Source organism: Peromyscus californicus, unplaced genomic scaffold, assembly GCF_007827085.1.
Source record: "Peromyscus californicus insignis strain IS unplaced genomic scaffold, ASM782708v3 Scaffold_8__1_contigs__length_139910024, whole genome shotgun sequence".
Taxonomy (NCBI): domain Eukaryota; kingdom Metazoa; phylum Chordata; class Mammalia; order Rodentia; family Cricetidae; genus Peromyscus; species Peromyscus californicus.
This window is the reverse complement of record NW_026294606.1, coordinates 56,471,972-56,544,060: the sequence shown is the minus strand read 5'-3', so window position 1 is coordinate 56,544,060 and position 72,089 is coordinate 56,471,972. Positions and strand designations below refer to the sequence as shown.

At 39.2% G+C, this 72,089-nt stretch overlaps 2 protein-coding genes across 3 annotated transcripts in view; one reads left to right on the top strand and one right to left on the bottom strand.

Annotated features, from left to right (window-relative positions):
* The first annotated feature begins 13,982 nt into the window (after nt 1–13,982).
* Nucleotides 13,983–38,582, top strand: LOC128103434 (aldo-keto reductase family 1 member C21-like). Of its 2 annotated transcripts, XM_052727832.1 has the most exons (9): nt 13,983–14,066; nt 18,030–18,197; nt 19,071–19,187; nt 20,344–20,421; nt 20,641–20,763; nt 24,016–24,125; nt 24,560–24,725; nt 35,556–35,638; nt 38,540–38,582. In XM_052727832.1, the coding sequence occupies exons 1-9, from the start codon at nt 13,983–13,985 to the stop codon at nt 38,580–38,582; spliced, it is 972 nt and encodes a 323-aa protein (XP_052583792.1). The 2 variants fall into 2 exon arrangements, with proteins under 2 accessions (XP_052583792.1, XP_052583793.1); XM_052727833.1 differs by lacking the exon at nt 20,344–20,421.
* Nucleotides 38,583–65,462: 26,880 nt separating this feature from the next.
* The window catches only part of Akr1e2 (aldo-keto reductase family 1 member E2), a 14,611-nt gene continuing 7,984 nt past the window's right edge, over nt 65,463–72,089 (bottom strand). Inside the window, exons 5-10 of the mRNA XM_052727831.1 lie at nt 71,837–71,959; nt 70,518–70,615; nt 68,460–68,532; nt 67,823–67,906; nt 66,196–66,278; nt 65,463–65,932 (exon numbers count right to left, since the gene is read on the bottom strand). Coding sequence (XP_052583791.1) covers nt 65,890–65,932; nt 66,196–66,278; nt 67,823–67,906; nt 68,460–68,532; nt 70,518–70,615; nt 71,837–71,959 — 504 coding nt within the window. The 3' untranslated portion in view covers nt 65,463–65,889. The remainder of the gene's footprint in view (nt 65,933–66,195; nt 66,279–67,822; nt 67,907–68,459; nt 68,533–70,517; nt 70,616–71,836; nt 71,960–72,089) is intronic.

Below are 72,089 nucleotides of genomic sequence, written 5' to 3'. Positions count from 1 at the left end.
TGGGAATGGGGGGGGGGGGGTTGGGGGGAAGGTGAGGGGGATGGGACGGGGGAGAACAAGGGAATCCGTGGCTGATATGTAGAATTGAATTGTATTGCAAAATAAATTAAAATAAATTAAAAAAAAATCCAAAAAAAAAAAAAGATCATTGAAACTTTAAACTAACATTATCCTCATCAACTAGACAGTATGGCTTAGGAAGAAATCATCTTCATCATAATCCACAGGTAATAATGCCTAGTAGAATGTGATGTATCCATGATATAAACATGCTGCAATATAGGCAGTGGGGATCTCCCTACTCCCATTCACACCATGGCAAATACTAGAGAAAGATGGCAGTAGCAAATATGTAAAGGTTCAGCAGAAGGAAAAGACATTCTAGAGTCTGTGGTCTTGCCTACCCTTGAGTCACCCATCAGGGATTCTCCTCCGGGTGGACCTAAACCCTGAAGTTAACTGCCATGTGCTGCTCCTCTGAAATGGCCACAGATAAGAAAGGTTGCTTACTAGCCTACTCCCCATTGTTTGCTTGGTCTGCTTTCTTATAGAAATCCGGACTAACTGCCCATGGGTGGTTCTACCCAAAGTGGACTGGACTTCCCTGTATCAATCACTAGTCAAGAAAATGTACACAAACTTGCCTATGGGCCAATCCAATGGAAGCATTTTCTCAATTAAGATTCCCTCTTCCCAGATGACCCAAAGTTGCATCAAACTGAGGAAACACTAACCAACACAGAGTATCTGTATGCACTTAAAGTGGAAATCAGTAGACAACTTGGGAGAGTCCCTTTTCTCCTTCCATCACATGTGTTCTGTGTGTGTGGGGCGGCCCTGCAGATTGACTTTATCAACCTGGATCAGACTTCAGGGAGTCTAATACCAGATGGTTCATTGTCAGTATATTTGAAACACAGTACATTTTGGGAAAAGGTTTCTAGGCAGCAATCAACCCAATCCATCCAATTCCAGATGTACAATAAAGCTTAAGATGTGACTACATAGAGACTCTTTTACAAAGTATGCATGACCATAAGGGTGGGTTCTATAGCTAAAAGGCCTAGAAACTAGTGTGGTCTATGACTGATGGCATAGAGGTCAGCAGGCCATGAAGTACTTGTGACATATACCCTAAAGGTGAGTATTGGTCTAGGGAGAGAAGAGTCTGAGATAATCATTCTGGGGAATTAGGGTGAGGTCTGTCCCTTCGGATAGCAAAAAGATCACCAGCTTGTTAAGAACCTCCATTCTCAGCTTTCTGGATGCAATGAAGGTATTTGATTTTTATCTGCTCATTGTGGAGACACCTCTGCATGATTAACATTCCTGATTCTTTTAGTGTTTCTCTGTGAGTACAAGGACCTCTATGCTCCCAACATGTCCAAGGATGAAACTCAGGTGATCAGGCTGGAAGCAAGCACATTATTAATCTCTCCAGCTCAAGGACTACAAAATTTAAACACCCAAACACCAAAGTATTCAATAAACAAATGACTGGAATAGGTAAAACTGTCAGAAGAATAAAATATTAATATACATGTGTTGGATTAACAGAAAAGTCAATGACAGAGTTAAGAAGTTAAGGGCCGATTCCATAGTTTACCATTTCAAATGTTAACATGGGAGCTGGGAGAGATCTTATTTGGTAGAGTACCTGGTCTAGAACATGAAGACATGAATTCTATCCCCAAACATGTATTCTAAAATGCTGGATGTGGTGGCTCACACTTGCAATCTTAGTGCTGGCAGCAAAAGAAGCTCCTTAGAGTCCATTGGTTATCTTTCCTGGCCTACATGGAACAGTCCAAGCCAATGAGAGACTCTGTCTCATGCAAAGAGAAAGATGGATGACAACTAAGTAGGAACACAAAAGATTGTACTCTAGCTTCCAACTGGGTACTCTTGCAGTTGCATGTGTATACATGCACACACACACACACACACACACACACACACACACACACACATACACACACACATACACACACCTATACATGTGTACATTTTCACACAAGTGAGCATCCAGGCACATGCAAACTAGCAAACAGGCTTCTGTTGTCCATTCTGGCTAAATGTCAACATTGTGATGTTTTGTCTAGTGTAGGACAATCTGCAGTTTGGGGTTAGTCATGTTGTTAAGGGAGTCATTTAAGATAAGTGGGTGAGTTTAAAGTCATAAAATGGAACTCTTTCATGGTGAAAAGACCATTTTTCTGATTCTAGTTTTAATATGTGACTTTGTGAAAACAAAAGCTCAGTCAATATGCACAATCAATCTACCCCTGTGTCTTGCAACATAAATAAGCTCATTCCAAATCATGATCATTGGTAGGCCATTTTGTTTTATACAATTTATAGAAAACCCTTTGCATTAATGTTAGTCTGGTCAACTCATTGTACAAAAGCCAAAGAGTCAATGTGCTGTATTACACATTTATCATTTTTTCCCTCATGGTACTACCTATTTAGCATCAGTGTCTTTCTACCTCCTACACTTCACATAAAGTTTTTAATGTAATTAAGTTTTCTGAATAAATTTCTAACACACGCAAAAGCTCATGATGTATAAAGGACCTCTGAATCACAGAATGTTTTCTCTTGTCACAGCAACATTAATCTTGCCTGAGGGCCTACTCTGTCTATTGTCAACTACCACTTTTATAGTATATTTTGTATGAGAGAAGCCAGCATAGGTAGCTAATTTGTTGGCTTGTTGAGCTTTATTCTTTACAATCCAGAAGTTACATAAGATTCCACTTTTGGGGAATGTATTGAGGACTTTCAGTAATCTGGGGTTTTAGATGAACATGGAAAGTATCGTGCTCACTCTGATGTAAATGTTTGTTAAAATCCACCAGAAAATATATTGGCCAAGTAATTCTCTGTATTGGAGAGGTTTCTGTTACAAGCTTTACCACTTTTCTTGGTATTCCTATTCAGATGGCTAGAGTTTTTATGGAGCAACTTCAAAAGCTTGGAGTGAGATAAAATAAATAGCATTGTCCTAGTTTATATTACTGTTGCTGTGAGAAAATACTGACAAAAAGCAAATGGGGGGCAAAGGGCCTTACTTGGCTTATGAGATATAGTCTCTCCTAGAGGCTACTGAAGCAGGGTGGATTGCTGTTTACTGACTGCTTCCATGGATTGCTCAGCTACCTTCCTTAAACAACCTATGACCATTTGCCTAGGGATGGTACTGCCTACCATGGGCTGAGATCTTTAATATCATTCAGTAATCATGTAAATAATCTTCAGGTATGCCCACAGGCAAATCTGATAGAGGCAATCCCTTAATTGAGTTTCCCTCTTTCTAGGTGATTCTGGTTTGTGCCAAACTGAAAAAAAAAACAAACAAAAACAGAAAACAAAATACATAAACCCAACCAGAACAAACACTAACTTTTAATGCACTTGATACTATCCTTCACAACTTTGTAGGCAATAAAATTTAAAAAAAAAGACATGAAATTCAAGAGGGAGAATGTTGGGGGATATATAGGGGAAATTGGTGGCATATATAAACATATTTTATTGTATACATGTATAAAATTTCAGGAATAAAGAAGACATTTTAATAAATATATTTTGTCAATAGAAAAATGTAAAATGCCAAGTTTTCTTTAATTAATAAATTTAAAACACTACGTTTTCTTTAATTAAAGAAGTTTGACTCTTTATTGAAAGTCAAAATTTGAAAATGCTATATAGGTTTTTTATTTTTTTCCACTTAACATTCTAATATGATAATTTATGAATTCCAATAATATACACTGATTTACTTCACCATAAAATAGTGAAATATATCTTTAATTATTATAAAATGATCAACTATTAATCAATATCTTCTAGTAATTCAAAATAATATGTGAATAACTCTAAAGGATTTTTTAGAAAAAACTTTAGCTTCTGAATTTTCTTAAGAATTATCTTTATAATTTCCCATGTTCTTGGATATTAGAATTAATATAGTAAAAATGGCCACCCTACAAAAAGAAATCTACAGATTCAATGTAATCCACATCAAAATTTTTACACAATTATTCACAGACCTTTAAAGAACATTTTGGCTTCATATGGAAACACAAAAAAAGGATAGCTAAAACAATGCTGAATAATAAAATAACTTCTAGAGGTATCTCCATTCCTGATTTCAAGTTATAACACAGAGCTATAGTAATAAAAACAGCATGATATTGGCACAAAACAGGCACGTAGATCAAGGGTACCAAATTGATGATCCAGATATAAATCCATACACCTATGGACACCTGAGTTTTTGATCAAGAAGCCAGAAATGGAATAAAGACAGCATCCTCAACAAATGGTGCTGGTCAAACTGGAGCGTGAGTGTAGAAGAGCCTGAATAGATTCATACTTCTCACCCTGCCCCAAGTCAAACTGCAAATGGATCAAATACGACAAACAAAACCAAATACACTGAACATGATAGAGAAGAAAGTGGAGAATAGCCTTGAACCCATTGACACAGGAGAAGAATTTCTAAACAGAACACCATTAGCACAGGCGCTAAAACTGACAATTAATAAATGAGACTTCATGAAACTGAGGGTGTGGATTAAGGGGAAAACTCATCCATTACTGGTGGGAGTGCAAACTTGATCAGCCACTATAGAAATCAGTGTGGCAGTTCCTCAGGAAGATGGGAACTGATCTACTTCAAGATCCAGCAACACCATCTGTGATGGTTATTCTTCGTTTTCAGCTTGAATACATCTGGAATTAATTAATGTATACTGAGTGTCTGGGTATACATTTGAGAGATTTTTTTCCTAATTAAGTCTTTTGAAGTGGGAACACTCACTTTCAATATGGATCTTTTGAGGTAGGAAGATATACCTCTAAAACAGATCTTTTGAAGTGGGAAGATCCATTTTAATCTGAGCCACACCTTCTACTGCCAGTCTATATAAATAACACGGAAGAAGGAATTTTACTCTCTTTGCTTGCTTGCTCTCATTGGCAAGTTCATTCTTTCACTGGTATCAATACCCACTTCTTTGGGATTCCGACTGAGATATCCAGCCTCATGGATAACTACTTGATTCTTGGATCTCTCACATTGGTAGATAGCCATAGTTGGATTAGCTGAACCATAGTCACACACACACACACACACACACACACACACACACACACACACACACACACACATATTCTGGAATGTCTGTTTCTCTAGAGAACACTGACTAATTCACCAGTCTTAGAATGTACCAAAAGGATACTTCATTCTACCACAGAGACACTTGCTCAAATGTGTTCTTTGGTGCTTTATTAATATTAGCTAGAAATTGGAAACAACCTAATATCCCCCAGCAGATGAATGTATAAAGAAAATGTGGTACAGGTACACAGTGAAATATTACTCAGCTGTTGAAAATTGAATCATGAAATTAGCAGATAAAGGATGGAACTAGAAAAAATCATCATGATTCAGGTAACCAAGTCCTAAAAGACAAATAAGTTATGTATTTTCTTATTGAGGTGATATTGTGTCCCCCAATATATTGTGTACCCTAATAAACTTATCTGGGGTCAGAGAACAGAACAGCCACTAGATATACATAGAGGCCAGAAAATGGTGACACACACCTCTATTCCTATCACTCTGGAGGTAGAGATGCATCTGGATCTCTGTGACTTCAAGACCACACTGGAAACAGAGCCAGGCATTCTGGCAAACACCTTTAATCCCAACACTTGAGATCTCATGCCTTGCTTGAGAAAGACACATGCCTTTAATACTAAAAAGTGATAGCATGAAGCAGAAAAGTATGTAAGTTGTGAGGGCCAGGAACTAGAGGCTTTTAAGCTTTGAAGCTTTTAGCAGCAGTTCAGCTGAGATCCATTCCAGTGAGGACTCAGAGGCATTCAGTCTGAGGAAACAAGATCAGCTGAGGAGCTGGTGAGGTGAGGTTGGCTGTGGATGGTTCTGCTTCTCTGATCTTTCAGAATTCACCCCAATACCTGACTTCTGGATTTTTTTTTATTAATAAGACCATTTAGGAATTCAATACAGCTTATATGTGAATATTATATGGTAAGTCAATGATAACCAAGCTACAATCCACAGAACCACAGAGGTTAGGTATAGAGTAAGAGACTGGGAGGAAGACAGATAGATCTCCTTAGGAAAAGGAAATAGAATAGATAGTTATGGATGGATATGGGAGACTGAGTTGGGAGAGTCAAATGGGGAGGGGGGAGAGGGAGGGAAGAGGAGAATGAGGGAGGGAATATGGGAAGAGACAACTAAAATTATGGGCCATCTTAGGGTTAGTATGGAAACCTAATACACTAGAAGCTTCCTAAAATAAATACATATATGAAGGTGATCTAAATTAAATTACCAAATAACAGGGGGAGACAGAGCCCCAATTAGCATCTTCTGTCATCAAATGAAATTGGTTACATCTAATTGAGTTGTTGGCCAAAGGTGTCCCATAGGAACCTCCAAACTACCCAGATTGTTATCAAGACTATAGGCTGCTCTCTATTGAGAGGCCTCATTGCTGAAGAAATCTCCTATAGAACTCATTGAACATGCATCCCTCTTAGGGTCCTCCTTGTTTCCTAGCTTCTCTGGAGCTGTGGGTTGTGATCTGATTATCCTTTGTTTTACATCTAGTATCTACTCATGAGTGAGTACATACCATGTTTATCTTTCTGAGTCTGGGTTACCTCACTCAGTATGATATTTTCTAGTTTCATCCATTTGCCTGCAAATTTCAAGATGTCATTGTTTTTTGCAGCTGAGTAATACTCCATTGTGTATATTACCACATTTTGTTTATCCATTCTTCAGTTGAGGGTCATTTAGGTTGTTTCCAGGTTCTGACTATTATGAATAATTCTGCTATGAACATAGGTGAACAAATGTCCTTGTGGTATGATTGAGCACCTCTTGGGTATATACCCAAGAGTGGTATAGCTGGGTCTTAAGAAAGATTGAATCCCAATTTTCAGAGAAGTCAACATACTGATTTCCAAAGTGGCTGTACAAGTTTGCACTCCCACCATCAGTGGAGGAATGTTCCCTTTATTCCACATCCTCTCCAACATAAAGCTGTTATCAGTGTTTTTAACCTTAGTCATTCTGACAAGTGAAGGTGGTATCTAAAGTCATTTTGATTTGCATTTCCCTTATGACTAAGGATGTTGAGAAGTTCCTTAAATGTCTTTCTGCCATTTGAGATTCTTCTGTTGAGAATTCTCTGTTAAGCTCTGTAGCCCATTTTTTAATTGAATTGTTTGGTATTTTGATGTCTGGTTTCTTGAGTTCTTTATATATTTTGGAGATCAGACCTCTGTCAGATATGGGGTTGGTGAAGATCTTTTCCCATCCTGCAGGCTGTCTTTTTGTCTTATTTACTGGGTCCTTTGCCTTACAGATGCTTCTCAGTTTCAGGAGATCCCATTCATTAATTGTTGCTCTTAGTGTCTGTGTTACTGGTGTTTTATTTAGGAAGTTGTCTCCTCTGCCAATGCATTCTAGGATACTTCCTACTTTCTCCTCTATCAGGTTTAGTGTAGCTGGATTTATGTTGAGGTGTTTGATCCACTTAGATTCGAGTTTTGTGAATGGTGATAGATATGGATCAATTTGCAATATTCTACATGTTGACATCCAGTTATGCCAGCACCATTAGTTGAAGATGCTTTATTTCCCCATTGTACAGTTTTGGCTCTTTTGTCAAAAATCAGGTGTTCAAATGTATGTGGATTAATGGCAGGGTCTTCTGTTTGATTGCATTGCTCCACATGTTGGTTTTGATGTCAATACTAAGCTGTTTTTATTACTATAGCTCTATAGTAGGGCTTGAAGTCAGGGATGGTGATGCCTCCATAAGTTGCTTTATTGTAAGGAAGGGGAAACAGAGGAGATTGCCCTGTGTAAACTGGGGATGGGGGGCAATAGAGAGGAGGAGATGGGGGATGAGAACATGAGGGAACAGGATGGTCAAGTAGGGGGAGGGATGGAGTGGGAGAACAATGAAAGACATATCTTCATAGAGGGAGACATTATGGGGTAAGGGAGAAACCTGGTGCTATGGAAATTCCCAGGAATCCACAATGACATGTAGCCAGAAGTTTCTCTGATCCTGTCTGGCCCAACAGTCAGGACAAATCTCTCCCACACAGCTGCTTGGTCCCAAGAAAATACACAGAGGCTTGTATTATTACAAATTGTATGGCCTGTGGGTCAGGCTTCTTGTTAGCTAGCTCTTATAACTTAACTCAACCCATTTCTATTAATCTATATGTTGCTACATGGCTGTGGTTTTACCAGTCTGCTGGCATCTTGTTGCTCCTTGGGTGGTGGGCTGGCATCTCTGTCCTGACCCCACCTTTCTTCCTATCTTCAGTTTGAATGCCTAATCTTATTCTGTCTCACCATTGGCCAAACAGCTTTATTTATCAACCAGTCAGAGCAACATGTATTCACAGTGTACAGAAAGACATCCCACAGCAAGGATGACCCCAGATTAGACTACTAGCAATAGTGAAGAGGGTTCCTGAACAGGCCTACCCTGGTAATCAGTATGGTGAATACCCTAAGTGTCATCATAGAGACTTCATCTAGGAACTGACGGAAGCAGGTGCAGAGATCCACAGCCAAGCACCAGGCAGAACTCTGGGAGTCCAGTCAAAGAGAGGGAAGAGGGATTATATGAGCAAGGGAGGTCAAGATCATGATGCAGAAATCTACAGAGACAGCTGAACCAAGTTCATAGGAACTCACGAACTTTAGACTGACACCTGTGGAACCTGCATGGGACCAAACTAGACCCTCAGCAAAGGGGAGACAGATGGGTATCTGGGTTTGTTTGAAAAGCCCATGGCAGTGTGGTCAGGATTTATCCCTGGTGCATGAGCTGACTATCTGGATCCCATTACTTATGATTGGGCACGTTGCTCACCCTTGATGCAGGGAGGAGGGACTTGATCCTGCCTCAACTGAATGTACCAGGCTTTGCTGTTCCCCCATGAGAGAACTTTCTCTTTTGGAGTAGGGGATGGGGGTGGGTGGGTCAGGGGCAGAGATGTGGGAGAAGCAGGAGAAGGGATGAGAGGGGGATCTGTGTTTGGTATGTAAAATGAATTTAAAGAAATTCTTAAAAAACAACAACAACTCATTGAACTTGGAGAAGTCAGTCTTGTGCCTACACAGAGCCTTCACTCCTTTGTTTTAGCATCTTTGTGTAGGAAGGTGTAGCTGGAGTTTTCTCCAGTCCTGCCTGGCCCATGGTTAGGACAAATCTCTCTCATCTGCCAGTTCCACAGCCACTCAGACCCAACCAAATAAACATACAGAGACTTATATTGCTTACAAACTGTATGGCCATGGCAGACTTCTTGTTATCTAGTTTTTCTATCTTAAATTAACCCATTTCTATTCATCTAAAAGTTGCCATGTGGCTTGTGTCTTACCGGTATCTTAACATCTTCTCACGGCAGCAGCTGGCAGTGTCTCTCTGCCTCAGCCTTTCACTTCCCAGAATTCTCTTCTCTGCTTGTCCTGCCTATACTTCCTGCCTGGCTACTGGCCAATCAGCATTTTATTTATACAGAGCGATATCCACAGCACTTCCCCTTTTCTTTTTTTTTTTCAAAAAGGAAGGTTTTAACTTTCACATAGTACAATTACATATAGCAAAACAATTATCAAGCAAGAATTACAGTTGCAATATCTAGTCGATTTATAATATCTAGTCTATTTTTATTTGGCAAAATTAAAGAAGATATTCTATCTATCTTATATTTGTGAGTCTAAGGTTTCATATCTAACTTATCTCGTATCATAACTAAGGAAATTGTAACTATCTAGTCTTCAACTACATTAAAGATCTTAGAAGGATATATTACCTGAGAAATGGGAGAAGGACACAAGCAACTTTTGGGAGTCTTGCAAGAGTAGACAGAGACAGCTGTCAGCCTGAACAGTCACCTAATGTTCCTTTGTAAAGTTGGGGCATCTGTCTTCAGCCCACAGGCCTAGAGTCTCTCAGTCACTTCTCTCTGTGTCCTGTAGAATGTCTGGCAGTTTCCTCTGTGAAGTAGGAACCTGAAGGACCATTTTGCTAAGCAAAGTTCAGTGGTTACCTTCTTATGTGTCCTGCATGTCCAGTTGATCAAGCAGTCCAGGCAAGAACAGTTTCTTGTCCAAATGACTATTTTTGCAAGGTGAAGATAAACTCCATATGGAGTGTCTTCAGTGCCCATCTTCCTCTCTGAAGTAAATTGGTGCTGCCAGGAACAGACATGTCTCACTGTCCAGAAAGTCTAAATTTTTAAAAAATTTTAGATGCCATATTCTGTAGGTCTTTGAAGTATTTGAAGATTACCTATCTATCTGAAATATATCTAATTGTTCCATTACAATTTAAATGAATTGTATAAACATAATACCTTAAACAAGAATAAAAATACACATACAGTATAACTTTAAATTTTATTCAATAAACTAAAATCTACAGCAATGTAAAACATTTCTAAACAAGTTGTAGTTCTTTAAAAGTAGGTTCACTAATCTACCCTTTTATCCTATCATATCTACATCATATCCTCTTTTCTTCTTTAGAAAGAGATTGCATTTGTAATCAACCTGTTTTAAATAAAATATTAGTTTTTCTCTGTCCTACATCAGAGGGCTCTTCTGATATGGGACACAAGAATCTCTTAACCTTTTCTTTTTGTAATATGTTTGGGTTTAGGGAAGAAGTGAGCCAATTCCATCTCCAAAGCAAGCTTGGTATATTTGGGAATTTGGGCGTAGCTTCTCTCACTACTTTCTGCTGGAGGGGGGCACTGTATCTTGCGGGGACACAAAGAAAATTTTAGGATTATGGAGTAGTCTGTGAGGGTGTATTGTCTGAGCCAGTTGCCTTGAAACCATTCTGGATATTGGATCATCTGGGCCATGGTATCATCGGAGACCTTTCAGGGGGTCTTGACTGGTCAAACCTGATGTATCTTAATCTGGAACAAATCCATAGCCTCTTGGATTTCTTTGGAAACAAAAGCAGAGTCTCCTTTCCAAAGCAACATATCCTTATATCCAAATTTTGAAGTCAAGGTACCTTTAAAATATACATATTGGCTTAACTCAATAGCTTTTACAATCAAGTGTTTTTCTGCAGTTAAAAATCCCAAAGACAACACAATCCAGATTCTCTGTGTAATATCCATCTTTATGTGGCTTATTTTTTATATTACCTTTACTGTCTCTTTAAAAACTTTATTTTTAAAAACAATCTTTTTTATATCACTGTATATATTCCTTTTTTCTCTCTCTTCCAAGCCTACATACATTTTTACACACATTGTAAACTATTGTATCTGAATCTGCCTTATTGTGAACCTATTACTTTAAACTGCAGCATTTCTAAGACTGAAATGGCACTGTGGCTGCTGGCTCCGCCCACTTCAGCTTTTCAACATGGTGGTGGTACATTTACCACCAGCTCTGAGAGCCATCAACTCTCAGAAACAGTGGGTCTATGCTTCTATTAAAGCACTCTTTTTTTTTTTCAGAGTTAAAAGCCCAAGAGGTCAGAGCAGTAGCTAAGATCAGAGACTAAAATCCTTTCTTACCCCTCACTGCTACTGGTGTTCTTCCCCTCCGAAAGAGACCTACTTCCTGTGTATCTGTCTTTTTATTGACTTTCTGTTCTGCCTTCTCATTGGTTGTAAACCCAACCACATGACATCCTCGTCACTGCCTGTCTATACAGACCTCTAGGTCTCTGTTGGTGTTATTGAGATTAAAGGCGTGTGTCTCCATGCTGGTGGTGTCCTTGAACACACAGAGATTCTGCCTGTCATGTGAATGGGATTAAGGGCGTGTGCTACCACTGCCAGACTTCTGCTATGGCTTGCTATTAGTTCTGACCCCCAAATAACTTTATTTATTAACATACAAATGAAATGACATTTCAGCACAAATAAAATATCACCATAGGAAGGTACTCTACAGCTACCAAAGAAGAAATCTAAACATCAAGCTAGCCACAAACCCTTTGATCAACAATGGTGTCCAGCCTGCAAGATATGCTAGGGCAAAGGCGGCACAAAGCTTGTGAGAGTAACAAAGCAATGTCTGTGTTGACTTAATCCCCACTCAACAAGGTGGAATCCATACCTGACATTGCTTGAGTACATTGAACCTGAGACTAGATAGTCTAGAGACCTAGGGTAAAACCAAACAATACTACTCTAAAAAAGAAAACATATCAATAAAATGACTCCTAACGACATTCTGATATACTCATAGATCAGTGACTTGTTCAGCCGTCATCAGAGAAGCTTCCTCCTGTAGCAGAGAGGAACTAATAGAGATACTATAACCAGACATTACACAGAGTGTGAGATACATTGGATATGCTAGTACAATGGTGGCCCAAAGCTTGTGGGAGTCTCCATTCAACCCTAAATGGGACGTCCCCATCAAATCTCTTCCCTCAGGGCTCAAAAATGCCCTCTTCAAGGTAGAAGCTGAAAGAATGTTAAGAGCCAGAAGATGGAGGACACCAAGAAAGCAAGGCCCTCTAAATCAACAAGATAAACCCACTTATGAACTCACAGGGACTGACAGCATATGTAAGGTCTACATGGGTCTGCACTGGATAAGGTTCTAGAGCTGCAAAGAAAAGTGGACACATGCCCTCACCCCCAACTCAGAATTAATTTCCAACTGATAACCACTTGCAAGTAAAAGTTCAGTTTTTCCCCTGCAAGCGAGTCTCACTAGGGAAACAAACTACTCTTAAGGGTTGTTGGGTCCGGGGTCATGCAATAATGGACAGACTACCAAAGGCTATTAAACCAGAAGCAAACTTTATTCCAGAAAAAAAAAAAAAAAAAACAAAGGGGAAGAAAAACCCAAAAAACAAATCACTATAGGGCACAAAAGCTAGCCGAGACTACAGCCAATGTTCAGGGTTCTGAGGCTGTGGCAATGCATGTGGATTCTGGCCCCTTTTCATAGTAAGGGGGAAAACATCAGGCACGGAGTTCATGCTAGGAGTCATATTGAAACAACTGTTAAAAATTAACTTTGTTCCAGGCAGTTGTTGACTATAAGGAGTCAGGGCATTAAAAGTTAAACCCTGGCTGTTTGCAGAGGAGCTGACTGTAAGCAGAGAATCATTGTTAGAAGTTAACGTTTAGAACTGATGACTGTCAGTTTCCATCTCTTAAGCTTGTAATTTTATATTTCTGTATTCCTGGACCCTCCATGGTAGACTGTTTGCCTAGCTAACAGGCCATCTTCTTTTGGCATCTTTGGAGGTTCCTTGTTTCATAATGTCATGTCAGGGCTTTTCTTTTTTTAAATTTTAGATGACTTTTTTTTATTTTTAACACACACACACACACACACACACACACACACACACACACACACACATATCCTTTTACCCTACAGCTCTTTGCATATATATTATGGCTTCCAGTTTAAAGTTTTTATGGGGTTCCCAAATGTACAAGTGAATGGGATTCTGAATCCATATCTTTTTTGTGCATTTTGGGGCTCTTTTCCTTATGTTTCTTTGTTTTATCCTATTCCAATGTATTAGTTTTGGGTTTATGTTATGTGATATTACTTATCATATCATATCAACCATATTCCTTTAAGAGCCTGTTTGTTTTCTAATGAGAGACCGAAGGGGTGGATCTGGATGGGAAGGAAGTTAGGAAGGGGCAGAGGGAGAGGAAGGGAGTATCAGGATTAATTGTATAAAAATATTTTTTCAACAAAAGGGAAGAAAGAATTCTCTCTTTTATAAATAAGTTAACTGGCTCTCATTTTATCCTCACTTGTGGAAAGCAGCTTAACTCCTCCCACACGTCATAAACTATTATTTAGCCTAGAAGGCAGAGGAAGAGCTACCATTATTTAAATGACCTGTGAAGGAGAACATCAAGCAGAGACAACTTATCCCGAAGAGTGACAAACAATGAACTCCAAGTGTCAACTTGTGGAACTGAATGATGGGCACTTCATTCCTGTGCTGGGCTTTGGTACTGCTGTACCTGCAGAGGTAAAAACAGTGATGCCTGGTTTGAAAATTCAGAAGAAATAGAACCAGAATAAATGTAAATCTATATGACTCGCAAAGTCACTCACTTCCTGGTGACACTGGGCTTCCTGGATTCTCTCTTTCCTCGGGCTAGGGCCTGTAACAGAGATTTTCAGAGACAGAGTGTGGTCATTAGCTTCCTGCTAATTACCTTGGAGCCATGTTTTCTTTTGTTTAAATCCGTTTCCTTTTGCTTCACTTCCTGAAAATGAATATTATAGAGGCTTTAAATGTTTGCTTACAGTGTATTTTTCTTTTTGGGAAAAGTGTGTTCAGATAGGCTACCCATTCAAAAAATGGATTATGTGGTTTTTGTCAGTTTTGAATTCTAGACTAGTGTTTTGTAAGAAGAATGGTTCTTCATGTTCTATAGATTTTTAACTCTTCTTGAGTGACTGTTGCTTTTTAATTACAGGATAGGGGTTTGTGGTGTAGAAATCTCAAAATTTAATATGATTGTATTTTTATATTTTTTCTGTTGCTTCATATGCTTTGAAGACATATTTTAAAAGTTATTGCCCACATAGAAGCTGTTATCTAATTATCTTTGTCTGTTGTAACATTTTTTATTATAAGTGATACATGGAAGCAGTTTATGTGCTCATCATTCAGTAAATAGATAAAGAAAATGTACTATGTCACTCCTGGCTGAATATCCAAGGACATCAAGTGAACATATTATGGAAACACTTGCTCATTAGTCTTTATTGTAGCACTATTCACAGTATTTAAGTTATGAATCCAACCTAGGTCTCCAACAACAGAACAAATACAAAATATATGTATACATACATACACACACACACACACACACACACACACACACACACATATATATATATATATATATATATATTCAAGCACAAAGATGACAAAGATTCTGTTGTTTTTAAGAAAATGAATAAAAGTGAAAGTAATTATATAAAGCAAAGAAATCCAGTCTCAAAAGGACAAATATGTTTCCTCTAATTTACAGTTCCTTAGTTTTATATAGACATACAAGATCATGTATGTAGATATGTCTGTCATAAAGTGAAATTGTTAAGTTAATGAAGGGGATTAATGTGGAGGAAATGAAAAGAGGGAAGGGAAGGAGCACAGTGTTGGGTGGGGCATATGCTCAACATTATATGTTGTATAAAAATGTTCTTATGTAACATGATACCATATGCAGTAGATATACACAATAAAATATTTTAAAGCACAGATAAAACATTTCATCTATTCATTGTGAATTATTCATTTATAAAAGAAAATGGTATTCTTTCCTTTGTAGTGACATAGATCCAACTGTTGTATACATTCCTATGATTGCCTGCCAAAGGGAAACAAAGAGTTACTTACTCTGTCTCAGAATAGGACACTATAACAAGTTAACTTGAATAATAAACATCACTAGAGGCTAAGGCTGGAAATGATATGGGATAAACAATGACCAAGAGAATTTATATACCAGGAATGAAAAAGCAGTTGGATAGAAAGAGTAAGTTTTTGTGTCTCCCAGTTTGGAGTAAGACTGTGGTTTGCAATAACTTAACATGTATTTCTCAGTATCTAGATCAGAAGAAAATAAGGAAGGAAAATGTAAGGAAATTATAAGGCATGTCAAATGTGGACTGTCCCTATTTATTCAGGGTACATGGTCACTGAACACGATTAGTATATGAAATTAATACATATTAACTGAAACAGAATTTTGAGAAGATTCTAGTTTTACAGATCAGAAGCATGTTGATGTTCAATGTTTCATACATTCTCATACTCTTTTGCTAGTAAGTTGCAAATCTATCTGCATAAATTATATACAAAAGAAGCAAAAAAGAATACTAGCTGTCAGCTTCCTCAATTGCAAGTTGATTGTAACCAGAGAGGTTTTTATACTTATTTTTTTTGTTGAAGATATTTTACACTTTTATAAAGCCAAAGATATTAGTACAATAATGTTTCTAAGATAAGATATGTGAGTCATTTAACTTTGGTGCTCTGCTTTGAGTTTGACTTATTATCTCATTTTCTTTATATGATTTGGGCTAAGTAGATGTCCCCATGTCTTATTTTTGTGGCTGTTGATGTTTCCCAGAAGTATCACTCTGCAAACAGGCTGGTTTTGAAGCTTTAATCCCCCGGGGTCTTTCCAGTGCTGTTATTACAGACTTTGGTTGCAGAGCTAACTCCATTAACTATTCTTGGTGCAAAAGAAACAACTAGAAATAAAAATGGGACAATAACCTAGCAGAAATGAGGAACTTAGTAATGGAATTTAGACATAATTGATCTGTGTTCAATGTGTTGGACTTAATGCACAATAGTACAAACAATTCTTTGCAATGGAAGTGTAGAACTGGAGAGTTTACTTGCCTGGAATGAAAGCTGCTTTCCAGTAATGTGATTATCCTGACCACGGATGTGTGTCTATGGAAGAGTTCTAGAACTTTGAATTCACTTTTTTGTTCTATAAATTTATTCCTTTTAATTTTGTTTGTTCTCTTTCTTATCTCCTCTTCTCTTCTTTTCTCTCATTGTTCCCCTCCCCCTCTCTGTATGTATGTATGTATGTGTGTACTTGCTATGGTACCATTGTGGAGGACAGAGAACAACAGTCTTAGGTCATTTCTCTTCCACCATTTGGGTCTAGGGTTTGAAAAAGGATCATCAGGACTGTTGATAAATTCTTAATCTGTTGAGTCATCTCAATGGACTAAGATGTTTTTAAGGTGTCCAAAGGACAATGATGAAAAATGACAAGAATTGCTTAAATTTGTGGAGGAAAGTAGAATAAAGGGTAGGAGAAGATTGGGAGCACTTAAGGAATCAAAAGAAGCAAAAGGTGGTGTCTAGAGAAGAAAGCAGGTGTGTCATTGTGTGTTGTAATTTTATTGCTAAAACTAAGAACACTGATTTCATAATATGTGAGTCGCAATTGTACTGCCTTGACAAGCACTGGGGCTTTCATAAACATACTTTGATTTGGAGACAGGACTTGGGGACATGTTAAGTCAAGTGTTTATGTAACAAACTGAAAATGAAGGTCTTTGAATGGAGGCTCTAAACAGTATTCATTTAAACATGAGAACACCCTTTGTGAATTCAGTGATTGGGGAATTTGATGAATTCTGTCTTCTTTTCCTGGAAGAAAGCTCATGGAAGATCTACAGTATAAGAATATGTAAGAATTAAGTTTGTAGGAAGAAACCAAATGAACATTTAAATTACCTCAAACAGCTAGAGAAAGATTTACTTTATGCCAGAGAAGGGATTCTCAGGTTCTGGCTACACTGTGATCATGGCACAGGACCTAGTCACTCAGTGACCAGAGTTCAAGGGAACACAGACATTGTCTTTTAAGTTGCATTTTTGTAGCTAAGGATAGGAAGAGGAAAGGGAGGATCATTAGCGACAGATTAGAGAAGTTAGCCTTTTGTTTTTTTCTTAAATTAGCTGTTTTTCTTGAAACTGCAGGGTCTGTTATCTTTTTGCAATCATCAGTTATATAAGTTATATCAGCTGTTTTTCTTCTGAAATCATCAAATAGCTGACTTCCTGGAACTTTGACACAGTTTTATGGCCTTGGCTTGGGGGTGGGTGGAATTCCCCTACACAGCATTTAATTTTTATGTCAATTGGAGCATATTTTCCAGTGTAAATTTTGTTTACTATTCTTACGATTCCCTGTAGTAAATCCTGGATCCTAGGTGCTAGTTGAGCCCTCCTGTGGCAATGTTCAACCTGTGCTTGGCAAGAACAGATGAGGTTCCCAGATTGCCTCACTCTTGATACCACATCGACAAATGTCACAGTAAACTTACATGTAGTCTTTACCTCAAAAGATGTGGGGGAAAATTAATACCAGAACAGGTCACATTTTGCACCTGCATACATTCTGAGTCATGAATATCTGTCTATAAACCTTTTGTTGCTCTTCAGGTTCCCAAGAGTAAGATTAAGGAGCCCACCAAAATAGCTATAGATGCTGGCTTCCGTCATTTTGATTGTGCTTCTGTTTATAAAACTGAAGATTATGTGGGAGAGGTCATACGAAGCAAGATTGCTGATGGCACTGTGAAGAGAAAAGATATATTTTACACAACAAAGGTACTATTTACATAATGTACCTGTGAATGAACCATGGTATCTGAAGAGACGTTCATAGGATTAGATCAGTAATTGATAGTGAAGAGTACTTACTGGTTTATATTTTACTTGCATGCATTTGCTTGTCCTATACAGTGTTGATTGACAGAGAATGGTTTTCTCATTATTGCTATATTTAGATTCATGAATTTAATTTGATTTGATGCCTCTCATTCTGACATCTAAGTTCATAGGAATATGATGTAACCTGGACTATGGAAGAGAGTCGGTAGCCTTGCTTATCTCCTGGATATCTTTCTAACAGTTCTCATTACTCTGAAAATTTTAGATACTTTTATCAATGAGAGAAAATAAGATTAGATTTGGGATGTTAAGCAAGATGTAATTAATATAGCATTAAATAAAATGTAAATATTTTCCCTACAATTACATATATTAAAAATTACATAGGCAGAGAGTGATAGAGATAGGCACCCAAGATTGACATCTGTCCATATGTGTATACTAAATAAGCACAACAGCACATACATATGCAGATACCACCACCACTAACTATTTCATATTAAGTTGCTTGGGTAAGAGTATTAGACTCTTACTGTGCATTTTAAATTCAGTGAAACATAATATTGATGATGAACATTATTATTGCTTGATTAAAATGTTGAGTATTGAGTAATTTCCAAGATTAATTCATGATAAATGTAAGAGATGTGCATGGCTAAATCAGATTAAAGGACATTTGGGAAGAAGTGGAATATTCCCCATGTGCACATCAATTTCAAATCAGTAGAAAAATGTTTCTGTATGAGGTAAAGTAAATGAACAAATTATCACAATTTATTAATTCAACCTGAATTCCACCCTCTACTATAGGTCTGGTGTGATTGTCTTCGTCCAGAACTAGTGAGGTCTTCCTTGGAGCAGTCACTTAAGAAAATTCAGCTGGATTATGTGGACCTGTATCTCATACATTACCCAGTGGCCCTGAAAGTATGTTGTTTGAATCTCCAGAAATATTTCATTTAGAGTAGTTTATATTTATGATGGTTTAGTACTGCAGCAACTGTAGGTTCTATGCATCTAAAACACAACTCCTGCTAAGGCACAACATTCACAGTAGAGAAGAAGACAGAATGCTTGTAAGATTCAACGGAGTAGAAAATTTTCTGTGAGATGGCATCTTCTAGAGATATCAGAGAAGCTATACTCATGAAGACTCACAAACATGCTGACTAAAGAAGACCTGAGGAAGGACCAGTAGTCATGTTAATAAGGAAGAGGGGAATCACATGAGGCCTAAACACCAGACAACGGACTAGAGGCAATAAGGAATTAGAGCAAGAGAAATAATCTTCTCCAGGGAAGAGATGACAAATTGGTTATCCACCTACTGGAAAGCTCTAAAGAATGATAAAAGTCAGCTATGATACTCCATAATGACCCAGAGATGCAATATTTATGAATACATATAATAGGTATAAAAAAAATAGAATCCTACAACCCAAAAGAATTTCACATAACTCAACATTCAAACTACATGACTATGGTGATATTTTATTTGTATTAAAATGTTATTTGTATGTTAATAAATAAAGTTGCCCGGGGGTCAGAGCTATTAGCAAGCCATAGGAAAGCAGGGCAGTGGTAGCGTACGCTTGTAATTCCAGCACTTGGTAGGCAGAGCTGGGTAAGTCTCTGTGTGTTCAGGGATACAGCCATTATTGGATACACATGCTTTTAATCTTAATACCAATCATGGAAAACCTGGAGGCTTATACAGACAGGCTGTGAGGAGGCGGTCATGTGGTTGGGTTTACAACCAATGAGAAGGCAGGACAGGAACTCTATATAAAGACTTTAACACAGGGGTAGCTCTGGTTCGGAGAGGTAGGACCACCGCAGGAGGAAGGGTAAGGTTTTAGCTCTTAGCTCTGACCTCTTGGCTTTCTTCTTTGCATTGGTTCTGTGTTTATTATTTAATAAGAAGTTTGGATACATCTACACATGACAAATATAATTATATTAAATATGACCCATCTATCTTGTGGAGGTTTAGTTCTCAGCAATCCCTTTCCCTAGAATCATTGCTACTGGTTGGAAAAATGTGTTTGTTGAGAGGTTACTTTAACATTTGTTTCTATTCCAGCCAGGAGAACATGCATACCCAGTAGATGAATATGGAAAACTAATGTTTGACACAGTGGATCTCTGTGCAACCTGGGAAGTGAGTACTGGGATTAAGGAGCACAAGGGAGTGTGCAGGGAGAGAAAAAGTCAGACCACAATTTCATACATGAAAATGGAGTGTGTCTTCTGTGTTGGAGGCTATTTCCAAGGGCTGTTTTGTTTAAGAGCTGGGGTAGCATGTACGACTTTAATGTAATAGAAACAAAAGAGTTATGCAACCACATAAAATACTTTGTGACCATTTTTTCTTGTCTAGGCCATGGAGAGGTGTAAGGAGGCAGGACTGACCAAGTCCATTGGAGTGTCCAACTTTAACCGCAGGCAGCTGGAGACAATCTTGAACAAGCCAGGGCTCAAGTACAAGCCTGTGTGCAATCAGGTGGGCATCCTCAGCCTCTTTTCCTTGTTGTTTGTTCCTTTGTTTCCCTTCTTGCCACTGGTCGATAGGTACTCTTTTAACATTCATCTTAGATGGGGAACAAACAAGCTAACAGCAGAGTATTTATGCATAGCATATTTACAATAGTAGATTGTGTTTCACTCTGTGAAGTCTTAGTGGAAAATACTGGCAGATCCTTTTCTTGTATTTTAGATAGATATGGAAGATCAAGGTAGACTATAGTCATTCATCACACTCCGAAGGAAAGGTGAACTTATACCTGATAGTTAAGAATGAACGATGATTAATGGGGAAAAGCTGTAAGGAACTGTACTTAGATAAGACTGAGAAAGCTTGAGAAAACTTTGTCCAGAAAACAAGGATGCTGTGAAATTAACAGATGATGCTGGTCTGGGTTTCTGTAGGATTCATATACTTTGTTGATTATGAACCAAGACTTAGCTACATTAAGAGTTACAGCAGACTACAATTCTCATCTAGGTTAGAGGGAAGAAGTTTATTATTTGGCGGTATTACTTGGGTTTGTAAAATTAATACTCAGAAACTTTGAACAATACTTCAGCTGACTTTGTTTCTGAGCGTATTTCAATTTCTTCTCCTGGTTTATGGCATCAAATAAAGTGTGAAAGAACTTCCCTGTATCTGTGGCTCCATTCTCTCAGGTATATATAACAACTTGCAGTAGACAAGATAAGGTCACATATAGGAAATGAGAGTGTATGCTATTTATGTTCTTGGCATATAAGAATCAAATCACTGGATATTCAAATATTAAAATAAGAAAAATAATGTGACATTAATAATTTTTATGTAATTTTATGATAACTTTAAAGCACTTAAGAAATTTGAATGGATGGTACAAATCTTCTATATTTCTTCGTCTATGTCCAAAATTGTTGACATTTTGCAAGTCTGCAAATTACAGTAACATATATTTGATTACACATTAATATATGTGTGTAATATGTTGCCAAATCTTTCAAAGTTAGATGCACATATCACTATCAACCTCTAATGATCTCATAAAACTTCTCCTAGGAATGAAGACATATTATTTTATGATTAGATTTATATTATGAGAACTGAGTTTATAATGTTCCTTTCTATATGTTTTCTTTTCTTGTATATGTGCTTAGGTGTACATACAGTGTGTGCAAATATATAAGTGGAGGCCTACGGCTGATGTTAGAAGTCTTTCTCTACAGCTCATTCTTTGAAACATGCTTTCTCATTCAAACCCATTTTGAATAAGGCTAGTCTTGCAGTCTTGCTAACTGAGTTTCTTCTTGGATCATTTGTCTCTGGCCGCAAAATATAGAAATATGGGCAGAGCAGTCTGCCCATCTCAAACAAATGCAGGTTCTTGGAGTCTGAATTCCAGGCCCCTTCCTTGTGTATCAATGGCTTTAACTACGGAGTCATCTCTCCAGCTCTCATGCTGTTGTGAATTATCAGTTCACAGTAAAATTTCCCTGTTCCCCAAATCACCTTAGGTAGTTCTTCTCTCATCAAGGTAAAATTGGTATTCATACATCTTTCCCAAATATTTCCCATGTTTTTATACTTTCATATAGACCACTGTTTTTCCAAATGACATCTAGGAAGAATACTTAAAATACTGGATTGATTCAGATATTTATATTTTAATTAAAGATAGTTTTTCTACCACTGCATGTTTGTATAATGAGGAATTGAGTGTGAATGGCCTATTACACATAATGTTAATTTTTTTCCCAAAGAAACATCCTCCCATGTTCCGATGTTCAATAAAGTATCATGTACTGATACAATGTCCTGCTGTTCATGATGTTCTATTGACAGTGTGGTAATGCTAATAGTCTCAGGCATATCTTTTCTTTTTCAACATTTTTTCCTCCATTGTAAATACTGTGACTTAGGTGCACGATGATTTAGAAGAAGGAATTTATACTTTATGATGAACTGTCACATAGTATTTGTGAATCCATCAAAGATATTTGCCTGAGTCAATTATTTTGCTTCAGTTTGACAATACTAATTCTCCCTTTCAGCTTTATTGTTACTTCTTGCTTTATTGTATATGAAAGAAAATTCATATAGCAAGTTCAGTTCCACTATAGCTATTGGTAAAATGTATACCTTTAGTTATCAATGTTCTGAAAAAGGATTTGCTATATTAACCACAATTGATAATGACATGGAGTTTTTCTTTTTCTATGTCTAATTACCTCCTTTTTGTGTGCACATTCTTATGAAAGTATTGATTTTGAATTACTTCACTTATTTGGATTAACTTTTAGTTTTCAGTTCTTGCTAAAATCTGCCAAATTTGAGGTTTCTACCCAACTGGCTTTTTCAACCTATAGACTTTATAGTTCATGCTTTGTCGTACTATTTAATAGTCAAAACTTAGTAATTCTATTCCCTGCTCTGCATCTAGGCTCTGTCATGATTCTGCCTAGAGAAAATGAGTATTTGCACCTAGGATTTTGTGCAAAGTTTGATTGAATTCAAAATGGTTGTTTTTTAACTGTTCCTAGGAACATAAGACATTATAATTTAAAATATGGAGAATTGAATGGAAATTATGGGTAGTAATGGGAGGTGAGAGTGAATAGGATCAAAGTACAAAATGAAATTATATAAACATGTCTTTATGAAGCCCATCAGTACAATAAATGTATTGATAAAACATATATACCATGGGGCCAGTGAGACAGAAGAGTGAGTAAATCCATTTACTGCCAAGACAGAAAACCTGAGTTTGATCCCTCCAAAAGCATACTGTGGTACATGTACACACATATGTACACACACACACACACACACACACACACACACACACACACACACACAGAGTCTCCTAAATTCTGGAGTTAGAGCTATGAACAAACACAGTATTTTTTGTCAAACATTTAAAAAATTGTATGTGTTCTTTTGAAAATTTATATATGTTCCTTAGTTAAACTGCCCAATTATCCTTTATTGTTCCCTTCTCTACCCACACACAACCCCTTCTACTTCCAAGGAACCTCTATTTTCATACCTTTTTAAAAATGACCCACTGCAATTAATCAAAGTTTCTTGAATAAGAATGAATTGGGGGTTATTTGCTTAAGTCTTGGTGTTGTTATAGTCAATTCACACTTTGTTACACAAGTTGTCCTAATTCAGCTTATTGTATTTTAACACTTTTCTTTAAATCAATGTGAATAATCATGTAATGCAATATATTTATTCATTCCTCTGCAGGTAGAATGTCATCCTTATCTCAACCAAATGAAACTTCTAGATTTCTGCAAGTCAAATGACATTATACTGGTTGCCTATGGTGTCCTGGGAACACAACGATATGTAGGATGGTAATGAGGTTATTAAAAAATAAACATAAAAGCCAGGCAGAGGTGGAGAACACCTTTAATCCCAGCACTGGGGAGGCAGAGCCAGGCAGATCTCTGTGAGTTGAGAGGCCAGCCTGGTCTACAGAGCCAGATCCAGGAAAGGCACCAAAACTACACAGAGAAACCCTGTCTCAAAAAACCAAAAAAAAAAAAAAATTAAACATAAGTTAACAACTGCTATTGACATACCTATAGTCCTGCAGTTCTAAGTTCATACTCTGTGATCTGGAAGCAGAGATAGTTTGCATTTTGGAGAGAATGAAAGATGATATTGGTGTTACCAGTCCAGGAACACACTTGGGAAAACCCATTGTCTATGGCCATCTTCATTTATATTTCAAACACTTTTACATGCTATAGATTGAGGGATTTAGCCCCCTTATATCTCATTCCAGGGTGGACCAGAACTCCCCTGTTCTCTTGGATGAACCAGTTCTTTGTTCCATGGCCAAAAAATACAATCAAACTCCAGCCTTGATTGCCCTGCGCTACCAGTTGCAGCGTGGGATTGTGGCCCTCAACAGCACTTTCAATGAAAAGCGGGTCAAAGAGAACATAAAGGTGATGAATGAGGCTGTGGGCTTCAAAATTGTTCATACTGATTCATTATTTGTACTTCTTTAGAAACTCAGGAGCCTTTATCAGCCTTGTCCTTCTACCTTGCTTTCCCAGGCTTTTGTCTTTTATATACATTTGAAGGGTTTTATCCTGTTCTGTAATAGCATCATCGCTTTTGTTGTAATATAGAACTAGAATTAGGTTGAAGATAGATTTCTTGTCTCAGCATTACATTGGTAATGCACCTAGTAACCTTAAGTGAATGAAATGACCCTTTGTCAGCTGAAATGAGGCACCCAAACTAGATAATCTTAGGTCTGCAAATTATTTGTGTTCTGTTTCATATTTTCCTGCATATACATTTATTTTGACACCCAGGTATTTAACTTCTTTAAATTTAATTTTATGTCAAGTATCTTCAAATCTGGTGGAGAGTAACTTTCTTTTCAAAGAGGAGGTCATTTATTTTCATCATGAACAGTTGTTTGAGTTAAAAGAACAACCCAATTCCATGTATGGGCTCCATATAAAAACATTTATGCAATTAATTGTTCTTTGTAGGGATTCCATATATAAAACATTTGTGCAACTATTTGTTCTATGGTTAGAATTTTTCCTGTCTCATCTGACCTCAGAGAAGTTTTCTCCTCTTGGATGGGTTCTGTCATGTCTGCTCCAAGACATAGTAGAAGACTGTTCACAGTAGAGCCTGCTTCATCTCCATGTAGTTCCTTGGCCTCTCCAGCTCTTGTCTTCATAGTTCTTAATGCTTCTTCCAAGCAACTTTGGCTTTACTTCACTACTTTTCACAATTGCAAATTAGTTTCTGAGTTCTTGGAAAGGGCTTTCATGTATGATTATATTCTAATCTAGATCAGGAATACCATTACTTCTGGCATATTCTACTGGCACAGTGCACTACAACCAGGGAAGTATTGAAAGACCCCCGAAGGTAGTCTTCCCTCTGGAGAGACCCTCGCCCAGAGATCACACCGAGACCACTAGTCAGATGCAAACAGCAAGAGGCTTTATTCAGGAACACGGGTACCCGGGGCGACACAGTCACTCCAGAGGCTCAAGAGACTGGCGCGCCGACGGGCTGGAGTGGAGGGTTTTTATAGGGTCGGGCAGCAGAAGGGCGGGTACAGAAGCAAGAAGCATGGTTTACAGGGTTCTGATTGGACGATTCATATGAGGCCAGGTTCAAACTCAGGACAGTTCGTGGTTTTTCCCCGAGCTCGACACGCCTGCTGACTTGGCTCTTATCTAGGGTACAAGTTGTTTTTCTGACCTTTTAGTTCCCTGTTCTGGGGCCAGGTGGCCGACCGCAGATACCCTGTTTGTTCCTGTGCCCATGTCCTCTAACTGAACTTTCCCCGTACTTTTCAGGCCTTGCTCAAAATGGCGTTAGGCTAAGCAAGTATGCTGGGGCCTTTCATTCCCCCATTTTCTTATCTCAGGGAATGGAATCCTCCATTCATGGGGAAGAATAGGGATGTGGCTCCATTTCCACCTGGTTGAGTCGTTGGTATTGTTGGGTCAATACCAAGGTCTGAACAGTAGAAACGCGTTCCCTGATAAATTGGACAAGTCTGTTTAGGATACAGGGCCCGAGCGTCAGAAGGAGCAATAAAATCAGAAGGGGTCCCATAAGGGTGGAGATGAGGGTGGTGAGCCAGGGGGACCTTCTGAACCATCCTTCAAACCATCCCTGCTGTTTTTCAAAGAGTTTTTGTCATTTGACTTTGAGGGTGCAGTCTTAAACAAAAGAAGGCATCCTTCAGGTCTAGCACAGTGTACCAGACGTGGGTCGGTGGGAGGGTGCTCAGAAGGTTATAGGGGTTGGGCACCGTGGGGTGTATGTCCTCCACCCGCTTATTGACCTCTCTCAAGTCCTGGACCGGCCTGTAGTCCCCTGTCCCCGGTTTCTTAACAGGCAAGAGAGGGGTGTTCCAAGGGGACTGGCAGGGCTTTAGCACCCCTTGGTCCAGGAGCCTTCGAATATGGGGCTTGATCCCCTCATGAGCTTCCCGTGACATTGGGTATTGTCTGATTGAAACGGGAGTCGCGGAGGCCTTTAGTGAGATCACCAGCGGTGGCTGATCGTGTGCCAGCCCCAAGCCCCCAGTCTCTGCCCAGGCCTGAGGAAACTCTCTCAGCCAGTTCTGTAGCTCCTCAGGTGATTTCTCCGGGGGTTCTGGCTCAAACAAATGGTATTCTTCCTCTAAACTGAGGGCAAGGATTTGTAGAGGGTCTCCTTTAGGACCCGTGACCCTCGGTCCCTTCTCATCAAAATAGATTTGTGCCTTCAATTTGGTTAATAGGTCCCATCCTAACAGCGGATGGGGGCATTCAGGTATATGCAGAAAGGAGTGAGTTACTTGCCCTGATGCCAGTTGGACTTTTCTCTCGGCAGTCCAATAATACCTCTTGTTTCCAGTTGCCCCCTGCACCAGTGCAGAATGCCGGCTAAGAGGCACTCCGGCATGGGTTAGGACTGAATGTTCGGCACCAGTATCAACCAGGAAGGTCACGGGCTGCCCCCCGATCTTGAGGGTTATCCTAGGCTCAGGGGGGGGCTCCTGGCCTCGACTCCCCTAGTCTTCCAGACTAAGGAGGTCTACGGTCTTGGGCTTGGGCCGGCGGGGTCCTTGTGGCTTCTTGGGGCACTCTCGGGCCCAGTGTCCCTTCTCCTTGCAGTAAGCACATTGATCTTTATCAAGGGGTGGCCTCCTTCGCTCTCCCGACCTATCTCCCTCTCTCCGCTGTCCCTGAGACACAACGGCGGCCAAAACCTTTTTCATCTCCCTATGCTGTTTCTTGTCCCTTTCCTCTTGTTTCTGCCATCTCCTTTCCTCACGCTCCTCAGGAGTTTCTCTCTTATTGAACACTTTCTCTGCTTCCTTCAATAAGTCTGGCAAACCTAGCGCCTGTAAACCTTCCAGCCACTGCAATTTGGTTCTGATATCTGAGCTAGACTGATAGATAAATGATAGGATGACACCTTATGCTTGCCCTGGGTCTTCTGGATCATACGGAGTGTACATCCTATAAGCCTCCTTCAGCCTCTCTAAAAATGCAGCGGGTGTTTCTTCCTTTCCCTGTATCACATTCCTTACCTGAGCCAAATTGGTAGGCCTTCTGGCGGCTGCTCGGAGACCCGCTAAGAGCAACTGGCGATAGAGACGTAGATGCTCCCTACCTTCAGGTGTATTGAAGTCCCAGTCTGGGCGGGTCAAGGGAAAAGCTGCATCGATGATATTTGGGAGTTGGGTTGGCCTCCCGTCATCGCCCGGAACCTGCTTCCGGGCCTCCAGGAAAACTCTCTGCTTCTCCTCTACTGTTAAGAGGATCTGCAGGAGCTGCTGACAGTCGTCCCAAGTCGGCCTGTGAGTCACTAGGATGGACTCAATTAGGCCGGTCAAGGCAACAGGATCCCTGGAGAAAGGGGGATTATGTTGTTTCCAATTATAGAGGTCTGAGGCTGAAAAGGGCCAGTACTGCAACTGACATTCGGCCCCTCTCTGAGCGGGAAGGCCCTGGACTCATTAGGGGGGTCATCCCGGCGGCCACGGAGGCGGCCGGCAATTGGGGACGGGGCTGCGTCCTCTTCTTCAGCCCCGTGGGTCCTGCGAGTCGAGGTGACTTCCGGATCTGCCACGGGCATGGCCGGGGGCGCCGCCACCGGGGCGGCGGCTGGGGCCGCTTCGGCCGGCTCTCCAGGTGGTCCGGCTTGATATGGTGGTGGGTCCTCCGTCAGGAGATCTATAAGGGGGGTCTGGGGGTCTGGGGGAAGGACTGGAGGCTTAGGAGTCTCCTTGTGAGGGAGCACGGGGTAAAGGGAGGAGTCCGGGTTGGGGGGCGCAGAAGGCCCAGAGACTGGAGGTGGCTGTGGAAGGAAAGGCTTAACCCATGGAAATGGGTTCTCGACCAGTGATCTCCAGATGGCGATATATGGGACCTGGTCGGGATGCCCATAAGGGCTAGGGGCAAAAACCTTGCCCTCCACCTGTGAAATAAGAGAGAGGTTAAAAGATCCCTCTCGCGGCCAGCCGACATTCATCATGACCCATTCGGCCTCGCAGAGGGTGGTCCATTTGTTCTTCCTGATAATGACACCTTCATTGTTTCCTCGGGCCTTAACATCGGACCAGTGGTCCGTGGTTAGGCTCAGTGGGGTGGCGACAGCCTGTCCCATGGTGGTCTCTAAATAAAGAAGGGTTAGACACACAACGAGAAACAAACAGACAAGACAGACCACAGAATTTCGCGCTGCGCGGCTCCGGCGTAAAACCGAAAACAAAAACTCAGATGGGGACGCGGAGTGTTTGAATTCTCCGTCCCCTGCCAGTACCACGTATCCTTCTGATGCGTGGGTGGCCCCAAAAAACCGTGCCCCAGAGGGGACTTCAGATACCCGTGGAACGTCTTCCAGGGTTTCAGTGGGCGAAGTCCGAGCTCGTCAGCTCCTTCAGCCCCCACCGACTCAGACCTGACTTAGGACGCCCGACGAAAACGAAAGACAAGTAAACAGACTGAGACAATACAGACAGACAGTGGCCGGCCAACTTACCTCCTGACAGTGGGTCGGTGGTCCCGAGGCGGGGGTCTCCGATCCCGGACGAGCCCCCAAATGAAAGACCTCCGAAGGTAGTCTTCCCTCTGGAGAGACCCTCGCCCAGAGATCACACCGAGACCACTAGTCAGATGCAAACAGCAAGAGGCTTTATTCAGGAACACGGGTACCTGGGGCGACACAGTCACTCCAGAGGCTCAAGAGACTGGCGCGCCGACGGGCTGGAGTGGAGGGTTTTTATAGGGTCGGGCAGCAGAAGGGCGGGTACAGAAGCAAGAAGCATGGTTTACAGGGTTCTGATTGGACGATTCATATGAGGCCAGGTTCAAACTCAGGACAGTTCGTGGTTTTTCCCCGAGCTCGACACGCCTGCTGACTTGGCTCTTATCTAGGGTACAAGTTGTTTTTCTGACCTTTTAGTTCCCTGTTCTGGGGCCAGGTGGCCGACCGCAGATACCCTGTTTGTTCTTGTGCCCATGTCCTCTAACTGAACTTTCCCCGCACTTTTCAGGCCTTGCTCAAAATGGCGTTAGGCTAAGCAAGTATGCTGGGGCCTTTCAGTATCAAGTATTCTAATTCAAATTGCTATCTATTCACAAAATAGAGTGGACCCTGCAAGACATGTAGTAGATATTCTTATAATCTTCTATAATTTTTATATATTTTATTAAAATATAATTACACTACATTCCTCCTCCGTTTTCCTTTCTCCATCCCCTTTCCAGTTCCCTACCTCTAACTTCTCCCATACCCTTCCATTGTCAAATTGATAGGCCCTATTTCCCAATTATTATTTTTACAAATATCTGTATGTATGTGTTAGTATTCAACATTGTATAAATTAAACATGCTGAGTCCATTTTCGTTAATGATGCTTATATGGCTCCAAGGCTGACCCCTTTGTATTGTGCAACCAATTAAGAGAATGATCCTTGGGAGAGGCTAACTCTTCCTCTGGAATTACTATATGCTTATTGTCAGTCCATTAACTATGCTGTTGTATTCTGGAAATTCATTGGTCTCAGCTTCTTAAGTGAATTTTGAAGCTTTTTCTAAAAAAAGCTCTACTTTTCTAATTTTTGTTATGTATTAACATGAACAGGAATTCCTTCTCTATAGACTTATATTCTTCATGACTTTCTTTTGTGGTTGACTGGCGTTAAGCATTCCTGTGTGGAACACATCCATATTCTTCTCTATTATTTTGAAAATGTCATCCTCTGTTCTTTCCACCTCGTTTTTTTTTTTTGTTCTACCAGAATTACTCGTTTATGATTTCAAGTGTCAGCCAAAGCATACTTTCAATTTGAAAATGGCTAACAAAATTCACCATCCCATGACTGTGCATCTCTCCTCACTCTTGTGGTCAGTTAACATATTTTACCTAATGCGTTAATTATCTAGAAATGAGGTTGGCTTTCCCAAATGACAATGCTTCTCACTTTTGCTCTTACTTAAACACAGCTTGATGATATTTGGTGTCTGTTATTTTACATTTTCATATTTTCTGTGGAGATTTTTTTTAAATTTGCAATAAATGTCTGCATACACCATGCACAGCAGAGTGCAGCTATGCAACCGCTTTTTCATGAGCTAGTGTGGTTCCATTACTGAGGACAGCAGTTCCATTACTGAGGACAGCAGTTCCATTACTGAGGTGTTACCGAGAAGTGAGAGAAAAAAAACGGGAACTTGCCGGGCGGTGGTGGCGCACGCCTTTAATCCCAGCACTTGGGAGGCAGAGGCCGGCGGATCTCTGTGAGTTCGAGGCCAGCCTGGGCTACCAAGTGAGTTCCAGGAAAGGCGCAAAGCTACACAGAGAAACCCTGTCTCGAAAAACCAAAAAACAAACAAACAAAAAAAAAAAACAAAAAAAAAAAAACGGGAACTTGAAACATCTTAAGCAGTTAAGTTTCTTGTGCTTTTTAGGTCCAGGGAGTTTTCTGGAGTTTAGGGTTGAATTTGTTTTTGTGGATGGTTTTATATTTTCTGATGGTGGTTTACTTTGAGGTTGTCAGTTTTAAAGTGGGCTGCCCTTCAGCTGGCAGTGTGGGTGAAGATGACCAGGAACTTCTGAACTTAGTTCTGCCTTTTACAACCTAAGTGGTGGGATTATAGACGTGTGTCATCACACCTGGCTTGCTTTGGTTATTTATGGATTTTTCCTGAAATAAAAGGTTTGGGATCCACTTGCTAACTTCCAACCAGAGTATTTAAGTCTGCCTTTGATATCACATCTGTTCATTATTTTGGAGACTATGGGTTTTTGAAAGTACTGTGATGTCCAACCCATGATCATTTTATTGGAATTTTCTGTTATGTAGATAATATTTTACATACTACACAAACTTTCATAATTTTTATAATAAATAATCTGATTCTGTTCTGTCTCATTTATACATAGAAACCACTTAATTTTGTGATTTTTCTTGATATCCTTTTTTTGTTTTAATAACTTTCAAATATTCAGGTGATTTTTGCATCCATGTCTGTCAGTTAAATGAGTAAGTGGTTGCATAATCTATATTCTTATATTATTATTTTGTCATTCTTTCTTGGTATTTATTTTCAGATCAAGACCAGTGATTTGTTTTAATGTTAATAATTATAGATGATCCTGTTAAATAAACTGCCCAAACTGTATTAAAGATGACCTCCTGGAAGCCAGCTTTTTTTTTATTAAGAAATTTTCTACTCACCCTACATGCCACCCATAGATCCTCCCTCCTCCTTCCTCCCACCCTCCAGTCTTCCTTCCCAAGCCACCCCTGATCCCCATATCCTCCAAATCAAGGTCACCCCTGATTCCCACATCCTCCAAATCAAGGTCTCCCATGGGGAGTCGGCAGAGCCTGGCACACCAAGCTGAGGCAGGTCCAAGCCCCTCCTCGCCGCACCAAGGTTGCACAAGGCACCACAGGCACCATGCTTCCAAAAGCCTGCCCATGTACCAGGAATGGATCCCAATCTCCCTGCCCGGGTATCCCCCAAACAGTTTGAGCTAAACAGCTGTTTCTGATATCCAGAGGGCTTAGTCTAGTCCCATGGGGGCTCCACAGCCATTAGTCCACAGTTCATGGGTCTCCACCAGTGTGGCCGGTCATCTCTGCACGTCTTCCCATCATGGTCTTGACATCCACCATCCGGGGAATCCCTCTTCTCTCCAATCAATTGGATTCCTGGAGCTCAGCCCGGCGCCCGGCTGTGGATCCCTGTATCCACCTCCATCAGTCACTGGATAAAGGCTCTATGATGACAGTTAGGGTATTCACTAGACTGGTCACCAGAGTAGACCAGTCCTGGAATCCTTTGGATCATTGCCAGTAGTCCAAGGTGGGGTCATCCTTGTGGATCCCTGAGAGCTTCCCCAGAACCCTGCCTTTTCCTATTCCCATGATGTCTTCATTTCTCATGGTATCTTTTTCCTTGCTCTTTCACTTTGTCCTTGTTCTAGGTCGACCCTCCCATTTCTTTATGTTCTCATTCCCCATTCGTTGCCCTCCATTACCCCACCACTCCCAGTTTGCTCATGTAGATCTCATCTATTTCTCCTTCCCTGGGCTATCTATGTGTCTCTCTTAGGGTCCCTCCTTGTTAGCTAGCTTCTCTGGAGCTGTGGGTTGTAGTCTGGTTATACTTTGCCTTACATCTAGTATCCACTTACAAGTGAGTACATACTATCTTTGTCCTTTTGAATCTGGGTTACCTCACTCAGGATGATATTTTCTTGTCCCATCCATTTGCCTGCAAATTTCATGATATCATGTTTTTTCCTGCTGTTGTACTCCATTGTGTATATGTGCCACATTTTCTTTATCCATTCTTCAGTTGAGGAGCATCTAGGTTGTTTCCAGGTTCTTGGCACAGCAGAGCACTTCCTGAATATAACACCAGTAGCCCAGACCCCAGGGTGGGGTAATCCTTGTGGATTCCTCAGAACTTCCCAGCAACCTGCCTCTTCCCACTCCCATGATATCTTCATCTATCATGGTATGTCTTCATCTGTAATGGTATCTCCTTCCCTGCTCTCCCACTCCATCCCTGTTCCAGTTCACCCCTCTCATTTACCCATATTCTCACCCCCCATTCCTTGTCTTTCACCAACCCCCACTCCCAGCCTGCTCATGCAGATTCCATCCACTTCTACTTTACTGGACTATCCGTGTGTCCCCCCAGGGTCCTTCCCTGTCAGCTAGCCTCTACAAAGCCGTGGGCTGCAGTCTGGCCATCCCTTCCCCTACATCTAGTATCCACTTACAAGTGAGTACATATCATGCTTGTCCCTCTGAATCTGGGTTACCTCACTCAGGATGATATTTTCTAGTTCCATCCATTTGCCTGCAAATTTCATGATATCATTGTTTTTTACTGCTGTATAGTACTCCATTGTGTATATGTGCCACATTTTCTTAATCCATTCTTCAGTTGAAGGGCATCTAGGTTGTTTCCAGGTTCTTGCTATTACAAATAATGCTGATATGAACATAGTTGAGGAAGTGTCCTTGTGGTAAGATTGAGCATTCCTTGAGTATATATACCAGGAGTGGTATAGTTGGATCTTGAGGAAGACTTATTCCCAATTTTCTGAGAAACCGCCATACTGATTTCCAGAGTGGCTGTACAAGTTTGCATTCCCACCAACAGTGTAGGAGTGTTCCCCTTGATCCACATCCTCTCCAACATAAGCTGTCTTCTGTGTTTTTGATCTTAGCCATTCTAACAGATGTAAGATGGTATCTCAGAGTTGTTTTGATTTGCATTTGCCTGATGACTAAGGATGTTGAGAAGTTCCTTAAATGTCCATCAGCCATTTGAGATTCTGCTGTTGAGAATTCTCTGTTAAGTTCTGTAGCCCATTTTTCAAACGGATTGTTCAGTATTTTGAAGTCTGGCTTTTTGAGTTCTTTATATATTTTGGAGATCAGCCCTCTGTCAGATGTGGGGTTGGTGAAGATCTTTTCCCATTCTGTAGGCTGTTGTTTTGTCTTATTGACAATGTCCTTTGCTCTACAAAAGCTTCTCAGTTTCAGGAGGTCTCATTTATTATTTGTTGTTCTCAGTGTCTGTGCTACTGGTGCTATATTTAGGAAGTGTTCTCCTGAGCCAATGCATTCAAGACTACTCCCTACTTTCTCTCCTATCAAGTTCAATGTAACTGGATTTATGTTCAGGTCTTTGATCCACTTGGACTTGAGTTTTGTGCATGGGGACAGATATGGATCTATTTGCAATCTTCTGCAATTTAACATCCAGTTATGCCAGCACCATTTGTTGAAGATGCTTTCTTTTTTCCATTGTACAATTTTGGCTTCTTTATCGAAAATCATATGTTCATAGTTGTGCAGATTAATGTCAGGGTCTTCAATTCCATTGGTCCACATTTGGGTTTTTATGTCAATACTAATCTGTTTTTATTACTGTAGCTCTACAGTAGAGCTTGAAGTCAGGGATGGTGATGCCTCCAGAGGTTGTTTTATTGTACAGGATTCTTTTAGCTATCCTGGGTCTATCCTGGGTTTTGTGTTTTCCATATGAAGTTGAGTATTGTTCTTTCCAGGTCTGGGAAGAATTGTGTTGGGATTTTTATGAGGATTGCATTGAATCTGTAGATTGCTTTTGGTAAGGTTGCTATTTTTACTATGTTAATTCTACCTATCCATGAGCATGGAAGATCTTTCCATTTTCTGATATCTTCTTCAATTTCTTTCTTCAGAGACTTAAAGTTTTTATCATACAGGTCTTTTACTTGCTTAGAGTTGCCCCAATATATTTTATATTATTTGTGGGAAGCCAGTTCTTAATCATTTATAAAACAACATTATTATTAGTAGAATGTCCATTTAAGTTATGTTTAAAACAACATGTTTATATTTGATTGCTTTCCTTTCAGATGTGGAAATAAAACTATATAAATGTTTTCTAAATTGTGTTTCACATTCAGAAAATTGCACTCCAAATTTAGATTTAAGCAATGATGTTCTCTTCTTTGAATCACATTAGATTTCTTTCCTTCTCACATTCCATTCAAATTTCTCTTGCCTGTGTTATGGATGGATTCAGTATGCAGATGGATTTGAATGATATTGTCCCTGATATTCATTTTTCACTTGAGTGTTTTGCTGAATATCTTTGTATTTTGTAAGATCTGAGATTGTTCAACATTTTTGTCATCACATTTCAGTCTGTTGTATTTACAATGTGCCAGTTGGCAAACATGCAGTCTAAATTTCTAAAAATGGTTCTTATCTGTCTAGTAGGTTTTTGAATTCCAGTTGAGTTCAGAGGATATGAAAGTCCTTGATGGACTGAATAGAAATTTGCGATACATGAATGCATCAATGTAAGTAACTTTGGTGACATACTTTATTCCATTTATTTTCAGGGGGAATGCTTTTAAAGTTATTTCAATAAATATAAAGAAGGCAGAGGCAATTGGAGCCCAGAATTCAGAAAAAGAACTTCTGGAATTCTTTCTAGTCTATTCAGAGTTCTGACGTTATTCAAAGCAGCAGTGTAAGCAGACCCAGAGTCACCTTAATGTGTTGTACCTGAAAGTCGGTACTGTTTCAAGGAGTATGCAGGTCAGCCTGAATCACTGCTGAATCTCCATCTTCCCTGTGGTGATAAAAATCCGTATGCCCTGTAGATATGCACTGTAGACATTTCAAGGAGCCCATTGAATCATTTCCAATATCAATATCATGCCATCATGTCATTTTCTCCAGCACTTGCTTAAGTCCAGATCCTACTAAATGTATTGTATATCATGACCTTTATGTGGAATTGTTCACTGTATTCAGGAAATTAAATGATTTTTTAATAGTGGAAAACCTTTACTTTTTTTCTGATGTGCTTTTGTTTAGGAACTCAGTGTTCTAGTTTGAGAACTGCTGTCTTGATGTGTGTAATAGTACAGTGGGTTTGATTTTCTGAAATGTAAAGAGGTCAATGTAGAGAACTTAAAGAGAAATGTAGAAATTATAGAGAAAACATTTAAGGCCCAAGGAAATGCTCAAAGATGGCTTAGTCAGTAAAGCACTTCCTTGAAAGTGTGAAGACCTGAGTTTGACATCAGAAACCATGATTAAAATCTGAGAGCAGTAATGTGCTCTTTTAATTCAAGTGATCTGGAGAAAAAAACCAAAAAATCCCTGGGGTTTGCAAGCCAGCCATCCTATGCTAACTAGTGAGTATAAGGTCAATGAGAGATTCTGCCTCAAAAGAGGTGAATGCATTCTTGAGGATTACATCTAAGGGTTTCCTATGTCCCCTACATTCATGTGCATACTTGTATACACACATGTGCATCTATAATCACAAATGAAGCTGCACACACATATACATGGACACACACATATACATTAAAAAACATGAAAAAGTATATAGAAACATTTCCATTGCTGTAGAGAATTTATAGCTCCAAGATGCCATATTTTTCTTTTTATATATAAGGCTAGAGAATTAGAGTTTGAGACAAGATACATTACAAATGAAGGAAAGTAAGGAAAATGTATTCTCACTCCTTATGGGAAAATTACTTCAAAATGAAAAATATGATATTGTGTGAAAATTACAAACATAATGCAAAATTGCATGTAATAAAAATTTCTAGATACAATTTAATATTAATAATATCCTGAAAATGAATAAAGTAGTACATATTACATAGAGAGAGAACTATTATTCATATTATTATCTTCAATGAGTACTCTTTTAACTCTTTATGACTTGTGTGCCTATTTTGTTATGGTAATCTATGGTTAACTTCTTGGATATGAGATTTTTGTCTTGGACAAAATATATATATATATATATATATATATATATATATATATATATATATAGCTATTATTGCATCTAATTTTCCTATATCATAATTATTTTGAAAAATTTTAATTAGGAATGTTTGATCATATGGTATTACAATGACAATGGACTTTATATTTTTATTTAATTAAAAAAAGTTATTCTCATTTGTTTTCCTGTTATTGAAAATAGAGTCTTGCTGTGGGATGTTCTGTATGGCAAATGTGTTGCTCTGATTGGTTAGTAAATAAAACACTAATTGGCCAGTAGTCAGACAGGAAGAAGCATAGGCAGGACAAGGAGGAGAAAAATTCTGGGAAGTGGAAGGCTGAGTCAGAGACACTGCCAGTCGCCACCATGACTAGCAGCATGTGAAGATGCCGGTAAGCCATGAGCCACGTGGCAATGTATAGATTTATAGAAATGGATTAATTTAAGATACAAGAACAGTTAGCAAGAAGCCTGCCATGGCCATACAGTTTGTAAGCAATATAAGTCTCTGTGTGTTTACTTGGTTGGGTCTGAGCGGCTGTGGGACTGGCAGGTGATAGAGATTTGTCCTGACTGTGGGCCAGGCAGGAAAACTCAAGCTACAGAGTCTTTTCTCATACACTATATCCTGGTTATAGTTTCCCCTCCCTCTGCTAACTGTTCTTATATCTTAAATTAACCCATTTCTATTAATCTATAAGTTGCCACATGGCTCATGGCTTACTGGTACCTTACATCTTGTTTGCCGTGGTGGCGGCTGGCAGGTCTCTCCCTCTGCCTTCCTGTTCCCTCAATTCTCCTCTCTGTTAGTCCTGCCTATACTTCCTGTCTGGCTACTGGCCAATCAGTGTTTTATTTATACAGAGCGATATCCACAGCAATGATGCCTACAGGATCTCCTTGAGAGTTTTTAGCATAAATGGCTAGGTACCTTCTTACTTAAAAATACCCTCTTTCTTATTTGTTATCTAAATTTTTTAAACATATGCATTTTGACTACATGTATAACTGTGCACCACATGCATTCCTAGAGCCATATAAACAAGAGGAAGGCAAGAATTCCTGGAACTGGAGTTACAGGTGGTTGTGAGCTACCATGTAGGTGTTGTGAATAGAACCTAGGTCCTTTGGAAGAGCAGCCAGTGGTTTCAATGACTGAATCATCTCTCCAGCCCTTCTTTACTTTTGTTGATAGATACATGTTTGAACATTTGATTCTTCATTTTTTATATGTTGAGTACTAGGGAAAGCAGGATAAATCTGAATCATTCATCTGTTATTTTCTTTACAAGTAAAAAGTAATGGTTTTGAAAGTAAGAAAAGAAGATTATGTGCCTTAAGAAAAGAAAATTTTATACTTCCACTCTAAAATCAGCTTCATAGAAATAATTCCTTGTAGAAACAGAATGATCAAATGCATTACATATTTTCTTTGTCTCTGCAGGTTTGCTGGCCACCCTAATTATCCATTTTCTGATGAGTACTAACATGTGCGGATGTCTGTCAGAAGGTTTACTGGCAGGAGACTGCTCAGGGGTTAATGTCTTATCTTATAACTTCTACTCTATAGCAATTCAGAATCTCCTGGAGCTACATTTCAGCTAAGACAGAAAAAATTAAAAATAAAAAATTGTCTCATTCTGAAACCAAATAAAAGACATTCTCTAACAATTTTCAGGGTCATTGTATTACTTTAAAGCTTTATTTTCCTATGATTCATGATGTCCCTAAATTAAGTTGCCTACAGGTCTGTGTACAGTGTGTGGTAGATGAAAACGGTCATTTTATAGACAGCTCTTCTATGAGAATAGGTAGTGTTTTCATCCTTTGAGGAGTAACAGTTAACAGGTATTTATTAATCTATGCTTCTCTAGCTCCCAGATAGAAAATGTATGTCATGTGGCTAGAAAGGGGAGACATAATTGAGAAGGGTGAACAATAAATCCAGAGCTACATGAAGCATTATGGGTATAGAAATTCCAAGGCTTACAGAATGGGATTTATTACATGAGGGTTGTCAGAGTGGGGTGAGAAATGGATCAGCCTACAATGTTCATGAGATTCCAATTACAAACAAAACATTCCTGGAGATAATTTTTTTCACTATAAAATTAAAATTTGTTATAGATTTAATTATCTTATTTATTTATTTTCATTTTGCATGCATCTGTGTTTTGCCTGCATGTATGCCTGAGTGGGGGTGTTGCATTCTCTGGAACTGAGTTGCAGACGCCTGTGACCTGTCATATGGGTGCTGAGAATTGAAGCTGGTTCCTCTGGAGGAGCAGCCAGTGCTCTTAACCACTGAGTCATCTCTCCAGCCCCTGTAGATTTAATTACTATTATAATAATAATAAGTGTTTAGAAACCCATTTAGAAAACTATTTACTTCTTTTTTTTGGTGGGTAGGTGGCAATTTTACTTCTAGATGAGCATGAAAATGACAATAATTTTCAGAGCCCAATATCCAGGATACTCTTTTCAGAATGCTGTGGGTACCTAACACACATTCATGCACATCCTTAAACACGGATGCACATATGTACACATAATTTGAAAAAAGATAGAACCAGGAATTAACATGTCAAACCAGTACTCATCAAGAAAGACAAACATGATCCCTGCTTGACCAGAGGCCATGCCATCTGCCAAAACTCCAGGGAGACTGAATGCTCAGGGATCCCACTCACTCTCTCAACTCCCCCACTCCAATTCTCCCACCCCTCCTCACCACTGTGTCTCAAGTCCCGAGTGTAGAGACCTTGGCTTAACCAGAAGCCACCACAGCCATTAGAAGTCTAGTCCTCAACTTGAGTAGAGACTCTCTGTAAACTACAGGCCACTCTGGCCAGAAGAGCAGAGAGGGAACAGGAAACTGTTGTGAGATATTTGATTGCACTGTGAAATCTGTGTTAATAAAGATCAGCCTTGAATCAGGGGGCAGATTCAGCAACTGGTTGACAGGAATCAGCTATGAAAGGTATGGAGGAGCCAGGAAAACAGATAGAGAGACTCACAGCAAAGAGTAGGGAGGAACTTGGAGTTTCGTGGTCTTTTTGGTTAGGGATGGCTGGACAAACACTCTCTTGCTGGGTCTCTGACCAAAAAGAAAGGTCAGCTGGTTGTTCTTCTGCCTCTCTGAGCTAACAGGTTTTCATCCCAACATCTGACTCCCAGGTTTTTATTGGTAAATACAATGATAGAGACTTAGTTAAAAGCTATATTTGGCAGCAGCAGCAGAGCCAGGGAGAAGGGTTGCCTGAAAATCCCACCAGGTTGTGGTCTGAGTAGTGGGGTGCTCAGTGCAGGGACATTGGGGCCCCAAATAGTAGTTAACATATCAGTAGATTCAGGTTCAGTCATTAAGCCCACTGAAAAACAACAGAAACCAGGGAACAAAACACTCATCAAACAAAGACAAACTCAGAATTCGGCACCTAGGCCTATAATCACTCCAAACCCAGATGCCAGTGTAAGAATACAGTCAACAACAGCCAGAGCAATAAGTCATCACCAGAGCCCAGCTCTCCTATTACAGCAAGCCCTGAATATTCCAAGACAGCTGAAGCACAAGTAAATGACCTTAATACCAACTTTATGGAGATAATAGAGGTCCTTAAAAAGGAAATAAGTAAGTCCCTTAAGAATCCAAGGGAAAGACATACAAAAAAAGAGGAAATAAATAAATCCCGGGGGCAGGGGGAAACAAGCAAACAGTTGAAGGAAATAAATAAAACTGTTCAAGACCTATAAATGGAAATAGAAACAAAAAAGAAAACATACACTGAAGGAATAGTGGAAATGAAAAATCTAAGTAAGTGACCAGGAACTATAGAATCAAGCATCACCAACAGAATACAAGAGGAGAAGGAGAGAATCTCAGGTGTTGAAGATGTGATAGAAGAAATAGGTACATCAATCAAAGAAAATATTGAAATTCAAAAATTTCTAAAATCTAAAATCCACAAAACATTCTGGAAATCTGGAGCATTACAAAAAGACCAAAACTAACAATAATAAGAATAGATGAAGGAGAAGAATCCCAGCTCAAAAACCCAGAAAATATTTTCAACAAAATCACAGAAGAAAATTTTCCTAACCTTAAGAAGGACATGCCTATAAAAGTACAAGAACCTTATAGAATACCAAATTGATTGGAACAGAAAAGAAAGTTCCCTTGCCACATAATAATCAAAACATTAAACATACAGAACAAATAAATAATATGTAAAACCTTCAAGGGGAAAAGGCCAAGGAACATATAAAGGCAAACCTAATATAATTGCACATGATTTCTCAATGGAGATTCTAAAAACTAGAAGGGAGCCGGGCAGTGGTGGTGCACGCCTTTAATCCCAGCACTTGGGAGGCAGAGCCAGGTGGATCTCTGTGAGTTCGAGGCCGGCCTGGGCTACCAAGTGAGTCCCAGGAAAGGCGCAAAGCTACACAGAGAAACCCTGTCTTGAAAGAAAAAAAAAATAAAAAATAAAAAATAAAAACTAGAAGGGCCTGAACAGATGTCTTGCAGACTGTTAGAGACCACAGATGCCAGCCCAGACTACTATATCCAGAAAAACTCTCAATCACCACAGAAGAAGAAAACAAGGTATTCCATAATAAAATAAACCTGAACACTGTCTGTCTACAAGTCTAGCTCTATAGACAGAATTAGAAGGAAAACTCCAACCCAAGGAGATTAACTATGCCCAAGAAAACACTGGAAATTAATAATCTTACACTAGCAAAATAAAAAAGGGAAGCAAACACACAAATGCACACACATGCACACTACCACCAATAGGAATTAACCAACATTGGTCATTGATATCTCTCAACATCAATAGATTCAATTTCCTAATAAAAAGACATAGGCAGGCCGGGCGGTGGTGGCGCACGCCTTTAATCCCAGCACTCGGGAGGCAGAGCCAGGCGGATCTCTGTGAGTTCGAGGCCAGCCTGGGCTACCAAGTGAGTCCCAGGAAAGGCGCAAAGCTACACAGAGAAACCCTGTCTCGAAAAACCAAAAAAAAAAAAAAAAAAAAAAACCAAAAAGACATAGGCTTACAAAATGGATGTGAAAACAAGACCCAACCTTCTGCTGTCTACAAGAAACACACACAATCATCAAAGATATGCAATACCTCAGAGTAAAATGTTAGAAAAAAATTTTCAAACAAAATGGACCTAAGAAGCAAGCTGGTGTAGATATTCTAACATCAAACAAAATAGACTTCAAACCAAAATTGATCAAAAGAGATGAGGAAGAAAACTGCACTCTCATCAAATGAAAATTCCACCAAGATGACATTTCAATTCTTAAGAGCTATGCCTTGAACACAAGGACACCCATGTTTGTAAAAGAAATATTACTAAAGCTTAAATTACACATCAACCCTCACACATTGATAGTGACAGACTCAAATACACCACTCTCATCAACAGACAGGTCATTCAGAAAAAAGCTAAACAGAAATACTGAGCTAACAGGCATTATAAACAAAGTGCACTAACAGCTATCTACAGATCATTTTACCCAAACACAAAGGAATATACCTCAGCACCTCATGCAGCATTCTCCATAATTGACTACATAATCATAAACCAAGTCTCAAAAGATACAAAAAGATTGAAATGACCCCTTGCATCTTATCAGACCAACATAGATTGTAGCTGATTTCAACAACAACAAAACTAACAGAAAGCCTACAAACTTAATGGAAATTGAACAGCTCTCCACTGAATGACTACTGGGTCAAGAGAGAAATAAAGAAAAAATTAAACACTTCTTAGAATTCAATGAAAATGAATACACAACATACTCAAACTTATGGGACACAATGAAAGTTGTGCTAAGAGAAAAATTCATAGCACCAAGTACCTAAATAAAAAAGCTGGAGCAATTTCATACTAGCAATTTAATAGCACATCTGAAGGCCCTAGATCAAAATGAAGCAAGCACACACAAGAAGAAGAGATGACATCAAATAAACTGAGGGCTGAAATTAATAAAATAGAAGCTGAGAATTAATGAAACAGAGTTGTATATTTGAGAAAAATCAACAAGATAGACTAAACTTTATCCAAACTAACTAAAACAGAGAATATCCAAACTATCAAAGTCAGAAATGAAAAGGGGAATATAAAAGCACACCAAGGAAATTCAAAGAATCATTAGGTCAGATTTTAAAAACTCATATTCCACAAAATTGAAAAATCTAAAGGAAATGAAGAATTTTCTCCATTAGATACCATTTACCATTGTTAAATCAAGATCAGATAAGCAGCTTAAATAGACCTATAACCCCTAAGGAAATAGAAGCAGTCAATAAAAGCCTCTCAACCAAAAAAAAAAATCCCAGGGCCAGATGGCTTTAGTTCAGAATTCTAACAGAATTTCAAAGAAGAGTGAACACTAATACTCCTCAAATTATTCCATAAAACAGAAACAGGAAGAACATTGACCTATTCATTTTTATGAGGCCACAGTCACTCTGATAATCCAAACCACACAAAGATGCAACAAAGAAGAGAAGGAAGTAGGTCTCTTTCAGAGAGGTCTCTTGGCTGAAGAGGCTAGCTGCAGCAGGCGGGTAAGGTTCTTAGCTCTGATCTCTTGGCTTTCTTCTTTGCATTAGTTCTGTGTTTCTTATTTAATAAGGAGGTTGGTTACATCTACATTTGGCACCCAACGTGACAAGAATCCATTAAATACTGCTTGGCTTGGCTTGGCAGCAGGTCTGGTTTCTGGCCTGATCAGCCCGGCTCCCTAGCCTGGGCCCAGGTGGGCTTGGCCTCAGGCTAGACTGACTGTAGCCCCAAGCAGTTGCATGCAGCTGGAGCTACTTGCTTAAAGTTGGTGCTACAAACAACTCAGGCCTGCCCTGCCGAACAGGGCCCCTGCCTGTAAAGCCAACGCACGTAGTCAGAGCTTAAGGAAGCCAGAGCCAAGGCTTGACTTACTCAAGTGGGAACACGTGGCTGGATTTAAGCTCTTAGCCAGAACTTGTGGCTATGCTTTCTTGCTCTCTCTCTCTCTCTCTCTCTCTCTCTCTCTCTCTCTCTCTCTCTCTCTCTCTGGATTCCCACCTCGGACACTAGGTGGCTGTTTTGAAATTCCCTTGGATTTCTACTGTTCTATGCAGACTTGGTAAGTCAAATAAGACACCAAATATTTTAAAGGAAACTATTTAAAAGATAATTTTTTCCACATTAAAAAAATGGGTTTTATGTGTAGATTGGAAGAAAATTGGGCTTTGTTTGAAATTTTAGGCAGTCTGACAATGGAACAACTATATGAGAAGATTAATATTGATCGAATTATGCAGTTTATTACTTTTTTTATCCTCATTTTACTATTTAAAAAGATAGCCAATTTAAGTGCCAGGATAACAGTCTTAGAAAAACCTGTTAAACCTGTAAAAATGAATTATAGAGAAATTCAAATTCAGACAGAAGAAATTAACAGTGAAGTTGTTTCAAAATTGGATTATAAGGTTACAGAAAAAAAGCCTGTTTTCACATAATCACCCTTAATTTATCCGGTAGCCATAGAGCAGCTACCTGGTGAAGAAAATAGACAAAATACTTGGATTCCAATTGAAATGTTAGACTTACGAAGATTTAAAGAGGCAATAGCATCTTATGGCATGCATTCCCCATATGTAAAGCAAATGTTAAACACCTGGTCAACTTATAATAGGATTCTACCACAGGACTGGCAGGAGCTGGCACAGGCTGTTCTAGAACCCAGACAAAACCTCCAGTGGAAAATGGGGTTCAAGAATGAGGCTAAAAATATAGAAAAACAATGAAGGGATAAAGGAACACAAGTCTGCCAGGATCAGCTTATTGGAGAAGGCCAATATGCTTCAGTACAAACACAATGTTTATATGATGTCCAAACCCTAATTCTATGTCGAACGGCAGCCTTGAATGCATGGGACAGAGTTGAGGAACCAGGAAAAAAACTGAGTCATTTACAAAGGTTATACAGGGCCCAAAAGAATTTTTCACAGATTTCTTACAAAGATTGACTTCAGCAGTAAAGAGAATGGTCCCAAATTCAGAAGCCAGTCAGATGATAATCAAATCTCTGGCTTTTGAGAACGCAAATGCAGCATGCAAGAGAATAATCAGGCTTATTAAAGGCAAGATCTGCACCCTTGGAAGATTGGATTAGAGACACGGTTAATGTTGAGGCTCATGACCATGATGATATGTGGGTAGGAGAAGTAATTTCAAAAGGTTTGAGGAATGTTAGAAGTTTTGGATGTGGAAAGCAAGGACATTTGAAAAGGGACTGTAGACAGGTCATTCCTAGAAACAATGTTTCTTCAAAGAACACTGGTAACAGAATGCCCCTTCCTTCTGGAATGGTAAGGGAAAACACTGGACCAACGAATGTAGATCAACAAGGGACAGACAAGGTAATCCTTTGCCTTGGGCTTTGGGAAACTTCCAGAGGGGCCTCAGGCAGGCCCCCACAGTAAATCCAGTTCAAACCTTTCTTGCAGTTGTAGAGGAAACCCCTACTCAGAGCAATTAAATAAACAAATGCCTCTTGGAATAAATCATGCTAGTCAGGATGATAAAACAGAGAGAATAGAAAATTCAGGAAAAAACATAAAGAAAATTTTTTGGCAAACTTCTATTAATGAACAAAGACCAAAATTAATAATAAAAATAAATGGTGTTTTGTTCTCTGGTCTGGTAGACACAGGTGCAGATGTTACCATAATTGCACCAGAATTTTGGCATCCAACTTGGCCTCTTCAGGAGGTAAACGTTCAACTGTTAGGAATTGGGACATTATCTCCAGTGAAACAGAGTGCAAGATGGCTCGAATGTATAGGTCCAAAAGGACAGAGAGGAAAATTAAAACCATATATGGTTAACATAGCTATGAACCTGTTGGGTCAAGACTTGTTGCAACAATGGAATACTCAGATTAACATCCCTCCAATCTCAGAAACAAATCATAAACTAACACATGTTTCTGAGAGAAATATTAGAAGGCATTATTCTGAGTGGTCACCAGCTATCCATATTATACAAGAACAGGGCACAACAACTGGTGATCTCCCAAAGACACCAACAGCTCTACCTTGAAAATGGTTAAGAGACAAGACTGTATGGGTTCAGCAATGGCCTTTAACAACAGAGAAACTCCAGGCTTTAGAAGAGCTGGTAGAAAAACAGTTAAATGCTCAGCATATTGAAGAATCAACCAGCCCTTGGAATTCTCCTGTATTTGTTATTAAGAAGAAATCTGGTAAATGGAGAATGGTAACAGACCTTAGAGCAATTAACAAAGTAATTCAGCCAATGGGCTCTCCACAATCTGGAATTCCTTTGCCTACTCTGTTACCAAAAGGATGGCCTCTCATAGTTATTGATTTAAAAGACTGTTTCTTTTCAATACCCTTACAAGAAAAAGACAAAGAAAGATTTGCTTTCACAGTGCCTACTTATAATAATTCTCAACTGGTTAAAAGATTTCAATGGAGGGTCCTCCCACAGGGAATGTTGAATAGCCCAACTCTGTGCCAATATTTTGTACAACAGCCATTGGAAGTGATAGGTAAAAAATTTCCTAAATCTGTAATTTATCATTATATGGATGATATTTTACTAGCTGACCCAAATACAAATACTTTAGAAAGAATGTTTGAAGAAGTAAAGAAAATTTTGCCTTGCTGGGGATTACAAATTGCTCCTGAAAAGATACAAAGAAGAGATTCTATTAATTATTTAGGATATAAAATAGAGCTACAAAAAATTAGACCCCAAAAGGTGCAAATTAGGAAAGATAGACTACAGACACTTAATGACTTTCAAAGATTATTTGGAGACATTTCTCATCTAAGAACTATTGTTGGGTAAAAAATGATGAACTGAATAATTTGTTCAAAACCTTAGAATGTGACAAGGACTTACATAGTCCAAGGGAATTATCACCTGAAGCTGAGAAAGAATTGGCCTTGGTAAAAAAGAAAGTACATGAAGGGCATATGGATCGTATTGATCCAAAGCTGGATTGCATTTTGGTTATTTTACCTTCTAGGCATTCTCCTACAGGAATATTAATGCAGAAGGAAGATATTATATTGGAATGGATATGTTTTACCAAATAAACCAAATAAAATTTAAAAACTTATGTGGAAAAAAATCTCTGACTTGATTTGGAAAGGAAAATTGAGACTTTGTCAATTAGCAGGAATAGACCCAGCAGAAATTGTCATACCTTTAACTAAGGAGGACATTGAAAAATTATGGACAGAAAGTGAACCTTGGCAAAGAGCTTTCAGTAATTTTTTGGGAGAAATTAACAACAAATATCCCAAAAGTGATAGAATTGATCTTATAAAGAGAGCTGATTGGATCTTGCCTCGAATTGTATGGGAAAAACCCATATCTGGAGTTCGTACATTTTATACAGATGCCAACAAACAAGAAAAGGCAGGTTACAAATCAGAAAATTTAAGTAAAGTGGTTCAAAGTCCTTATAATTCCGTTCAAAAATCAGAATTGTATGCTATTCTGTTGGTATTAATGGATTTTTCAGAACCTCTCAACATAATAACTGACTCTCAGTATGCTGAAAGAGTAGTATTACATATTGAGACTGCAGAATTTATCCCTGATGCTGCAGAATTAACTTCACTATTTATTCAATTACAAGATACAATCAGGAAAAGGAGTCATCCTTTATATATAACTCAATCCAATCCCATACTGGTCTGCCAGACCCTCTAGCACAAGGCAATAATGAGATTGATAAATTATTGATAGGAAATGTGCTGGAGGCCTCAGAATTTCATAAAAAACATCATGTCAATAGTAAAGGTTTAAAAAAGGATTTTTCCATAACCTGACAACAAGCCAAAGAAACAGTAAAGAAATGTCCTACTTGTTCCTTCTACAATCAAATGCCATTACCAGCAGGATGTAACCCAAAGGGTACTCAGAGGAATGAAATCTGGCAGATGGACATGTTTCACTTTGCAGAATTTGGAAAATTGAAATATGTATACCATACCATCGATACTTATTTAAGATTTCAATGGGCAACTGCTTTGAGTTCTGAAAAAGCTGATTCTGTGATCACTCATTTGCTAGAAGTTATGGCCATCATGGGCATACCTGCACAAATCAAAACTGACAATGCTCCATCATATGTCTCTGTTAAAATGAAACAGTTTTTTGCTTATTACAATATAAAGTTATACAGGTATACCACATAATCCTACAGATCAAGCAGTTATAGAATGATCAAACAGAACTCTAAAGGATATGCTAAATAAACAAAAAGGAGTAACAAAAACCCCCAGAAATAGACTACATAATGCTCTATTAACTTTGAATTTTCTTAATGCCAATGAGAAGGGAACAACAGCTGCAGAGAGACATTGGATAATAGAAAAAACTACAGAATTGAATCAACCTATATACTTTAAGGATGTGCTGACCTCAGAATGGAAACCAGGATATGTGTTACATTGGGGACGAGGTTTTGCTTTTATTTCTACAGGAGAAGATAAGCTGTGGGTATCATCAAAATTGATAAAGGTTCGATTTGAACAAGAAAGAACTCTTAATTAGAGGAGGTGATATTTCATCAACCAGCATGAACATCCAATTTAAACTAACTTATACCAGTAACACATGCCTTTTCATTTAATCATATAATAACTTGCCAAAAAGGAACATCCCCAAAATTAGTCTTGGGGAAAGGTTTTTGTTTTTGTCTTTTAGGAGAATGAAGGTTAAGGAATCTGAAAAACACTGGACAAATGAGACAACTAAAGAAAAGGGACAAATCATCTATCCCAGGAAACAGAGTGAAATGGCGTACGGTGTATCATCTAAAAAATTTTATAAGTCTTCCTAAATGTTTGTTTCTGCTCTTCTCTTAAAGATTTAACACTATTGGTCTTCTAATAGTCCCAATTCAATTAAAATTTAAAGCTGACTTTGGAGTTGGAGAATGGCGCTCTCCTTCTTTAAAGTCAAGCATGTTGTTAAAAGAAAAATGCAAACTCCCTGTATCATGTCAGAAGAAAAGAACCACCTTCTGCTATGGGACAGGAGAAAAACCAAATTAATTAAGGGACTATTCTATTACTAATCTCAACTCTTTGATTCTATTCTGATTCTTTAAACTTTTCTTAAAGTATGAATTTTATATCAAAATTTACAAGATTAATATATCTATCTATCTATATAGATATAGATATATATACATTTTAAACTTTGTTAAGATATGAATGGTCATATAGAGTACTAACTAATTTTAGAAAAAAGGCTTCAATTAGCTGCATATATATGTCTTTGTGTTCGAGTCTCTTATCTGTCAGGAAATCACGGCCAGGCCTAACATCAACTGAAGTCTCCAGGAAGAAGATGGGGCCCCACAACAAAAATTCCATGTGGACAATAATAATATCACTAAGCTGACAAATATCATCTACAGATCAATTTTGAACTACAAAGTGCTCAGAGCAATTTTGAGAGCGCTGAGATGATCCAGTCTCAAAGACTACTTGAATAAGGACTTGAGATAAACCCTGAACTTTGGCATTATACACAGACTGGATAATGAAGGATATAGTTACCTTTCCTAGAATTTGACAATTAACCTAAAATTTTTCTTTCAGGATAAAGATAACTTCGCCCATACCCAGCAGGAAACAATTTTAAGAATATGACACCCACATTCCCAAAGAGGTAGTGTGGGGCGGGTGGTTTTTTGGTCTTTTAATGGGTTTTGGGTCTGGGATAATTTTCATTGTTTACGAGGGTTGGTTACAAGTTGTCAAGGGTAAGGAAAAGGGCTAAGCAAAGGAGATTAGATTTAAGGTTCTTGTTTAAAAAAAAAAGAAAGACAGAAAAAGAAAAAGACAATTACTAGTTTTAAATACTTTACATTGGATTGGATTGTTTTATATTATATATAAATTATATATTGAAATTGATATTGTTAGAAAATTCTATATGTGTATTTCTAATTGTACTTATACCATTCATTTAACAAATAATGCAATTTTCTGATCCTTGAATGTTATTATTACCAACTATTAGGATATAAAGAAATGAAAGTTAGTAGTTAGACATTATAATAGAACTTGTAGTCATATTAGGTATGTTTTAAAAATTGAGCAGATATATTTTAGATAGACATGTCATCTTCAAACCCTTCAGAGATCTACAGAATATGGCATTTAAAATGTTTTAATAACTTAGAAAATTTTTCTTTTTGTTATGATTAGGAGACATGTTGGCTCCTAGCAGTACCAATCTACTTCAGAGAAAATATGGGCATTGAAGAAACTGCATATGGAGTTAACTTTCATTGTGGCAAAAGTTAGCCACTGGGCAACAAAGTATCCTCGAATCAACTGCTGACAAACAGGACAGACAGGACATGAAACAAAGGACTACCGATTCTTGCCAAAACAAGTGTTGTTATGGCTTTATCAAAAGGCATCTTCTGAAGCCAGGACAAAATGGCACCACCCCTGAAGTGGCCTTCACAATCCAGAAAAGGTACAGTGTCCTTTTCTTCGAAGGCAGCTGAACAGGCAGTGGACTGATGGCTTCTGGTGTGCAATGGAACAGCAGCTGAAACAGTTATTCTTGAAGAGTAACTAAGCTCACGCCTCTCAATAGTAGACTGGCATTTAGTAGAGGGATGTGAAGAAGAATGGGATGCTGAGATGAAGCCACATATACACAGCCAAGAAGAATGGACAGCTGAATTTAAAAAAAAATCAACAATTTCCAGAATTTAAAATCCTGAATCATGACAGGACACTAGTGGAATTCAGGTGTTTCTGGTACATGGACTGCCCTCACCCAATGTGAGGTCCAACTATTGACCTTGTGTACATCCTACTTCACAAATGAGTCTGTCAGATACACTAAGCCTATAGGCTGAAGATGATGCCCCAACACTGCAGAGAAACCTCAGGTGACTGTCCAGGCAGCTAGCTGTTTCTGTCAACTCACAAATTTTTCAGAAGGTGCTTGCATGTACTTCCTGTTTTTATTTTTGTTAGGTAATATTATTTCCTTCTTGGATCTCTGAGGGAGTTGAAGATTAGTTAGTTATAGTTGAAGATTAGTTAGTTATAGTTGAAGACTAGTTAGGATAGAAAGTGAATTAGGTATATTTTGGACTTACCAAAATAGGATAGATAATGGAATTATTTTCTCTGAATTTGTCAAATACAAATGGATTAGTCATTGTTCAGGTATGTATTACTTTTATTTATTGTATATAGTTATTATACTTTTGTATATAGTTTTTCTTATGTTAGTTATAACCTTTTTCCTTTTTTCTTTTTATTAAAATAGAAAAGGGGAAATATGGTGATATATTATTTGTAGTGAAATGTGATTTTAATTGTATGTTAATAAATAAAGTTGCCCGGGGGTCAGAGCTATTAGAGCCATAGCGAAAGCTGGGCAGTGGTGGTGCACACCTTTAATCCCAGTACTTGGTAGGCAGAGCTAGGTAGATCTCTATGTGGTCAAGGATACAGCCAGCATTGGAGACACATGCCTTTAATCTCAGTACCAACCATAGAAGACCTGGAGGTCTGTACAGACAGGCAGTGACAAGGCAGTCATGTGGTTGGGTTTACAACCAATGAGAAGGCAGAACAGAAAGTCTATATAAAGACAAACAGACAGGAAGTAGGTCTCTTTCAGAGAGGTCTCTTGGCTGAAGAGGCTAGCTGCAGCAGGCGGGTAAGGTTCTTAGCTCTGATCTCTTGGCTTTCTTCTTTGCATTGGTTCTGTGTTTCTTATTTAATAAGACGGTTGGTTACATCTACATAAATCTCTTAAAGAAAGCCAAGACATAAAAAAAAAATCCAAGGAAAATAAAACAAGCATGCCAAGGAAGCTGTTCAAGACCTGAAAATGAAAATAGAGTCAATAAAGAAAATACAAACTGAGGGCATTTTGGAAATGGAAAATCTAGGTAAACAAACAGAAACTATAGAAGCAAGCATCACCAATGGAACATAAGTGATGGAACAGAGAATCTCAGGCATTAAAGATACAATAAAACAAATAAATACATTGGTCAAAGAAAATGTTGAAAATAAATTATTACTAGCACAAAACATCCAGGAAATCTGGAACACTATGAAAAGACCAAACTTAAGAACAATAGGAATAGAAGAAGGAGAAGAATCCCAGCTCAAAAATTTAGAAAATAAATTTAGCAAAATCACATAATAAATTTCCCTAAACTAAAGAATGGCATTCTTATAAAGGTACAAAAAGTTTACAGAACACCAAATAGATTGGAACAGAAAAGAAAGTCCCCTTGCCACATAATAATCAAAACACTTAACAGATAGCACAAAGAAAGAATATTAAAAGCTTCAATGGAAAAAGGCCAAGTAGCATATAAAGGCAGACCTATTAGAATTACATTCAACTTCTCAGTGGAGACTCTAAAAGCCAGAAGGGCCTGGACAAATGTCTTACAGACTGTAGGAGACCACAGATGCCAGCCCAGACAACTATACCCAGAAAAATTTTCAATCAGCATAGATAGAAAAAAAAAAGATATTTCATGACAAAGTCAATTTAAATAATATCTATGCACAAATCCAGCCTTACAGAAGGTACTAGAAGGAAAACTCCAACACAAAGAGGTTAACTATATCCATGAAAACACATGCAATAAATAATTTATCACCAGTAAAACCAAAAGTAAGGAAGCCAAGCACACAAACACACACACACACACACACACACACACACACACACACACACACACACACACACACACACACACACAACAAAATCACTACCACCACAAGCATCAAAATAACAGGAATTAGCAGTCATTGGTTGTTAAAATCTCTCAACATCAATGGACTCAATTTACCAATAAAAAGACACAGGATAACAGAATGGATACAGAAACAGGATCCACCTTTCTGCTGCACACAAGAAACATACTTCAATATCAAAGATAGATATTACCTCAGAGTAAAGGGTTGAAAAAAGATTTTCCAAGCAAATGGACCCAAGAAGCAAGCTGGTGTAGCTATTCTAATACCTAACAAAATAAGACTTCAAATCAAAATTAATTAAAATAGATAGAGAAAGACATTTCATACTCAATAAAGAAAAAATACACAAAGATGATATTTCAATTCTTAACATCTCTGCCCCAAATGCAAGGGAACCCAATTTGTAAAAGAAACATTACTAAAGCCTAAATCACACATCAACCCTCACATATTAATAGTTGCTGACTTCAATACCATACATTCACCAATGGACAGGTCATCTAGACAACATCTAAACAGAGAAATAATGGAGCTAACAGACATTATGAATCAAATGGACTAACAGATATCTACAGAACATTTCACCCAAACAGAAAACAATACACCTTCTTTTCAGTACTACATAGAACATTCTGCAAAATTGACCATGTACTTGGTCACAAAGCAAGTCTCAACAGATACAAGAAAATAGATATAACCTCCTGTATCCTATCAGACCATCACAGGTTGAAGTTCTAGCTAGAGCAATGAGAAATCTAAAAGAGTTAAAGGGTATCCAAATTGGAAAGGAAGAACAAGTCAAAGTATTGCTTTTTGCAGATGATATGACAGTATACATAAGTGACCCCAATATTCTACCAGGGAACTCCTTCAGTTGATAAACACCTTCAGCAAAGTGACTATATACAATATTAGCTCAAAAAGAAAATCAGTAGCCCTTCTATGTACAAATGACAAATTGGCTGAAAAAGATCAGGGAAACCACACCCTTTGCCATGGCCATAAATAATGTAAATTACCTTGTGGTAAATCTAACCAAGCAAGTAAAAAACTTGTATGATTAAAAACTTCAAGTCTTTGAAGAAGGAAATTGAAGATATCAGATGATGGAAAGATCTTCCATGCTCATGAATCAGTAGGATTAACTTTCTACCAAAAACAATCTACAGATTCAACACAAAACTCAAGTCCAAGTGTATCAAAGACCTCAACATAAAAGCAAACACACAGAACCTGCTAAAAAGAATGTGGGTAACAGCCTTGAACACATTGACAACTTCCTCAACATTACACCAATAGCACAGGCACTAAGATCAACAATAAATGGAACCTCATATATTGCTGCCCAGCAGATCAGACTCCAGACAGCCCAGGACTTGAAAAGAATCCATGGTGCCAGTGTTTACTCAGAGTTTTCTGTATGAGTGGGTTACGGGAAAAGATACTCATACTCTCTTGTTGGTTTCCTTCAGACTTTTTCTTTATTCTTCTTTCGCCTTCTCTATTAGATTCCCTGGTGATTTCCTTCTCTCATTCTTAATGTTTTCCTTCTAACTCTATCTTTATTCTTGATGTTTCCCTTCTAGTTCCTCCTAACTCTCACATTCTTGATGTTTTCCTTCTAACCCATTTTAACTCTATCTAACTCTATCTCTATTCTTTCCCTTACAGCTTATATACACTAGCAAAATCTTTCAGGCAATATATGAATTACAATGTGGTTACATTCTACTTTTCAAGTGAATGATTACAATGAACACAAAACAAACAGTAAAAAACAGCATGTTTTCCATATCCCTTGCATGATTAAACATTTTACTATTACAGGTGAAAAAGAAATTATCCCAAGAACTCACATACATATACCCAAGCAACTTGTTATACATTAACTCTGTGGGCAAGCAAAGTATTCTTCTTGGTCTGGTCTTTTACTGGCAGGCTGCATTTTGCAGTTACAAAGAAAGGGCCAATTACTTTATTACTTATCTTGAAAGGTAATCTTCTAAGGAATCTCAAAGGAATCACAAATCTAAACCTTTACCTACGAGAAAGAATCAGTCAGCTCTACTTTAAAACTTTACGATACATAATTACTCATTAATAGATTTTTATATCAGGAGATTGAGGGCAGAAATGGGTATACAGAATTAATCATCACCTTTGGTCATCAACCAATTCTAGCAGGTAAGGCACATCAGCTAATGATAATTGGGCTGCTTTGTTCTTGTTCCCTGACCTTAATGAGTTCCTCATTCAACTATGTGCCTTTCTAAAACTATGGGTTATCTTCTTGGGCTTTTCACCTCAAAATCATTTGACAAAAACATCTTAGTCTAACTTTAATTTATTTTCAAAACTTTGTTTCTACTATTGTGCACTTCAAAACCTGTGAACACATCTCTCAACATTAATATTAAAAGAATTTAAGCTAGCTGGGCTACTGAGACTCAATTGATTTTCTTAATCATTAACCTAAGCCACAGTTTACATGAATCCTCAATAGAAACTCATGAGTTCTAGCTGTGTGACACTACCTTGTATTTATTTTTATTCATCAAAAAATCTGTATAAGCTATCACTATTGTTATCAACTAGGCAGTACAGCTTAGGGAGGAATCATCTTCATGACAATCCATAGATAAAAATGACCAGTAAAATGGGATGTTTTCATGAGATAAACACACTACATAACAGGCAGTGGGAATCTCCCCACAGCCATTCACACTATGCCAGATCCCAGAGAAAGATAGTAGCAGCAAACATGTAAAGGCACAGCAGAAGCAAAAGACATTCTGGGTTCTGTGGTCTCATTGACCCATTAGAGTCAATGGTGGGCTTATACCTTGAACTTCAATTACCACCTGCTGCTTCTCTGACATGGCCACCAGCACTCATGAAACTGAAAAAGCTTCAGTAAGGCAAAGGATCCTGTAAATAAGACAAAACAGCAGCCCACAGAATGGGAAAATATTTTCACCAACTCCACATCTGCCAGAGGGCTAATATCCAAAATGTATAAAGAACTCAAGAAACTAAACATCAACAAACTAAATAATCCAATTAAGAAATGGTGTACAGATCTAAACAGAGAATTCTCAACAGAGGAATCTCAAATGACCCAGAAACACTTAAATTTTCTACATCCTTAGCCATCAGGGAAATGCAAATCAAAATGGCTTTGAGATTCCATTTTACACCTGTCAGAATGGCTAAGATCGAAACCACAAGAGACAGCTCATGCAGCTGAGGATGTGGAGCAAGGGAAACATTCCTCCATTGTTGGTGGGGGTGCAAACTTAAATAGCCAGTTTCAAAATCAATAGGATAGTTTCTCAGGAAGCTGGGATTTGATCTACCCCAAGACTTAGCTATCCCACTCATGGGCATATACCCAAAAGATGTCCCATTCTACCACAAGGACATTTGCTCAACTATGTTCATAGCAACTTTATTCATAATATCCAGAACCTGGAAACAACCTAGATGCCCCTCGATTGAAGAATGGATAAAGAAAATGTGGTACATTTACACAATGGAGTATTACACAGCTGTTAAAAACAATGATATTGTAAAATTTCCTGGCAAAGGGATGGAACTAGGAAAAAAATCATCCTGAGTAAGGTAACCCAAACCCAGAAAGACAAACAGGGTATGTATTCATTTATAATTGAATATTAGCTATAAAGTAAAGGATAATCATGCTACAATCTACAGACACAGAGAGGCTAAGTAACAAGGGTTTAAGAGGTGACTAAAGATCTTCTTGGGAAGGGGAAATAGAATACATTTTGAGGGTGGACTGAGGGCAGCTGGGGTTGGAAACAAGAGGGATCAGGTGTGTGTAGGGAGAGAAATGACTGGAATTGGGAGGCATTTTGGCAGCATGGTGGAAACCTAGTGCAATGGAAGCTCCATGAACTCTACAAGAGTAACCCCAATAAAAAGTCCTAGTAACTGGGGACACAGAGCCTGAACTGGCCCTCTTCTGTAATTAACAAAGCCTCAAAAAGAGGGGTTGGGACACTAACCTAATCACAAAACCTTCAATCTATGGTTTATCATCTAATGTAGGAACTCTGGCTAAGAAAAAATGAAATGAACCAGATAGGTAGCTTCTCTTTCTGGACATATTCTCTATACATCAACCAAAACTCAAAGAAGTTTGACTCAACTGCAGATTCTGCTGTTAATTTATTTATCAAAGAAGGAGGAGGAGGAAGAGGAGGAGGAGGAAGAGGAAGAGGAGGAAAAGAAGTAGAAGAAGAGGGGAAGGAGGAGGAGGAGAAGGAGGAGGAGGAGGAGGAGGAGGAGGAGGAGGAAGAAGAAGAAGAAGAAGAAGAAGAAGAAGAAGAAGAAGAAGAAGAAGAAGAAGAAGAAGAAGAAGAAGAAGTGTTGAAATGCAAAGAAAAGCTGAGATGTGAAAGAGTGAGTCTTATCTAGTTCCTTCTAGTGTGGGTGATGCAAGAATATAAAAATTTAGCATTATTTTCTTTCTTAAATACTACAAGTCCAAATCAAGACCAGAATAAAGAAAGTGGCATTTATGACAGAAATAAAGGAAAGCAGAAAACTATTAATGTATACAAGATATAAAATCTGTGAGACTAGATAGTTCATGAGATGCAGAGGTATAGAATGACTAAAATTGATGTTTATAGCTTGGATACTAGGGGTATAGACACAGAAATGTAAAGCTTTCCATTTAGGTATATTGTGTTTGACCTCTGAGAATAAGAATTGCCCAGGAGGCTACTGCATATCTACTGGATATGTAGGCAGGGCTAACCAGGACTTCCAGAATCATAGATCTTGCAGTAAGCAATCCTTGCTTGGGAGACCAACAGTCACCAGACTCCAACCTATGAGGAGTGCTGCCAGGAGCAACCCTTCAAGGCCATATTGACAATACAGCTCATGGGAAGATGTAGTCAGGAGCCTAAAGTCTTGATCTTGTTTACATTCTGAACTCTGGTCTTTCTTGTGATCAATTTCCCACCCCCAACTTAACATTGATCCATTTTATTTTCTCTATTATTTCCTTAAAAAATTTTTTTTTTTTTTTTTTTTTTTTTTTTTTTTTTTTTGGTTTTTCGAGACAGGGTTTCTCCGTGTAGCTTTGCGCCTTTCCTGGGACTCACTTGGTAGCCCAGGCTGGCCTCGAACTCACAGAGATCCGCCTGGCTCTGCCTCCCGAGTGCTGGGATTAAAGGCGTGCGCCACCACCGCCCGGCCCTTAAAAAATTTTTGAAGTCAAGATACAAAGAAATGGGATTGGGAGTGCCAACAGTCAATGCAAATATATTTACAACTGTTAAAGTATGAATTTGTTATTAATTTGTGGTGACTTGTTTTCTCTTTCTGATTAATTTGTGTTTGAAGTCTACTTTATCATATATAAGAGTAGTTACACTTACATGTATATGGCTTCGATTTAAATGATATGACTTCCATCCTTTGTCTCTCTGTGTTTGGGTAGCTTTTCCAATGAGGTGTCCTTTGGCAACAATGGGTAGTTTGATGATTGAATTAGCTAGTAGCATCTCTATATTACAGAACCAAGGCCATTTGCACTTAAAGTTGTTGTTTAAAGATGTTTACCAATTCCTGTAATTTGTTGGTTGTTTTTTACTTGGTTGGATTACTTTTATTCTTTATTCTTCCTCCCAAATATAGCATGTGTTTGCTGGTTTAATGTGTTGAGCATGATAGATTCCTTCCTAGATCTCCTATTTCATCTATTCTCCTCATGAAGTGCATTCTTTTTTGGTAATGTCTTTCATTATGTATAGCACTCCTTCTGTAGTGCTCACAGGTGATCATGAGCTGCCCAGGTCTGGCATGTCCAGAAGAGAAGCCAGTTGCCACAGTAGGTCCCTTAAGGAATATGGTGTGAAGCTTTCCTCCATGGAAGCAGATCTTACTAGTCCATAGCAAGCAAAAGGAAATGATACAGAAATTATGGTACTTGAAGAAACCAAAGGAGAGGGCAGTTTTGTGATTCAACATCAAAAGGAAGATCAGAGCACTAAATTTCCATCACAAAGTGAACTTAAAACATAATCAGGAGTGAAACTCTATTTTCTACAAATGATTCCCCCAACATTCACTTTCTTTGGTTATTTGCTTTTTTCTCTGTCAATTTTATAGTGTAAGAAATTGTAAAGAAGAAGACATGGATGGGACATGTAGGGGGTTGGGGAGGGTAGGAAAAGATGGAAGTAATGGGATGGAAGGGAAGTAACAGATGACATGGCAGCAATAACTGAGCACTGTACATATGAATGAAACTGTCAAAAACAGATTTAATAAAAGAAAAAACCTTAAAATCAAACAGCACCATGGATGATTGCTATCTCCTCTCAGAACTGCAAATAGGAAGAGGCAATAATTGTTTCCCCCATTGGCACAGAAAAAGACTTTCTGAACAGAATACTATTGGCACAGGCTAGAAGATCAATGAGTAATAAATGGGACCTCGTGAAACTGAAAATTTCTGTACAGCAAAGGACACCATCATTTGGACAGAGTAGCAGCCTACAGAATGGGAGATTTTTACAAACCAAATATCCAATAGAGAGCTAATATTCAAAATATATAAAGAACTAAAAAAAAACTAGATATCAAGAAAACAAAAAAAAAAAAACAATCAAAAATGGGGTACAGATTTTAACAGAGAATTCTCTTTAGAGGAAACACAAATGGCTAAGAAACACTTAATGTTCAATATCCTTTGTCATCAGGGAAATGCATATCAATACCACTTTGAAATTTCATTTTACATTCATCAGAATGTCTAAGATCAGTAAAACAAGTGACATGCTGATGAGGATGTGGAATAAGGCCAACACCCATTCTCTGTTGTTGGGAGTGTAAACTTGTACAGCCACACTATGAAAATTACTATGGTGGTTCCTTGAGAAGATGGGAATTAAGCTACCTCCAGATTTAAGTATACTGCTCTTGGGAATACCCAAAGGATGTCTCATCCTACCACAGAGACATTTGCTCAACCGTGTTCATTGCTGCTCTATTCATAATAGCCGGAAATTAAAGGACAGTCTATTATAGTGGGTGGTTGACTGGGCCATGCCCTGAAGCACCACACCTAGTGAGGCAACAGATAGCTGCTAGGTACCTGCCCCTTGGGCATGGCCTGGACAGCGACCCTTAAGACCTGGAATGCACTAACATGTGCTCTCCTCTCTTCACTACCTCGTGGTTTTGGATACTGGTGGGGATAAAGGCAGAGCTCTCCAAAGAACCGAGTTGGATCATGCCTCACCTTCCAGGATCCTGCTACAATCCCCATCTCCTGTATTGTGAGCTTCCTATATGGTGAGTTAACTCCCCAATAAATTCCTATAATCATTAAGCTATTTTTCTGTGAATTGGTAGTGATTTTATCACATTAAACCTAGATGTCCCTCAATAGATGAATGAATAAAACGGGGTATATTTACAGAATGGAATATTACTCAGCCATTACAAAAAATAAAATCATGAAATTTTCATGTAAATGGATTAGTATAGAAAAATTCATCCTGAGTGAGGTAACCCAGAACCAGACAAATATGGTATGCATTTTCTTTAAGTGTGGATAGTAGCTGTTAAGTCAATGATAAGCAAGCTACAATCTGTAGAACCATAGAGGTTAGGTATAAAGTAAGGGGGTCAATTAGATCTCCCTAGGAAAAGGAAATAGCTATGGATGGATGGGTGGCTTGGAAGGGAGAGAGTGAAGAAGGGGATGAGGAGGGGGGACTAGGGGAGAGACAGCTAAAATTAAGGGCCATTTAAAGGGTAGAAAAGAAATCTAAAGCAGAAGTTTCCTAAGATATGTACATATATGAAAGTGATCTAAATAAACTCACCAAGTAATGAGGGAGACAGCCCCAACTTACCATATCTTGTCACCAAATGAAGCTTCCAGTGCTGAGATTGGGTCGCATCTAATTAACTTATTGTCCAAATGGGTCCCATAGGAACTCTTAACTCAGGCTATTGTCAAAATTATGGAATGGTCTCCACAAACTGATAGTAAGGTCTCATTGCTGAAGACAATGCCCACACAACTCATTGAACATGGAAAAGTCAAGTTGGTGCCTACATAGAGCTTCACCCCTATGTGCTATTACCTTTGGTACAAGAAGGTACTCTGAGCTGGGTGGCAGCAGTGCATCCCTTTAATCCCAGCACTTGGGAGGCAGAGCCAGGTGGATCTCTGTGAGTTTGAGGCCAGCCTGGGCTACAGAGCAAGATCCATAACAGGGACCAAAACTACACAGAGAAACCCTGTCTCAAAACACAAACCAACAAAAACAAACAAAAGAGGTACTCTGCAGCTACCAAGAGAAATGTAAGCAAAAACCAAGCTACAAACTCTTTGATCTACAATGATGTCCTGCCTGCAAGATATGCTAGTCCAATGGTGGCACAAAGTTCACTGGAGTCAACCAATATTTGATTAGACTTAAGGCCCATTCCACCAAATGGAACCCATGTTCAACACTGCTTGGGTGACCATAAACCTAAGAATAGGTAGCCTAGGGACCTAGGTAAAATCTAATACTAATGTTCCAAAAAAAAAAAAAAAAGAATAGTTACAGCAAAATGACTCCTAATGATATTCTGATACACTCATAGGTCAGTGCCTTATTAAACCACAATCACAGAAGCTTCATCCTGCAGCAGATGGGAACAAACACATCCAGACTTTATGCAGACTCTCAGAGGCTTTGAAACACTCAGTCCTAAATGAGATGTCTCTAGTAAATCTCAGGGTGCCTTACTTAAGATGAAGCAGAAAGAGTATAAGAGCCAGAGGGAATGAAAGACACCAAGAAAACAAGGCCCTCTAAATCAACAGGATCGACACACATGAATGCACAGAGACTGAGGCAGAATGTACAGGGGCCCCTCACAGTCCTGTACCAGATGAGTTCCCAGAGCTGAAAGGAGAAATGGACACATGCTGTCATTCCAAACACACAAGCAATTTCCAATGGATAGGCACTTGCAAATGAAAATATCATTTCCTCCAAAGGAGTCTCAGTGGAGCCAACTCTTAAGAGTAGGATCGTTGTCCAGCAATAGATGGTCAACAGAAACTCAATGGCATCTTTGGAGGGTCCTTGTCTCAGGTCATGGATTTTCTTTTTTTTAAATAATTTATCACACACACATACACACACACCCTTTTTTCCTCTTTTTACCCTACTGGCTCTTTGTGTATATATCATGGCTTCCAGTTTAGTGTTTTTTATGGGATTCCTGAGTGTGCAAATGAATGGATCTGTGTTCATATGTCTTCTCTTGGGCTCTCTTCCTTCCTTCCTTTTTTTTTTTTTTTTGTCCTATTCTGTGTTAGATTTGCTTTGTTATATTTTATTTTTATTAGTATCCCTTAGAAGCCCATTTGTTTTCTAATGAGACAGAAAGGGGGTAGATCTGGATTGGAGGGGAGGTAGGGAAGAACTGGGGGGAGTATAGGGAGAGGATTAACATAATCAGGATATATTACATAATAAAATAAAATCTATTTTCCATAACAGGGGAAAAAACAAAACAAAACAAAAACTAATTGTTCTCCATGCAGCACCTGGTGGCAGACTGAGCACCTTTCATGTGGAGGGGGAAACCCTTGAAACTCCTCCTTCAGGGATTCCATACTGGAAAAACCCTGAAATCCAAATGCATGTGCTTTCACGACCATTAAAAAACCTTCACAGAGCAGTTAGCTTTCCACATCCAGATGACTCCTTATTTCAGCTCTTCGGCTATGTTCTAGTTTATCCTGTTACTGGAACATGAGATGGGGACAGTGCAGGAACTCATACAGCTCTCACATCACTTCGAGTCAAGAGCAGTGAGAAACAAGTGCATCTACACAGATAGCGGCTTCCTAGTTTTCATCTAGTTTCCTCTGTGTAATATAACTCACATCTACTACTGGGGATTGGTACCATTCATAATGAAATGGGTCTTCCTACGTCAATAAACAATCAAGACAGTCCCCCACAGATATGCTCACAGGCCAACCTGATACAGGTGATTTCTCAACTGAGGCCCTTTCCCCAGGTGATTCTACCTTGTGGCGTGGCAAGCTGACATTGAAAACCAACAAGCACAGGCTATAAGCAGAGTCCTTTTTACATGGTCTGTTTAGTGCTGTTTTCATATTTTTTGGGTTCTTGTTGTTGTTTCATGGTTTAAAATTGCCCAGTAACAGTGCTTGTTGACTAGTGCTCCAAACCCAAGAGACTGACATATGTTTTATAAGGGAAATGGGTGTGTTAGATAAACATGAGTTCAGCATCAATGGATCCAGTGTGTATTCAAAAAGATATTTTTTAAACAGAAACATATAAACAATGCTAGGTACTAATCAGTTATGGAACAGATACTACACAGCCTTATAGCAACCTAATCCAGAAATTCCATCAGAAACAACAATTTAGCACTCACTAATTTATGGTTAAAAGAGACTGTAGTACATAACTATTGAAAAGTATGATAACTACAGCATTTAGATAAAATATGAAATCATAACACACATTCTAGTTTCATTTCTGTTGCTGTGACAAAATTCCATGACACAAAGCAACTTAGGGAAGGGTTTAGTTAGCTTCCAATCCCAGGTTATAATGCATCCTTGAGGGCAAGTCAGGGCAGGAATTTAAGTAGCTAGTTACCTCATATCTAGTCAAGAACAGGGAAAAAAAAATAAACACATGGATCTTTGCTGGCTTACTTGTCTGCTCTTTCTAGGAGCTAGCTTTCTCCTCTCATATAGTATTCAGGGCCCCCTTCCTGAGGAAGGGTACCACCCACAATGGGCTATGTCATCCTACATCAATTAACAGTAAAGCCAGTCTCCCACAGACATGCCCCCAGGCCATCCTGATCAATATATAATTTGTTAAGACTCTTTATGTGATTCTAGGTTGTGTCAAGTTGACAAAAATTAAAACTAATTAGAAGGGCTTATATCCCATGAATCCATTTCTAACATTCTGAAGCCTTGGATAAAATGCAGTTTTATACACGAGAGCAATTCCAGTCTGGTGGGAAGCATTGCCAGTCTGAGCCTCTAATCAAGCTCCCCCATTGATCTGCCAGGCAGCCTGGCAGACATCAGTCTTTCCTGTTAAAAACAGAATAGCGCCTGTTTTGAAAAACCATACCTTTCTTGAGGGTTCATGAGGATAAGCTGAGGTACATATAGTGTGGGATACTCTTAAGAATGAACACTGCCCTCCCAAAGCAAAATGATCTCCATTTCTGCTCCCACACAAGGAACAGAAGAGATTTTCAAATTTGCTTCTTGAAACTCAAATAGAAAGTTTAGGTTCTCTGGGTATTGGCAGACAGCTGGATGCCAAATCTTTGACATAAGAGGAGACTCTACATGCTTCCTTAGCAAAGAGGGGCCTGATTAGATGTTCTTGGGGAAGACATGGCTGTGGCCTGAATTTGATACTTATTTATGCTTGTTAAATTCCAATTAGTTTGAAAACATGTTCTCAAGGAATTATCAGTCTTAAATGAGGGCCTGGGGCTCCCATGTCTTAATTTAAACCAACCAGTGGTTGGCTAGGGGAGAGTGGTGAGATCTTATATTCTCATTATACAGACAGGAACAAGTTCAGGACCACTGCTAATGTGGAATTCCTTCCTCATTCCCATTGCAGTTGGGTAGAAAGTAATAATCTCTGCCCCCCATCAAATCCACACAACCCACAAATCAAAGAATCACCTTGACACGAATCATGTTTAGGAAAAAAATTCCAAATTGGCAGTGGTTTATGTATAAGTAATCTGATATATGCAAAATATTATGGTTAGATTTGTCATGATTAGAGGCTTGGAGATAAGACAATATATAGCCTCCTGGTGCACTCATGTGTGCCCCCACAAGAGGATTTTACTTGCTAATGACTGCATCAAGAGCTTTATGTATATGGTGCGATTTCATTATCATGCCCTTAGGTTGATACTTAAGAAAAAATTCAGTTTAGGAGCTAACTAACTTGCATAGAGTCATAAAATTAATAAATGGTAAGTAGTTATGAGTATGGAAAAAATGAACATCCATGGCAGTGAAGCTGAGGAGTCAGTCAGGGTCGGCTTAATGAAATGCAGGTGGTAGGAGTTTTTGGAGGCCTTTGTAGACACTCTAATAGGACATCTGACTTCACTTCCACTCATACTGCTCTGAAGAGCCAAACGTGAGGTTCTCACATCAGCAGTGAACGTCTTTCTGCAACAAATCTCTCTTTGGGACCCAGACCAAGGAGATTCTTTCACTTCTCTTTAGGACTATGAGAGAAGTGAGCACTCCATATGCATGCACTCATGTGCACCTGCACACATATGTAAAGATGCAGACACACATATATTTTTTAAATAAGAATAATAAAAACAAAATTTTGTCTGAGATAGAGCCTCAGTTTAATGACTTTCCTTTTCTTAAGTGCAGGTAGATTTTGCTTGAAAATAATCTAGAAAACTCTGGGAGGGCACAGAGTAGTGTGAAGGAAAACACAACTGGCCTGAGGCTGATGGCTACTGAAGCCAACTTATGGATATTTATTATACTAACGTCTCAAATATTACAAGTTATTCAAACACCTCTATCAATCAGGTTTTCTTAAAATGTGCAGGTAATTTTGATTCATGAGCCATCAGCATCTCATTTCGGAGGACAGAAGCCACAAGGACTAACCCACATAAATTACACTGCTCTGTGTGCTTGGCTATCCCTAACAACTTGGTAACAGCCACTGCCCTCACGGTACTTCCATTCTCATCCCTAGATCTTTATGTTGCTCCAGGGACTGGTCCTCTGCTCTAGGCAGGATTTCCTTGCTTCTAATTTTGCTGTGTCGTTCCTGGCTGAGACCACACAGCCTCTGCAGAGGTGGATCCGTGCTGCCAACCTTGGTGATCTGAGAACAAAGGAGGGCGAGTGAAGCTGTCTTCAGTACTTTATGTGGAAAGGGTAGTCCTTGTGATTTTCTGTTCTGAAAAACAGAATCACAAATTCAAAACAGAAATAAAGAACAGGCACTCTTAAAGGCAGCGTCTTAAGTGACAGAGTTGTGCTTTTCTAACTCTCTAGTATACAGATTAGTCATTGTCTATTCACTAGCCCAACCTTAAACAGGGAAGAATTACAGTACGGTTTAATTAACCTTGAATATAACAGTATCTATTCAAGAACCAGTCACCCTGCTTGTGTATAGCTCCCTTTATCGTTAAAAGGAAGTAAAGGAGATGGACTTACGAGGGGAATGTGGCCAACCGCAGGTTCTTGTCTAGGCTGAGGAGTTCCTCCATATCTTTTTCTGTTAATTTAAAATCAAATACCTGGAACGAAAATCAAATGATCATAGGGAATTATATTAAACTCCATTTAATTGTCATGTGTGTTCCTTACAATGGGCAGCAAGATGGGACAAAAATTCTTCCTTAGACACCTAGAACTTCCCCTGACATACAGCTGAGCCTCCCAAAATGCACTTGGATTTTCATCACTTGATGGGCACGGGCTTAGCCTCACTTACATTTAAGAAACCTTGGAAAGACGAGCTATATATTATTTTTACGTTATGGGGGTGAGGAACATGGGAAGAGTTTTTAAAAAAGCAAAGTAATTTTGTCAATGACCTACCTCTTCCTTTCAAAAGGAAAAACCATTGTTCCCTCTGACCTCATCAACTAGGAAGCCAGTTGGTACTGACTTTAGCATCAAATCACACAAGAACTTTTTGAGTGACTTCATTTTCAAATAGTAATCTTACCTCTCCTGCCCTTCCCCCTCTAACACACTTGAGGGCAATGATCAAATTCAGCAATAACTGTATCTCACAGTGACCACAATTCACTGTAGCTGAGGGTCTGAATCCAAGGAGAATGAACAGAACAACATCCAGTGGCTTCACCCTGCCCTAAGGGAGGGGAGCTGTTGGACCTCAGCCTCTACCCTAGGAAGATGGCTGTCCTCGGGTTTGGCCAAACAAACCACACAGTATATATGGGAATTGCAGGGAGGCAGCCTTAGTGCTGGAGTCATTGGGACCAAAAAGAGATGTAAACAGTACCAGAAAAGATAGTAAATGGGTACTCTGAGCTGTCATACAGAGCGTATTGAAAGCTTTTGGCTAGCTCAGAGGACAAGCCCACAGTCTACTGTCCTTGATTTTCTTCTTCTAGTTAAGCTCGTGTACACAACTCCTGGCTCCTCCAGAATTGACTGGCACTTTCTCTTGAACCTCTCGTAAACTGATACTATTCTGTGTCCTCAGCATCAGGTTCCATTTCTGCTGTGATTCTTGGTTAAATTTTAAAAGACTGACTTCAAAAGTCTGCTCTCAATCAGCATTTTGTACATGTTGTAGATAATGAAAATGTCTAGCGGATTAGTTTTCACTGACTCCTAAATGTCATTAGGCAAAAGTGGAAAACATAACACCGGCAGCAGCAGACTAGTGGACATACCCTATAAGGTGCAGACTGGCTAGATGCTCACTAACCCTGTATCCCTCCCCCTGAGCACACATTGGGCATATCCAGCTTCTGCTGAGGGCCAGTGTGGCAGAATGATTGAATGGGAGGGAGGTGCTCATTCGCAAAAGTGGTCTCTTACATGCTTCCCTATGAGCTCCTCTTACCTCTTTCCCCATCTTGGGTTGAATGGAGAAGATATCCAGCTTTGGTGGGTGCAGGGGTGGGGTGGGGCATAATAAGAGCTCACTGTGTGAAAGGCTGACCACCAACACAGTTAGCTCATAGAAGACTACACCTCTGTCGGGTGAAGGCCATAGAGAGTTGTTTATTTGTTATACAAGTTAGCCAGCACTCCACTCTCTTAAGTCATGATATGAAACATTCTAAAATCAGAAAATGCCCACCTGGATATTTTCCCTAATCCGGCTTGGAGTGACAGATTTGGGAATCACTATTACGTTCCTTTGGATCTGAAATCGGATCAAAATCTGTAGGAAAGGAAGTTTCACACAGAAATAAAACAAATGGAACCAAGGCTGAGGCATTACGATAGTTCAGTTTCATCATACAGTAAGAGCTTAAAAGTCTGGGTCATCTCAAAGGCCTTTAGAAATCAAACTGAATTGCTTTGTTAATTAATATATCTGTAGTGAATGCCATCAGCCCAAGGAGAAGTTCAGAGGACCCACCCACACCTTCACTAGAATCCCTCAGCATGGGCCCAGTTCCCCCAGTGATCAGGATATTTGGATAAGGCTGACTTTAATGACTATTCTCTCTCACACTGGTTGGCCATGCAGTTGGTGGGGCAGAAGTGACACTGGAGGGCATCCTGAGTGCTGACTGTTGAGGAAGGTGGGCCATATGGCTTGACTGGATGGGACATGGAAGCAACCAACGTACAGCTCCAAATTAGGAAGTTCTGGTGAACCAGCTCATCCAGGGTAAACTGAGCCCTTTCTAGAAACTGACAAGGCTCAGGACTGTGAGGGAGGTAATGGAGAAGTGTGATCTCAGCACATGACAGCTCTTTCCACGTACCTGAGCACAAGACTTCCGATGTTTCTTGGCAATCTTCTGAACGACAAGATCATCCATCAAGTCAACCCCCTGGCTAGAGAGACACAGCAAAGGGTGTTGAGTCAGGAAAACAGTCAACACAAGTGCTTAAAAATGTACTTTTCTCTAAGATTAAAAATTACTGCCGCCTGTAATCCCAGTACTCAGGAGGCAGAGCCAGGCGGATCTCTGTGAGTTCGAGGCCAGCCTGGGCTACCAAGAGAGTTCCAGGAAAAGGCACAAAGCTACACAGAGAAACCCTGTCTCGAAAACCCCACCCCCCAAAAAAATTACTATTTATTTATTTTACTTGCTTATTACGTTTTATTTTTTTGAGGCAACTCACTTAGTAGACTTGGTTGGTGGGCCTGACACTCAGTCCTCTTGCCTCTGCCTCTTGAGTGCTGGGATTGCTGGCAGGTGTCGCCAGACCTGGGTGAGGTTTACTATTTTCTTGTTGAAAAAACTTTTAGTATAAGACACTTTTAAGAGTATGACTGTATCCATAAAAAAAAAAAATCTATCCAGGCAAGGGTACAAGTGACTAAAATAAGTCATTGTATTTTATTTTAGACAGGGTGCCATGTCTGGCTTTGAGCTTGCTATGTAGCCTGAGAATGACTTTGAACTTCTGATCTTTCTGCCTCCTGTTCAAAGTGCTGGGGTTACAGGTGTGCACTGCCACATCTGGTTTACACAGTGCTAGGGAATCAAAGCCAGAAAATAATTTTTTATTACGTACTTAAGAGGTTTCAAGAATGGAGCTAGTCACAGAACTCAATGTGTTTAAAAAGAACCAGACTGAGAGGGTGTTATTTGCCATAAGCCCCTCAGTCTCTCTGTCAGAGACCTTTCTACACCAAGGCTCAGCTGTAAAATATACTCCAGACTTCTAGGAACTCCCCAGCTGCTATCAAGTCCAAATATGCATACCACATTTCACATGGAAAACACAGAGGTAAGAAAACTGAAGGAAGTACAGACTTCCCTGGCTTCTGAATAGTGTCCTAACACCCAGTTTGGGGATAGGAATAGACTAAGAAGAGATGGCCTTTGCAGTCACGTGACATCAGTAACAAACAGTAGAAAGAAACCTAGTGCATTAGATCGTGAAAGGGAATAAAGATGAGATGCTATGATAAGAACAATGCCTCAAATACAAAAAGGGGCTCATGGGAAGTTCCTGGAGGGCACAGCGCTACTGGGCTGAACATGACATCAGGGACAAGAAAAACACAGATTTTTAGTAAAAAGAACAGTATATGCAAAGACTAGAAAGAATATTCTATTCAAGCAACCACCAGCAGTTTTATGTGATGGATATGTTGAAGATTTGCAGGAATGGGGAAAAGAGCGACCAGAGGAGGATGGAGCCAGGTCAGCTCTACCACACAGGCTCAGGCAGAACAAAGTCAAAGTAGGAAACTGATGTGACTGTGTGCAATGAGATCACTTCAGCTAGCAGGTGAGAAACCCAAAGAAACGGGTGGATCTGCATAGAAGTTAGGGGGCTAAGAACCTTAAGGCATCTGTATTTCATTAAGGTAGAGGTGATGAGAGAAGAGATCAAAAGACAGAATTCAGCTTCTCCTAGCATAAGTCATCTGTCTTTGCATTAGATTGGAGTGGGGCTATGGGAAAGCCACAGTTCAGGCTTAGGTGGCTCAGTAGGGGTACAGTGCAAACTCCAGGTTCAGGGAAGAAGACATTCCTTTAGCGTTACCTAAAGACTCTGAGTTTTGTGACATGCCCCGAGAGACAGGTTAGGAGCTGACTGATAAACTACAGCGCAGATCAACAGAAGGTTCACTTCCGGCTTGGTCTGTCCCTTCAAAGCTGGTTACCCCCACAGGGAAGCCCAATCAAGGCAACCCTCCAGTTTGCAAAGGAGCTCCCTGCCTTCTCCCTGGGGCCTGAGAAGTGTGGGCAGCCCACTCTATACCCTCTCAGTGAAATTCCTCCAACTCTCAAATGAAACGGGAGGGGAGCACCTAGCATCTGTTAGCATTCAGATTAGCACAGTCTCAAACATGCCCTTACCTTGAGCCACCAAGAGGACGGTAAGCAGTCACAGACACATTTCTCCTATGGCAATAATCAATCAGATTCTTCTGAGTAAGATACGGGTGGCATTCAATCTACAAACAGAACCACAGTGCACCAAAGTCATTCAGACAAGGAGCACACCGGGAAAGCACTGAAGAGAAGACATACTTGGTATCTCCACCATCACTAGTTAGGTACAGGGCCTCTCTTAGTGTCTGGATGTCTCCACCTACAAATGAGTAGGTTGGGTTTCTGCCAGCTCCAACATGTCAGATGCTATAAATGGCTCCAAGTCTATAGACTCTCTGACCCCTATGTCAGGCAGACGTTCCTGTATCACCTGCTCAGTGAGGCTTTCTTCCATCATGCAGGGACAAGCCTGAGCAGTCTGAATCTGCTCCCTCTCCCTCCTGCCCTTCAAATTTCCACTACAGTACTCACATTACCCAACACCTGGCACATTTATTTTGCTTATTAGCTATCTTTTTGTCATCAGGATTTGAGTTTCAAACACAAGCCTTGAGAGCAGTTATTTCTGCCTCCTCCATTTTCTCATGCACAATTCCAGGTTATAAACAGACTTAAAAATTAATGCTCACTTAGAGGGAACTGAAGGGAATTATGAACAGTGCCTTTGCTTTCAGGATCATGCCACATCAGCAAGAAGAACTTCCAGGAAGTCTCTGTTGACTGAGTGTTGATGTTACCTGCAACATGGACTTGTCACATGCAATTCTCTAACATCATCCATTCAACAAATACTGATTGAAAAACTTAGAATGCCCAGGTTTGGGGCTATACCTACAACCAAATTCAGACAAAAATTTCTACGGTCATTAAATCCTGCTGACAAATAGTAGCCAGTAAACATCAAAGTGGAGGTTTTGGGTACTATATGTGCTGCAGCAGAAATGTGAAGGGCAGGCAGGAGAAGAAGATTCGTTTTTCTACTCTGCCAGCCTGGGTGGAGACAGTGCCCTCTGCATGGGCTGGATGAATGAAAGGGGAGGGCTGCTTTCCTTTAATGAGGGTGAAGGGGCTGAGAAGACCCTGCTCTTCTGAACACGCTTAGTCATCTGCCTCCAAACACATGCCAAGAATGGAGATCCATGTCACATTCTACCCACCCATGGCATCATCTACACATGAGCTATAAAGAAAGACACTTGTTCATTCAGCCAGTCACTACTGCCTGTTACCTCATTTCAATTCTGACAGTGAATGCAGACAAACATGTTATCTGTCTCATCCACCTCCACGTGGAGGAAAAAAGAATAACAGTGTGTAAAACTTCTGACCATCCACCAGCTCACCTGGTTAGTTATTGGCTTGTACCTCAAACCAGGCTTATTCAAAAGTTTCTCAAGCTGTTCATGGTTAAAGTTTGACACCCCAAGGTGCTTCACCAAGCCCTCAATCACCAGCTCCTCCATGGCCTGAAAAGAGAAAGAACTATGCTGAGTATACAAGCTGCTGTCTAGCTCCCTGACAAGCCATGTCCCTTAGTGACTTGCCATAGTGGCCCAATACTTTGAAAGTATTTTACTTGAAGTTACAAATCCAGGT

Coding starts and splice junctions, on each gene's coding strand:
- LOC128103434 (XM_052727832.1), top strand. CDS start 13,983: ATGAACTCCAAGTGTCAACTTGTGGAACTGAATGATGGGCACTTCATT. Junction 20,422..20,640: donor ATCTCTGTGCAACCTGGGAA/GTGAGTACTGGG, acceptor TTTCTTGTCTAG/GCCATGGAGAGGTGTAAGGA. Junction 20,764..24,015: donor ACAAGCCTGTGTGCAATCAG/GTGGGCATCCTC, acceptor ATTCCTCTGCAG/GTAGAATGTCATCCTTATCT.